This window comes from Lactuca serriola, chromosome 3, assembly GCF_051521515.1.
Source record: "Lactuca serriola cultivar US96UC23 chromosome 3, Lser_US96UC23_V15, whole genome shotgun sequence".
In the NCBI taxonomy this organism is placed as follows: domain Eukaryota; kingdom Viridiplantae; phylum Streptophyta; class Magnoliopsida; order Asterales; family Asteraceae; genus Lactuca; species Lactuca serriola.
The window spans coordinates 229,629,303-229,701,391 of record NC_136410.1 but is presented as its reverse complement, the minus strand read 5'-3'; the positions used below and the strand labels follow the sequence as shown (position 1 = coordinate 229,701,391).

General features: G+C 36.5%; 1 protein-coding gene, 1 long non-coding RNA gene and 1 other non-coding gene across 5 annotated transcripts; 1 reads left to right on the top strand and 2 right to left on the bottom strand.

Annotated features, from left to right (window-relative positions):
- Positions 1-27,020: 27,020 nt before the first annotated feature.
- LOC145093662 (putative receptor-like protein kinase At5g39000) lies at positions 27,021-35,225 on the bottom strand. 3 transcript variants are annotated; one of them, XR_013703019.1, is made up of 5 exons: positions 35,070-35,225; positions 33,911-34,101; positions 29,224-30,135; positions 28,988-29,081; positions 27,021-28,100 (listed from the first exon to the last, which is right to left on the bottom strand). XR_013703019.1 is itself a non-coding variant. In XM_079031870.1 (4 exons), the coding sequence occupies exons 2-4, from the start codon at positions 34,097-34,099 to the stop codon at positions 28,041-28,043; spliced, it is 1,161 nt and encodes a 386-aa protein (XP_078887996.1). In that variant the 5' UTR covers positions 34,100-34,101; positions 35,070-35,225; the 3' UTR covers positions 27,021-28,040. The 3 variants fall into 3 exon arrangements, 2 of the variants coding, with proteins under 2 accessions (XP_078887996.1, XP_078887997.1); XM_079031870.1 differs by lacking the exon at positions 28,988-29,081; XM_079031871.1 differs by lacking the exon at positions 27,021-28,100 and having other exon boundaries at positions 28,885-29,081.
- A 1,721-nt stretch (positions 35,226-36,946) lies between these two features.
- On the top strand, positions 36,947-39,161 carry LOC145093661 (uncharacterized). Its single transcript, XR_013703018.1, has 2 exons — positions 36,947-37,336; positions 39,008-39,161. It is a non-coding gene; the product is annotated as an uncharacterized LOC145093661 (long non-coding RNA).
- Positions 39,162-69,517: 30,356 nt separating this feature from the next.
- On the bottom strand, positions 69,518-69,624 carry LOC145096641 (small nucleolar RNA R71). Its single transcript, XR_013704014.1, has one exon. It is a non-coding gene; the product is annotated as a small nucleolar RNA R71 (small nucleolar RNA).
- Between the last annotated feature and the right edge of the window lie 2,465 nt (positions 69,625-72,089).

Here is a 72,089-nt window from a genome sequence, read left to right as displayed (position 1 = left end):
TATACTTATAAACTCTACATTTTATATTCATGGTTTAAATAGTGGCTTCGATAAGAAAATGTGCAAGAGGATATGCGTAAAGAGAAGTTATTTTGATTATCATGACAACTTTCTATCACAAGTTATTTAGTTTATCAGGACTATTAATGGTTGTACATACCTTACACATAACTCTTTCAGCGAAACAAAGAACACTTGAATCAAAAGAAAATAAGAAGTAACGAAAAAGGATAGATTTGAAGTCCAAAATAGACCTATAGTTTGAATCTTTGGTGAAAAAAACCAAGACCTATTGATTTGAGTTTGAGATCAAAATCAGGAGGTGCATCCCAACCAAGAACAAATTTGAATCGTACGCAACAATTTGATAAGATGAACACAAGTTCAAATGTTTTAAAACTTTAATTGATTCTTACAAATGATTACCGAATGGCTCTATATGGCCTTAAAATTAACAGATAAAAGAAACGAAAAGACACCTAATTAACCATGCCAATTAATGCCATATTTAGAACATTCAACATTTACTGAGAAAATAAAGAAAAATAGATTTAGTAATGATTTTCAGCTTCCGAAACATGAACCTTTCTGAGGCGACTCTTAGACTTCTGAGAACTCGCATTCCCATCCTATCTCCTCAGACTACCTATCACGATGAAACCCCTTGCAACCAAGCTTCTATACCCAACCAATATTCCTTTCATAACCAGGCTTCCACTCGCACCCACACTCCTGTTCTCAATCAAGCGATCCCTCACAACGATCCACAAATGAATGCGAACAACTTCACTAAAGGTTCTAGTTAGTGGTTTGGTCTAGGATTTAATTGTAATAACTTCTATTGAGTCTTTATCATGTTTTGGTAGGTTGATTGTGCGTTTACAACCGTAAACCTATTTACGGATGTAAACCCAGTTTCCACCCAAAGTCCACTATATATAGGGGTTGTTTAGGTCATTAGTGGTTGTTGATGTCACAGAGTTCATGGCTATAGAGAACAAGTTGTACCAGATGTTCTAAGTAATATAAGCGTGTGCAAGCTTGTTTCAATTCTGTTTCTACTCCGATTCTTATTCTATTTGGTTGTGTGATTATTTGATCATTGGTAAAGATCCGTTTTAGGACCTTACAATTGGTATCAGAGCAAAACCAGTGTCAAAGCATCTTGAAATCGAGTTTTTGGCCGTATTCCACACCGTTTGACATTGGAATTGGTATTTTACTGCTAAAGGGAATCGAATCTAATCCAAAAACGTGTTTTCGTGAACTTCTGGGTGTTTACTGCCAAGAGATTATGGCAACAAACTCTGTTTACGGCCGCAAACTCAAGAGCATTCTTGGACCGTAAACATTGTTCTTGAACTGTAAACCAAGCATATTTAATAACCGTAATCTAAGCCTTAAAGAAATTGTAATAAAAAACCGTAAACAAACAGACCGTAAACTAAGTTTACGGCCGTAAACCCTACTATGGCCGTAAACTCAAGTGTTGACCGGAAACTCAATTTTGATAAGTTATGTTTTAAATTTTTGCTTTAAAATTTTAATAATCAAAGGATTCTCAAAGCCAAACACATCATCATGAGTTGGATTCTGTCATGGGCACAACTACACGCATTCCAAGACTGTTGTCTGCAGATGGTTTTCCTAAATGGAAATACCGAATTGAAAAGTACATTAAAATGAAGGACTTCAAGATCTGGAGAAGCATCATCAAGAATCCTGTAAGAATTACCACCACCGTTGCAGGACAGATAGTTGATAAAGCAGTAGAAAACTATCCAGATGAAGACTTTGAGAAAGTGGAAGAACAGGAAAGGGATTTGACCACTCTAACCACGGATTTATCTCCTGATATAGCTCAAGGTTTCACAGAGTACACTTCAGCTAAGGCTTTGTGGGAAGCCCTGATTGACGTATATGAAGGAAATGAAGAGATGAAGGAAAGTCTCCAGGACATGCTGCACCAGAAATTCAACATGTTCAATTATATTCCTGGAGAAACCCTAGAGGCACAGTTACAACGATTCACAACTCTCACTAATGAGATGAATATAGCTGGGATATTGTTGACCAAGTCTGAAATAAACAAAAAGCTGCTAAATGCTCTTCCTAAGTCATGGGACATGAATGTAGTTGTTATTAAGAAGACCAAGCATATAAATAACCCCACTCTTGCTGAAACAATGGTGATCATCAAGGCTTGTGATATTGATGACAAACAGCGAGAGCTTAATCATGTGAATTTGTATTCAAATGCAAATCTTGGGATTTCCTCTAATAATGCTCTTTCATCTTTCACCCTTCCCTCTCCAAGTCTAACTTTTGCTGCTCAACAAGCTCAGTAACTTCAATTCCTACTACATCATCCATACATCTTTCTCTAAACGAATCGTCTGTTGCTCCACAAGTTGCTCCGTCCTCAAATGTGGTTTCTTCCTCAAATTCTAAGGAAAGTGATGAAAATCTTGTTCTCGCCGTAGGACTTGTTAACTGCTACAATGCTCTTGTAGCTAGAGATCTTCCACCACAATTGTCGTTTGCTAATCTGGATCAGATTCATCCAGAAGATGTGGAAGAAATGGATATTACATGGCAAATTGCCATGGCAATGTTCAGGGCGAAGCAGTTTGCTGAGAAGACAGGGAAGAATAACTAGGGGATGAACGTTGATAAAAAGGTGGGGTTCAAAAAGGGGAAGGTCCGGTGCTTTAATTGTCACGAGCAATGTCATTTTGCTTGTGAGTGCCCAAAGCCGGATAGAAGGTTGAACAACAAAAGGATGATGGTTGTGGTGGGAAACAACATGGGAGGCACTCAAGCCAATAGTGAAACGACTATGGTTGCTCGGTCTTTTAACTATGAGGACCAGATTCAGGCCTTGAACATTTCAAGACCTGAAAATGCTCACCTGACCCAAGTTAAGGATGAAGCTTCCTGGAGAGTGTTGCAGCTGAAGAAAAGATGATGGAGCTGCAGTTTACGCTAATGGTATCTTCTACTTCCGAACCGAAGAAAAATGAGGTAAATTTGCCTTCTTGTTCTCATGCTTGTATCGATTACGTTAAAATTCTACGTGACGAAATATATTCATTACGTAGAGAAGTAGAGGACCTTAGATATGAGGGCTATAAACTTAGAAAATGACAAAAAACCTTAAAGGCCCAATTAGAGACAAAGATAAAAGACTTTAGGAAACTTCAGGAGGACTACAGTAATAAATGCGAAAACTATGATTATATCAAGAGACAGAATGCTGGGTTACTCACTGAACTTGATTCATTAAAAGCCAAATTTGAATATGCAGATTTTGATTTTAAGAAATTTGATATGTCAGACGAAGTAGTTGTAAATATGATAGATCATTGTTTACAATTTAAAAATAATCATCAGAAAGGTCTAGGATATGATAAATTGCCACCTTCGTTTAATCACTCATATCAGTATTAACAATTGTCCACGGAGGAGATTGCTAATGAACCATTCATGGTTTATGGAAAACCATCTGGTTTTGTTGCGGGAGGATTTATTAATGTTGAAAGTACTAACATTTCTACTTCCCCTATAGATCAATCCTTAGATAAGTCAAAGCACGAAGTTGAAGGATCTGTTTCTGATAACAAAACTGAGTCTGAACCTGAAGTTTTAGATTCCAATAAAAAAAATTTTGTTTCAGATGTTAAAAAGGATAATGTTTTTTGTGATACTTCTACATCTGTTTCTGCTGAATTAAACATTTTTGAAGTGTTTGATGAGTTGTTTGATAATCCTACTGTCTGTGATGCTTTAAATGAAAACATACCTACTCCACATGTTACATCATCTGATGCACCCTCACTTATCTCACAACCTGCTTCTTGTTCATTTCTTGTGAGAAAAGTAAGGGTATCGGTAATGAAAACAAATATGAGAAAAACTGTACAAATTTAAATAATAACAAAAAAAAAATTGTTTTAATCGTGGTATTGGTGGTCATATAGCTAGGAATTGTCCAAATAGGATCTTTGTACATTATATGTCACCAAGAGGAGAGAACAAATCTACAGGAAGGTCTTTAATTAGAAATTCCTCAAGAGTTTTGTAACATCCGGATTTTCAGGGTTATTATTGTGTAGTTTAATCTATTGATTAAAGGAGAGAATTGACGAGTTAAGGATCCAACTCGCCGAGTCGAGTCGTGCTTCTCACGCGGATTTAATGATTGGACTTGACGAGTCAGAGGAGGGACTCGCCGAGTAGGTGCTTGGCAGAGAAACCCTAATTTCTCGGGATTGGGACCTATTTAAAGTTCCTTATGGCCTTTATTTGTGGCTATTACACCCTGAGAAACCCAAGAGAGCAAAGAGAAAGCATATGGTGCAAGAGGAGGGTTAATTCATCATCTTTTGGTGTGTATTAGCAAAGGGAAGGTTGGATTTCGAGCTAGGATGTCTTGTGGGACTCAAATCTTCTATCATTTCATTCAGAGCTATTGTGAGAGGTAAGGATTCATGTCCATCTTCGTTTGGGTGATAGATTTCATGAATCTAGGGTTTCTTCTCTTCTTTTGGTAAGAGATCTAGAGTATGTGATGCCCCCTTGTGTATATATCTTTAGATCTAGACCTTGAGAGGTCCAGAGAGTCCCTATTTCCCAGCTTTATGCATTCCTGTAAGAGTTTGTAGCTAAGTTTATCACTTTAAGGGTCATTTCTCCATTTATGGCTATATATGAGTTGCATGAACGTAAAGTTTGAACCTTTACATGTTTATTGAGCTTGGGAAGGTTGGATCTATGGATTAGAGGAATAGATCTGACCTCAGAAGGTTGTTTAAGTATGATCATGAAAGTAACTCGCCGAGTTCATATTTGGACTCGACGAGTCGAGTCGGGTTGCCCCGCGATTCGAATCCAATGGAAACCCGTCGAGTGGAAGGTTCACTCGACGAGTCGAGTGAGGCCTTGGAGGAGTCAGAAGACGCGCATGGACTCGCTGAGTCACCCCTGTGTACTCACCGAGTCTGGTCAGAGTGGACTGTTGACTTGAGTTGACTTTTGTTGAGTTTGTGGTTTGGTCAACATAGGTAATAGAGGCCATGGAGGGGTAAAATGTTCTTTTACCCACTATCTGATTAGAGAGGGAAAGAGTAATCGCCGGTTATTGTATGCTATCTATGCGATGTGTGGCACTGCATTATTTCTATGTGATTTATGATGTGTGTATATCAGAGTTAGGACCGGAAGTTCCACAGAGCTAGGACCAGAGGGTCCACAGAGTTAGGTTTAGAGTTATGTTCCAGTGTATTTGTATGCTATTTATTTTATGAGATTTATTGTGATATGTGATATGCATGATTCAGAGTTATCAGAGTTAGGACCTTTGGGTCCATAAAGTTAGGGTCAGAGGGTCCACAGAGTGTTGGGACTGGAGGGTCCCATTGAGACACATTGACATAGGGATAAAAGAGTTATAGCCTTGAGTGGCTAATATGTATTAGATTGGTATTTTGGGGAACTCACTAAGCTTCGTGGTTACAGTGTTTTGTGTTACATGTTTCAGGTTTTCTCAGGATCACGGGACAACACCGGTTCGATTATACACACCAGAGGAAGCATTTGTTTTAAGGATCCTGGTTTATTAATTGATTGAACAAAAGCGTCATGTATTGTAATTTAAACAAAAAGGATATTTTTATGAAAAGTGTTAAAGAGATAAATGATTTTAAATGAAAAAATTTGTTTTAAAAATTTCGGTGTTACAAGTTGGTATCAGAGCCTTGGTTTGAGGGATTTCGATGCACCTTCGGGTAAACCTAGACTCAAACTGAGAAAGTAAGAAAAGTTTTCAAAGAAATGATTTTCTAAAAGTGAATAAGAGTTTAAAGAGAAAGCGAGAAAGAGAAGTGTGTACAATCAGCCAGAGCCTGAACGGTGATTTCCCAAAATACCCTTACTTTTGTGTTATGAGATATTTATGATACATTTTATGAGATATTATGCATGCTAGAGATAGGCTAGGTATTTCATATCTTAGGAATAGAGTGGCCTGATTTGTGATGCCTTAGCCTAGGAGTTGCTATTAAATGTGATGTGCTTTTTAGTATGTGATGAGTGAGAATATTTAGTTAGAATCCTTTTAGGGGATTTGAGTAGAGGAGTAATCTAGGATGGATGCCTAGATGAGTATTGTGGTGCTTATCGAAAGAATAGTTAGAACCCGCGAGGGGTAGAGTTGCAGAGTTTGGTAGTACTTTTGAGAATGAGCAGAGTAAGCGGAGTTATCACCCAGAGTGAGTTCTATGTATTCTTCGATGCCCGAATGCTACTTGCTTCATGATTTATGGAACTCTCGATGATGGGGGTCAGCTACCAAGTGAATATGACGATATTTAGGAGGTAGATGGTTGGCATCATTAGGAGCTCTTTTGCGGCTGATGGCGGAGAAGTGGGAGGACCAAGGAAGGGCCTAGGGAGTAACCTTAGCCAGATGAGTACAATGGCAGAGTAGAGCATTTCGCTGAGGAGCGAGCATGCATGACGGAATTAGTGAACGAGAAGGTTGAGCAGCTACTTTGGAGCTCTGGGATGCTCCGTGTGGAAAGTATGGGTAGATGTGGCAGGTAGTATGGGCCCGTACTACCAAAAGCAGAGGACGCATAGTCGATACAGAGAGTATTATGAAGATTCAAAGTAGCATATTAAGGAGTGATGTTACGGTTCGTGTACCATGTATCGGAGCAGATTGAGGAGCAATGTTATGGTTTGTGTACCATGCATCATAGCAGATTGAGGAGTGATGTTATGGTTCAGGCACCATACATCGGAGCAGATTGAGGAGTTATGTTATGGTTCGTGTACCATGCATCATAGCAGATTGAGGATTAATGTTATGGTTCGAGTACCATGCATCGGAGCAAATTGAGGAGTGATGTTATGGTTCGAGTACCATATATTGTAGCAGATTGAGAAGAGATGTCATGGGCCAAGTACCATGGTTCTTAGCAAATGATGCTTGTGATTCTCTGGTTTTCCGGTCAGGATTGATTGGTGGAATTTGGACACGATAGGGTTTTAGGCCTGAGAGCCATGATTGAGTCTGAAGAGGCATCCCTTGAGAGGGAGGTCGGGAGCATTTCAGAGTATTTTGGTAAGATATCAAATGTAGTCGCAAGACTCAGGGATTAGTAGGGAAGTCATTTATGGGGAATTGCGGTCTGATTGAGCAATCATCCGATGGAGGAGGTGTCACCTTCTGTGACCTGTTAGGTGCTATTTTTGTTTCTATGGGAAGTAGGAGAGGTGTGAGATTTCAGTTTTGGGTTTAGGAGTAAACCCTACGGGTTGACATTTATGACGATTTTTCCACCAGAGTCAGCATGTCTGCCGCAAGGAAATGATCTACCATGAGCAGGTAGTCAGTGGGGACTGAGATGGTCAAGGACCACATCACACCCTAATTGAGTATAGTAGGGCGTGTTGTAGCGGTATCAGCGGGTAATCCAGTCGAGTATATCAGAGCGGTGGCTCTTCTGTCTATGATGGGTATTGAGTATGGTAGTGGAGTCCCTATTCTCGTGATGATTTACGTGTTGGAGCGGGGTTTGAGAAGTCGAGGATGAGGAGTGTGATGATTTATTGTTTCAGTGTTTGGATACACTGAAATTGCGCATTGGGTATAATGAAGATTTATTTATGGGGTTCAGAGGAAATGTATTGTTGTATCTGTATGGTGCTGGGAGTAGGAGATCAGTGGTTGAGGCTGGACATCGTGATGTTCTGTAATGGTGTCCCGTGGTACCCAGGTATAATGTCCCGATTTCGGAGTTCTTTAGTCTTGAGTTTGAGACGAATAGTGGTGTATCATGTATCTACGGTTTCAGTGGGAGCCCTTTGGGTATTGACATCAAGAGGGATTATTTAAGAAAGTGGATCTTCGCAGTGGTAGGTATTTTATTATAGCAGTTGCCGCCAGATTCTGTGATGCATATGTGGGAGAAGTTTGTGTAGCTATCTATGATAGTCTGCAGAGCATGAGTTAGTGGACATAGTGTGGCGTTGTGATGAGAATGAGAGTATGGGGTGAAGCTAGGGGGAGTCGTAGTATTCACTAGTCAGTTGGTGTTGTGGTGCTACGGGGAGCTGTAGTACTCACTAGTTAAAGACTGTCGTGATGTTGCGGGGAGCCATAGTACTCAGTAGACGGCAATATAGTGTGATGATGGAGTGTTCTCCAATCACTGTATGATGCAAAAGAGTTTTAGGCTTGAGTAGCCCTAGTATTGAGTTTTTGGAGCCTGGTGGTTGAACCAGGGGCGAGACTGGGGTCTCCGTCTCTGTCAGGGCTAATTTGATTTTTGGTTGGATTGTAGTTTTCACTTGAGAATTTTGTGACTTGTGTGTCACAGGGCCGAGATAGTTGATGTGAAGAGGAAGCTAGTGGGAGCTCTTCTGCGGAGAGCGTGGCGGATTTGTACGTAAGGGTGGTGGTATCGCGACACGGAGTACCGATCTCGATTGTCTCAGATCGAGATGTACGTTTCACTTCCAGATTCTGGAAAAAATTCCATGAGGAGTTGGGACACGTACTTACCCTTTGCTAAGTTTCCTATAACAACAACCATCATTCAAGCATTGGTATGCCACCCTTTGAGCTGTTGTATGGGAAGAGGTGTCGGACTCCCATTTGCTGTGGAGAGGTAGGGCAACGTGTGATGGGTAGTACATTGATGGTGCTTCAGAAGACCGAGCAGATTCAGCAGGTCAGACAGAGGTTGCTGAAGGCCCAAAGCCGTTAGAAGAGTTATGCAGATAGACGACGGTCAGAACTCGTGTGGTGTTAAAAGAGATATGGAATTTGGAGTTGAGGCTTATGAATGGGATGTTTGTGGACACTTCTGAGTCAGCATGATTATGCTTTTGTGTCTAAGGATAGAGTGTTGCAGATTCTTTGTTCCAAGGGTTTCTGATAGCAGTCTAGTAGATGTGCCCCGGTGGAGTGTGAACAAAAATTCATGAGGCGTGATTCATATGATTTAGCATGATCGGCTTGGAGGAGAGATAGTCGGTTGTTGGACGTGGTCTTATGGGAAATCAGAGAGCTAGTGAGGAAACTTGGTTGATATTCGAGGAGCAAAAATTATGGTGATCGCTCAAGTAGGCGGTCTGGCGGCGGATCAGGCCACTAGAGTTTCCGGTTATTGGGAAGGGGTGTTTTTTGAGCGGCGAAAGAGTTGGTTTAAACTTTGGTATTGGAGGTTCTATGTGGTTTCGGAAGTCCATAGAGAAACATATCAGTGTGGTATGAAGATCATTTCGGTAGTGCCTTTCGGGTTAATGATTAAATCTATGTGTGATTAAGGCATAATTTCGTGGGAGAAAGTTAATTCAAGTGGGTGAGAATTGTAATATCCGGATTTTCAGGGTTATTATTATGTAGTTTAATCTTTTCATTAAAGGAGAGACTCAACGAGTTCAGGATCCAACTCACCGAGTCGAGTCGGGCTTCTCACGCGGATTTAATGAGTGGACTCGACGAGTCAGAGGAGGGACTCGCCGAGTAGGTTCTGGGCAAAGAAACCCTAATTTCTCAGGTTTGGGACCTATTTAAAGGTCCTTATGGCCTTCATTTGCGGCTATTACACCCTGAGAAACCCTAGAGAGCAGAGAGAAAGCATATGGTGTAAGAGAAGGGTTAATTCATCATCTTTTGGTGTGTATTAGCAAAGGGAAGGTTGGATTTCGAGCTAGGATGTCTTGTGGGACTCAAATCTTCTATCATTTCATTCAGAGCTATTGTGAGAGGTAAGGATTCATGTCCATCTTCGTTTGGGTGATAGATTTCATGAATCTAGGGTTTCTTCTCTTCTTTTGGTAAGAGATCTAGAGTATGTGATGCCCCCTTGTGTATATATCTTTAGATCTAGACCTTGAGAGGTCTAGAGAGTCCCTATTTCCCAGCTTTATGCATTCCTGTAAGAGTTTGTAGCTAAGTTTATCACTTTAAGGGTCATTTCTCCATTTATGGCTATATATGAGTTGCATGAACGTAAAGTTTGAACCTTTACATGTTTATTGAGCTTGGGAAGGTTGGATCTATGGATTAGAGGAATAGATCTGACCTCAGAAGGTTGTTTAAGTATGATCATGAAAGTAACTCGCCGAGTTCATATTTGGACTCGACGAGTCGAGTCGGGTTGCCCCGCGATTCGAATCCAGTGGAAACCCGTCGAGTGGAAGGTTCACTCGACGAGTCGAGTGAGGCCTTGGAGGAGTCAGAAGACGCGCATGGACTCACTGAGTCACCCCTGTGTACTCGCCGAGTCTGATCAGAGTTGACCGTTGACTTGAGTTGACTTTTGTTGACTTTGGGATTTGGTCAATATAGGTAATAGAGGCCATGTAGGGGTAAAATGTTCTTTTACCCACTATCTGATCAGAGAGGGAAAGAGTAATCGCCGATTTAATTGGATTTGAGACTTTGAGTGTTAATTAGAGATATTTGCCTGATGTGTTAGGCAGTGTCGTGTTCGAGATTCAAAGTGTGAGTATATCTTCCTTCTGCTTGCCAGGTGATTCTTCTCACTATACTTTACTGAGAGTGGTAACAAAGGTATGTGGCAGAGTTATTGTATGTTATCTATGTGATGTGTGGCACTGCATTATTTCTATGTGATTTATGTTGTGTGTATATCAGAGTTAGGACCGGAAGTTCCACAGAGCTAGGACCATGTGACAACCCGATATTTCAACTACATGTAAACGACCTAAAAAGTCAAGTATTGTAACCATGTTAGTTGTACTAAAATTTACTTCGAAAATAAAAAGTCAAGTATTGTAACCATGTTAGTTGTACTAAAATTTACTTCGAAAATAAAATATCCAAAAATCACTAATTAAATTACCTTTTATGATAGATGTCATTAAACCATGATCGTACGTAAAAAGAACGCTCGAATCCGACTTCGTATAAGAAAGTTAGGAATTTTTCCAGCTCGGATTAACGACAGACAACTAAAAACTCGAATCAAAGATCGAGCGACTTTTGGCCGGAATGACCTAAACGAGCATCAAAGGTCTCATCAATGGTATTTCAGTGGTAAAAAGTCTGGCAAAAACCGACGTCAGATAAAGGAGTTATGAATTTCTAAAGAAATTTTCTTACCGCGACCTTTTAAAAATAAATAATAAAAATAATTTCGGAATTTGCCGATGGAATCTAAACGAAACTTGTAGAGTATGGTCTCACCTTCGCGGGGATATAAAGAACGTCGAAAATGGAGTTCGTATGTAGAAGATATGAATTTTTGAAGTTTATTAAATAAATTATATATAAATTTAAATCAAAAATCTGGTATTATCCGAAGGGGGAGTCAGTGTGCTCATCCGAGTTACGCGCCGCGTAACCCCGTACGCCCCGCGTACGTGAAGGCCTTGGTCTTGGTTCGTCCATGTCGCCCCTATGCGAGCTGTCCGACCCGTCCCATCCGAAGCGAGGCAGTCGAGGACTCGGTCACGCGTGACGCACGAGTACGCCCCACGTACGCTCGTACGCCCGGCGTACCGGGGCTTCTCAGACCCCTATAAATAGAGATGCGAGGGTTTCAGGAAAAACACCCCTCTCTCTCATTTCTCTCACGATATTTCTTCGATTTTCGTGCCCACACTACCCCGAAGCCCCGATCACTTTGCTCGAATCCCGAAGGTCGTTCGTGCCCCCGAGATTCCCAAGAATCCCGAGGAAATCCACTTTCGCAAGCCGAAATTCTGTACGGTTTTTCATCTCGCAACCTCCGATCTTACAAGTGAGTTCATATCCCTATAATTCACGTTTTTAAATGTTTTATGAGTACTTTTACATGCTTTTAAGGGGGGAATACAAGTAAAACACTCGGTTATTATCGGATGTTATATAAACTTTCACTTTACGTGTTTTATCAAAGGAATCATATGTGATTTTAAACTATCAAAGGAAATCTTTTATATGCAAAGTATAACACGACAACATTTTATCTTTTGAAATGAGAAACGATTTAGGTGTTTATATAAATCAGATACTTTGCTTATATTACATTTGGTGTGTCGGTTTTTGCACTACAAAACTACACTTTTCATAACAAGTGAACATTTTCACTAAGGGTTTATTTAACAAATGAAACACACTTTTAGGAAACTATAATAGGTATAGTTTTACGAGAATACTACGAACTTTACATACATGGAAATACTATTACGATAAGCTACTTTCATATACAATAACTAACGAACATTTTCACACGTAAATATGTTTTATACTAAGTTTTGTAAGACATTAACTTCACGTACATTCGAGTACACATTTCAAGTCCTGTATTATATACCAGAATCCCTTGGAGGGGGAGCATGGTTTTTGTGTATAGATCTATACGGGCTTGACAACCCGCGCCATGACTGTTAGCTACAGTCCACCTTTTTGGGGTGACAAACGTCAGAACATTCCAACGCCTGAAGAACGTTGTGTATAGGCATTCCTTGTCAATAGCATGGTTATACAACTCACATGGGGTATTAAAAACACAATGATTTACGAAGTTTTTCAGACAAATTGAAATCTTTATACTTACATACATTTACTAGAAACAAGCATTTTTCGTGAAAGAAGGTTACCATTATACTAGTAGAAAATATACGATTTTCTAGGAACATGCAAACGAAGAACAAAAACATTTCATTTCATACAAAAATTGTCATTAAATACTTATGAAACTCACCAGCTTAAATGCTGATCTACTCTTTCAAAACTACTTGTATGTCCCAAGGATTTAGTAATTACAGGTAACAAACGGATTTTGAAGAAGGGACACTACGGCGCCAGTTTAATTTCATATTTTGACATCATAATGTAATTGATTTTGAACATGTATACTTTTAAACAAATGTAAACTTTCAATTATATACATGATGGTTGTATTACTTTCTTTACTATGTATTCATTTGTTACGTTACCACATGAAGTCATCCGCCTCCGAACGTTTCCGCCGTTCCGGTTTGGGGGTGTGGCAGATTGGTATCAGAGCAATGTTTATATTGAACTAAGTATATCGAACCTCATAAGATATACAAACTATAAATGCTTAGGGACTCAAAGTCTCTGACAAAAGTTTTTGTACCTAAAATTTTTATTTCACATAAATAGATTATTTTAGGTTATAAAAATCCGAAATACATGCATACAACAATACATTTTTATGATAAGAACTATACAAAAAGTATTAAGACAAGTTGGACACTACGATTAGTTCTCGAGATATGTAATCAAATTTGGGACGAATATAGCCAGATCAACTATGTTTATCCGAAATTTGCATAACGTATGTCAAGGAATGATCGTAGTGAGCAACAAGTCAAAACTTAACAAAATAGACACTAGTATCTAACGTACAATTTAAATACTATAGGAGTATTTGGTGCATACACTAGAGTAATTAGTATTACATGTCTCAAGTTTTGTTCAAATCTTATAACCCTATTCTCGTATTGTGAAATGGCTGGATTTCACCCGAATAGAGACCCTTACTACCCACAACAAGGCAACGGAGGATGGATTGAAGAGGATCCGGAGGAGGACGAAGAGCCCATTGACTTGGATGGAGGGGACGACTCCGGGACAGACTCGGAACTGGAAATAATCAACCCTCCACCCATTAGGAGGAACTTTCTAGGACCGACTCCCGTTTGGGGAAGTCACCTCATCCACTGGAGCCAACAACAAGGGATACGCTCTCCCTACAGAATGTGTTGAGACTTCTACGACATCAGGGACGGAGGTTCAGCCGACCGAGCACTTCCAGCAATGGTAGGTAAACTGGCCAACCAGTCCTACCAATCAGGGGTTCAAGCAAACCGAATCCGAGAGGTCAACGTGGAAGTACAAGTCCACGCGGCCGATATCCGCCGCCTGGATATGTTGCAGAACGACATCCACCTCCGCGCCGAAGCATTCCAAGCACAAGCGAATGCAGCCTTCGCAGAGTTGAAGGAACAACAAGCCGCCTTCGATAGGCGTCTTATGGAGTCGAAGCAATCAGATGCAGAATCGAGCTCCAAGCGCAACACACGTCGCAAGTAGTACTTGCGAAAACCTCAAATTTTGTTATAAGATAGGACTTCGGCTAAAAGTTTTTACTTCCTTTAAATTCATGTAATCGGAGACCCGTTTAAGGGTCAAATTTTCGTGATCGTTGTATCATCTATGATATTAATATAATTCAGACGCTATTACTACTACGTTGAGTATCGCATTCATTCTTTAAAATACTATGGAAAAACAATACGCTTGTTCACATATTCGGATTTACAAATAACCTTCACTCTTCTATTTGTAAAACTCATACTATCATCTGTTGTTGAACTATAGCAATTTAGTTCATGAGGCACATTCATTATTCATTTATTCTTATCCATATCATCATCTTTTAAACGTATAGTTAAAGATGCCGCCACGCAGGAATACCAGACGTGACCCTAACAACGAAACACCGATACCACCACCACCTCCACCTCCTCAATTTGATGCTGTCATGTTCCAGGCAGTAGTCACTGCAACTGTGGCAGCTGCCATGTCACAGATCAATACTCCTGTTACTACGGGTTCAGGAATTGGCATGCATCCTTCCAACCATGGCGATAGTCATGAACAACCCCGTGAGTGCACCTACAAAGACTTCACGAATGCTAAGCCTCGGATGTTTAATGGAACGGGTGGTGTGATGGTTTTAAGGAAATGGATTCAAAGAACGGAATCAGTGTTTGAAATCTGCTCCTGCCCCGAGCACAGCAAGGTCAAGTTTGCAACTTACACATTTACTGATAGGGCTTTAACTTGGTGGAATGGTCACGTTAAGGTACTTACCCTGGTACTGGAAAACTCGATAAGCTGGGAGAGCTTGAAAATCATGTTGATGAGGGAGTACTTTCCACGAGGAGAGATTCAAAAGCTCGAGCACGAACTCTGGACTCTAGGAATGACTGGTACCGACATAGCAACTTATACCAATAGGTTCTGCGAGCTGGCAATCCTTTGCCCGGATATGATTGCTCCTGAGAGCAAGAAGATAGAGCGATACATTTGGGGACTGTCGCCCAAAATTCAGTCAAGCGTGTTAGCTTCCAAACCTGACACCTTTGAAAGTGCCAAAGAGCTGGCACAATCGCTCATTGATTACGGAAATCATCAACACTCAGCAATTTCTGCACCAGAACCACACAAGGGAAACAACAATAACAACAACAACAGGAAGAGAGGGTGGAATAAGGGGAAGGGTGGATCTTCCCAAGAATCCTCAAAGAAACAACAACTGGTTTCCGTGAACGCTGCGACGGTACCTACTACCGTTCCTAAAAGTCTCTACCCAACAAAGCCTTATGTAGGCAACCTCCCAAAGTGCACCAAGTGCAACTACCACCACCACGGACCATGTCGGGAAATGCAGTGCTCCAACGACAACAGAAAGGGGCACACTGCCCGTTTCTGCAAGGCCCCTGCAAAACCGATCACTCAAGTTCCCGGTGCTGGTGTAGGCCAAGCCTGCTACGGTTGTGGCGAGGTGGGCCAGCCGACCGGATCTGGAAACCTTATGTGTGTAGGATTCTAAGCGTAGGATTACCATATTAGAACTAGCATGTAAACGTTTCGGAGTGATAAGGATGATTTGAATATCTATCGTGAATGAGGATCTAATTTCACCTTATTCGGTGTATAGATCAAAAATGGTGAGAACGAGGAGTGGAGTTGGAAATGCTGATGAAAACAGGAATCAACCACCAGTGATTGAGCAAATACCTATCGTTGCAGCAGCACCGGAGCCAATAACAATGCTTGGTGTACAAATGATAATTCAAACAATGTTGGATCGTCAAATGGAGGAGACTAGGCAGTTGCTTCAACAGAATCATGAAGAACTGTCAATTCAAGTGGAAGAGCCCGAATTAAATGAAGGGCAATCGGAAGGAGGAAACTTCAATGGATCTGTTGGTCAAACCAACCCACCGATAGTTAAGCAAAACAACTAGGATGGAAGGAATGATGGAATAGGATGCAAGTATATGGATTTTCTTACTTGCAAACCATTGACCTTCACTGGAAAGGAGGACCCGATCAGGGTCATGGATTAGATATTGGAAATGGAGCTAGCCTTCATGACGTGTGCTTGCAGAGGCAAGTTGCAGACCACTTTCGTTGTACGTCAATTCAGGGCTGGAGTTGTTCGTTGGTGGAAAACTCTGGGGAAGACCATAAGCCCTAATGAGCCACTGCAACTGACATGGGCAGAGTTCTTGGTGTAGTTCAAGCCCAAGTTCTATTCGACCTAAAATCTGTTGGAGTTGGAGAACAAGTTTCTGACATTGACAAAGGGCAGCATGTCAGTTGATGAATACACAAATGCTTTCACAGACAAGATGAAGTTTGCTTTGCGCATCGTTCCAGATGAGCTGAAAAGGTTGACCGATACGCAAAAGGACTCCCATGGGAGTACGCAGTGCCAGTACATCAAGCACCTACTCTGGAGGCAGCTATCTAGGCTGCCAAGTCTGTTGAGGACATGATCAAGGGAAGAACCGCTAACAAGGTTGAAGTTGGCGAGAAGAGAAAGTTTAAAGGAACTTCAGCTTCCAATAAGAAAAGCAAATTTTCGAAGTCTGATTCGAAAAAGTTTGGAGGAAAAGGAGGCAAAGTGAAATGGTATGAGAAGTGCAAGAAAAAGCACTTTGGGAAATGTAGTGAGGAAGTAACCTACTACAAGTGTGGAAAAATTGGGCATTTTGCCAATGAGTGTCCGTCCAACAAAAGGATGTCTTTTCGTTGTAATGAAGAGGGGCACAGTTTGAAAGACTGTCCGAAGAAGAAGGAGGCAGCTAAGCCTAACAATCCACCAATGCCGAAAGCAATAGCCTTCCAGATGACACTTGAGGCTGCGAAAGCTGAAGCTGATGTCGCTTTAGGTACCTTTCTCGTAAACGAATTACCTGCTCAAATTTTGTTTGATTCTGGAGCCAACTACTCCTTTATTTCGCATGAGTTTGGTAGAAAACTAGGTTTTCCTGTTGTTAGACTAGATAATGCTTTATTAGTCAAAGTTGCTAGTGGCAAGTTTATACATATTAGCCATCGTATGAAAAACTTATTAATCAACCTTAATGGGAATAAGTTTCACGAGGAATTGTTGCCTATCGAACTTAATGGTTTCGACGTCGTGTTGGGAATGGATTGGCTTAGCACCAATGACGCCGAGATATTATGCAAGAAGAAGATAGTTAAAGTAAATCCGCCTGGGAAAGAGTCGTTTATGGTGTATGGGGACAAATACAGAGTAAATTCTGGTATCATTTCTCTAATGAAATCCAGAAAGAGTTTGACCAAGGGATGTACGTCATATTTAGCATTCGTGATTGATGCTAAGAAGGAAAAGAAGGTGATACAGAATATTCAAGTGGTGTGTGATTATCCGGAAGTATTTCCTGAAGATCTTCCTGGATTACCACCTGATAGACAAGTGGAGTTCATAATAGACTTGTTACCAGGAACAACACCAATAGAAAAAGCATCATACCGATTAGTACCAACGGAGATGAAGGAGTTGATTATGCAACTTCAGGAGTTATTGGACAAAGGTTTCATTAGACCTAGTTCATCGCCCTGGGGAGCTCTGGTGTTATTCGTAAAGAAAAAAGACGGGAGCATGAGAATGTGCATTGATTACAGAGAGCTAAAGAAAGCAACGATAAAGAATAGATACCCGTTGCCAAGGATCGACGACCTGTTTGATCAATTGCAAGGTTCGAGCTATTTCTCGAAGTTCGATCTAAGGTCAAGATATCATCAGTTAAAAGTGAGAGAGCAGGATATCGAGAAGACTGCATTCAGAACACGATATGGACACTACGAGTTTTTGGTTATGACATTTGGACTAACCAATGCTCCAGTAGTGTTCATAGATTTAATGAATCGGGTTTGTAATCCATTCCTTGATAAATCTGTGATAGTGTTCATAGATGACATTTTGGTTTACTCGAAAAGCCAAGAGGAGCATGGAAGACACTTGCGAGAAGTGTTAGAAGTTTTAAAGAAGGAGAAGTTGTATGCAAAGTTCTCCAAATGTGTTTTTTGGATTCGAGAAGTCCAATTCTTGGGGTCACGTGGCCAACCAAGAAGGGATAATGGTTAATCCAGCAAAGATTGAAGCTGTGATGAAGTGGGAACAACCGAAAATTCTCACAGAGATCGGAAGCTTTTTAGGATTAGCTGGGTATTACCGAAGGTTTATCCAAGGCTTTTCTTCGATTGCTACTCCATTAACAGCTTTGACCCACAAAGGAGCTACTTATGCTTGGAGCGAGAAACATAAGGAAGCATTCGAGAAGCTAAAGAAGAAGCTATGTGAGGCACTGATTCTTTCTCAACCCGATGGAGTCGAAGACTTCGCTGTTTATAGTGATGCGTCTAGTGTTGGGTTGGGTTGTGTTTTGACCCAAAGAGAAAAAGTGATAGCATATGCATCTCAAAAACTGAAGGAGCATGAAAAGAACTACCCTACTCACGATTTGGAGTTGGAAGCGGTAGTTTTTTATTTAAAAATATGGAGGCATTACCTCTATGGCACGGAGTGAAAACTTTTCAGTGATTATAAGAGTCTCCAATATCTCTTTAATCAGAAAGAATTGAATATGAGGCAACGACGCTGGCTGGAATTACTCAAGGACTACGACTGCGAGATACTTTACCACCCTGGTAAAGCTAATGTTGTTGCTGATGCTCTCAGTCAGAAAGTCAATGTTGAGCGAAAATGGCCAAGAGCATTGAGAATAGATCTTGTCTCGATAATTGTGGAAAGTATAAAGAAAGCTCAAGAAGAAGCTTTAGAGAAGAATGACCGAAAGGGGGAACGTTTGGGTAAAACGTTAGTGTTCGCTATAAACAGTCACAGACTGAAGGTGTTCCAAGATGTATAGGGATTACAGAGCTTCTGATGGAAGAAGCTCACAAAACCATCTCGATTCATCCTGGCAGTACTAAAATGTATAGGGACCTAAAACCCTACTACTTGTGGCCAACGATGAAGCTTGATGTTGCAAAGTATGTGGCTGAGTGTGTGTCGTGTGCGAGAGTCAAGACACAACATTAGAAACCATATGGGATTTTAGAACCTTTACATGTGCCTATGGGTAAATAGGAAGACATTGCCATGGATTTTGTCACTAAACTACCCAGAACAAAGAACGGTCATGACATGATTTGGGTGGTCGTTGATCGCTTCACTAAGAGTGTGCACTTCATAGCAGCCAATGAGAAATGGTATATGGATAAGCTTTTGAATTCTTACGTGTAGGAAATTGTGAGGCTTCACGATGTTCCGTTAGCGATCGTGTCGGATCGTGACAGCCGTTTCACCTCAAGGTTTTGGAAAAGTCTACAAGAGGAAATGGGTACCAAGTTGTGTTTAAGTACAACTTACCATCCACAGACTGATGGTCAGAGTGAAAGAACGATACAAACACTTGAAGATATGTTGGGAGCATGTACCCTAGAATTCCTAGGTAATTGGGATGAACATTTACCTTTGGTAGAATTTTCCTACAATAGTAGTTTCCACTCGAGCATAAAGATGGCACCTTATCAAGCTTTGTACGGACAGAAGTGTTGTACGTCGTCTTGTTGGCTTGAGACTGGGGAAAAGCAGTTTATGGGGCCCGAGATGGTCCATCAAACCGCTGAAAATTTGAAAATAATTAGAGAAAGAATGTTAGCAGCTCAGGACCGTCAAAAGAGCTATGCTGACAAGAAGCGAAGACCGATGAGTTTTGAAGTTGGGGATTCGGTTTTACTTAAAGTCTCACCGTGGAAGGGACTTATAAGATTTGGTAAAAGGGGAAAGTTGATTACAAGGTTTATTGGACTGTTTAATGTTCTTCAGAGGGTTGGGAATAAAGCTTACAAGCTCGAATTACCTGAAGAACTGAATGAAATTCATAACACGTTCCATGTGTGTTATCTGAGGAAGTTCACGGGAGAAGTTCCCAACATGATTCTATTTTCTGAATTGAGAATTGATGAAAACAAAAGGTTAATTGAAGAACCAGAGGAAATAGTTGACCGAAAGACTAAGAAGTTTCGACGCAAGATGGTCGAATTAGTGCTTGTCCGTTGGAAACATTCAAATGGGCCAAATCTCACATGGGAAATGAAGAGTGACATGTTGAGTCTCTATCCGCATTTGTTGTTGATGTGTGATTCCGAGGACGGAATCATCCTAAGGGGGAGAGAATTGTAACGCCCTCGTTTCCAGGCTAGGCATTAATGTTGATATAATAGTCTAGGTTAACCTTTGTAACCCTTTTTGAAATAACAGAAGTGTATTATTTGAGTATTATGTGTTTTGTGCTTAGTTGTGTGACTTAAATAAATTAAGGATAAAAATAAGCTTCAAAATGAAACTTTATATAATCCTGATATCTATGAAGAATGTGGTAGTGGTCGTGACGATGTCTCCGAATATATAAAGAATGCCGAAATCCGAGTTATAACGAAGAAGTTATGACCTGTTGAAGTTTCGCGACAGAACCAACAACTCTGAATGACGTAAAAAGTGAAATTTACGTTAGAGCGATATTCGGCCTTATTGATCTAAACGAAGTCATACAGTTCTTTAAACCGAGAGTGTGCATAAAAAGAACACCCAAATCTTACTTCGTATGAGCAAGTTATGATTTTCCGAAGTTTCGACTTAGCAGTATGCAGCCCAAATCCTCGATTTGAGATCGAGTATTTTTAGTCGAAACAATCTAAATGAGAATCAAAGATCTCATTGATATTAGTGAAACGATAAAAATATAGGCGAAAACGGACGTCGGATGAAGAAGTTATGATTTTCTAATGGAGTTTTCCTGTCCCGGCCTACTAAAAATAATATAATAAAAATAAATTCAAAATTAGCCAACAGAGTCTAAACGAGAGTTGTAGAGCATAATCTCACCTACGCGTAGATATAACGAACGTCAAAAACGGAGCTCGTATGCGAAAGTTATGAATTTCTGAAGTTTGGGGCGTGAACCCCAAGGCTGTGTCAGAGCTCACGAGGTGAGTCAGTTCACGAGGTGAATATTAGAAACTAACGAGGTGAACAGATGATGGACGTCTTCCAGGGAAAGTGGCCATGACGAATGAAATGACGTATCGAGCTCACAAGGTGAATATTAGAAACTTACGAGGTGAATATTAAAAACTCACGACGTGAACCCTGAAATCTCAACCTATAAATAGAAATCAGGGATCAGCCGATTTAGGTTGCCCATCTCATACTCTCCCGCTCTCGATACTCTCTCTAAGCCCCATTTTAACCCCCCCGAAGCCCCGATGTTCATCCCGAGACCCGAAGCAACTCCCGAATCCCCGAAATCCCGAGAAGTGAGATTCCTGAGCCGAATCTCTGCCCGCGAGAAGCCCGGTGTTTGTGAAGATCTTCAAAATCTACTGAACAATACTACTTCTACAAGTCGTAGTGTTGTCCGATCATCTTTTGATCAAGTGAGTGTGTAGTTACTTTTGTCTAATACATAAATACGAAGTATTTACTATGAAATACGTGTTATGTGTTTATATATTGGTGTTGATTTGAAGGGGGTACATACTCTATTTCAAATGCACGATTTTATACAAGTATCGATTTAACGTACTAAGTATATGTGTTATGTGAGTGTATCGATGTTATCTTCTAATCTCATAGATATGATTTATTCTCTATGAAATACGTGTTATGTTTATGTGCCTCATCTTTTATCTGGAATGTGTTTTGAATGAACATACTATATATAGGTTTTAAACTATGTTTAAAAATGTATATTTTATCTACTAAAATGTTGGGTAGAACATGGGTAGATAGTTTCCGTGTGATAAAAAAGATGAGAGGCCTCGATGTTTTTGATTTAGTTATCTAGCGGAGTTTAGATGACAACTACAAACTTTTCTAGACAGTCTTGTGGAACGCTAGCAGGTTCGCCACCTGTAGGTGTTAATGAACTTGGGTGTTCATTCGTTGTACTCCATCCTCCTCATGGTTGCCTTATTTGACTTATATTGCTGAGGAAGCCCTGAAGCATGTGTTGTCACCCTGATGAAATATTCTTAGACTAGGTCCGTTATGTTAGTTGTCTTAAGGACGTAAGGTGAGAATAACGGGAATGGGTAATTGGGTTATTGATGGTTGATAAAAATTAATTTAATTATTTATTGTGGGTTGAAAACCCTATATGCTCACCAGCCTCCAAAGCCTGACCCACTCAGTTTTCTTTGTATTACAGGTAGTGGCACCAGAGCATAAGTTGGATGACATGTCAAGTTATTTTTGGATTATAGACCTATTGTTATATTTAACTGTTGTAAGGTCTATATTGAAATGTTTATGCTTTTGGTCTGTTTATTGGAACATGACATCCCGAATCTTGTAATATAATGAAAAATACATTTTTTTAATAAATGCTTTGGTAAATCTTATTTTTATCATATTTCGTTTTGGGAACAAATTCCGTAACTCTTTTAATCAAAGGATTACTCTGAAATTATTTTAAAAGCATAAATTAAACTGGTCTTTTCTGGCCGTGATTTTGGGGTTGTCACATATATGTTTATGTTATATGCATTTTTGATATGTTTATATGTATACCGGATTTCGGTTCAATGTCGGACTTGTTCGATGTCGGGTGGGGCCCGATGTAGCGGGAAAGGCCAAATGTTATGTTATTATGTGAGTATGTGTATGGTATGTGATAGTTTGGGTCGACTCACTAAGCTTCATGCTTACAGCTTTCAGTTTTGGTTCTAGGTACTTCTGGTAGCAAGGAGAAGAGCTCGGGATGATTGTAGTGCACACACCATTTGTCTAGCCTGACATGCTTATACTCTGATATATATTTGACAGATGTGATGATATTTTGAGATACACGACTAATGATTTTTGATGACTATGGTTTTCAAAATGATTTTACATGAAATTTTTGGACTATATTTTTGGGATGTTTCATCTCTCCTTTCTTTGCTCATTCTTTTAACTAGAACCACCACTAAGGTTGGCTTGGACCACCAGCTATTGAGAGCCACCAAGGCCACCGCCCCCTCCTGTTTCGATGATCATCAGTGATCATACCTCCCAAACACCCCATGATCATTACCACTTCCCCCCCCCCCCCTCCTCTTCTCTTCATCATTCTCCTCGAGACAAAAAAGAAACCGAGGAAGCAAGGCTATTGGAGCAACCTACAGCCACTGATAAACCACCACTCGGCCACCACCACCTTTTCCCACCTACTGTTGCAATCTTTAGTGGTATTATCCTAGTTTTATACTCTAGTTTTTTTTCGTGGGTTATTTCAATTCCAAAACTTGGTTAAACGTTTGTTGCTATTGGTGTTATGTCACACCCCAGGCCAAGGCGGCAGAACATACTAGGCTGTGTGACTAAGTCCATGGATCATAGGTAAATTGAATATATAGCACAAGTACAACAATAAATAAAAAAACATTGGTATTCCATCTTGATGTTTGAATACAAGGTTCTTACAGAGAATAATAGTACATATATTGTCTTAACAGATAGGCAAATAATATAATAGCTACTAAACTAGGTCGCCTATAATCCATTTTGTCCTCAATGTTTGTTTAGTGATTTTCCTGAGAATAAATGTAGTTTTGAGGGTCAGCACAAGGTTGGTAAGAGCTATAGGTTTTTTTGCTAACAACAGTAATACTTTTAAAAAGTCTAAAAAGTATTTTTCCTATAAGTATAACCATACTTAAAATAGTGTTTGTAAAGAGTCTTTGAATAAGCTTTGAAAACCACACTGTATCTTTGCATAATTAAATCCTTACCTAAAATAGTTTTGAAGGAAACCAAGCCCATAGTTTGTAGTAAGAGAGGGAGAGAGAGAGGGAGATTCTAGTTAATGTTTATAGTGGGTCTTATAACCAAGCTATATGACTGAATGTACCCCCTAAAACGCTTCATTGGACGTTGTAGTAACAATAGTAGACACTTATCACCTGCTTCAATTGATCGGTTGCGGTTGTAGCTAGCAACCATGGGTGTGGATGTCAACCCCGTATAGATCTACATATATTTATCTCGCTCCAAAGATTAATGGTTATAGTAGTGTGGGTATGTGAAGTGTTTAGACTTAGCTAATGAATATAATCTCGCTAAAAAGCCATTAACTAAGGTATGTGAGTAGCTCCCAACCCTAACTTATGTGTAAATAAGTCACTAGGCATAATGAAATTCCCATTATACAAGCGAAGTAATTGGTAAATATGCAAAGTATAAGGTACTCGCTTTTATAAGGTAGTGCATTTCGAATATGTGACCAATAAGTTTTAAGTTATAATGGTTATAACTTATTTGTATTTAAACATTTTCGTAGACATACATGCATAGTATAAGTTGAAATACAACAAATTTGGTGAATCATTATGACACATTTTTATGACATGCAAACTTACGTAAGAATCACATGTTTTTGTATCATGTAGAATTTGTAGTGTGGACTAGTTATTTCATGATAAAATATATATATATATATATATATATATATATATATATATATATATATATATATATATATGAAAATTTTATACTTGTTTATCTGTAACAAGATGTTACATTATCAAATAACATTTTTATAAACTATACTTGTTGCATTTTCACATAAAATGATAACTTGTTTGCGTAAACAAAGTATATAGGTACATGTATTCCCCCTGAAATAATTAGAATTAATAAAAAGGGATTGTAAGCACTCACCTTGAAGCGTGAGTTCGATTTGTTCGGAGTTGGTTCATTCTTGTGAAGCATAACGTGAGAAACTGCAACTTTACAACTCTTGAACTTTGAAAAACTTATGGTACAGTTTAATAATAATTTAAACTAAAGGGACTATTTTTGCAATGGGTAAATGAAGTAGGACCTGGTTTGTAAAGATTTCAATCTAGGGGGCTAATTTTGATTTAAATAAAACAAGTGATGGGTTGGTTAGTGATATTAACACACCATGTGGTTTGTTTTAGCCAATATTAAAAACGATAGGAAGGATTATCATCCTCATCAGATCGCTGAAGAACTAAATGAACAAAAGGTAGAAATCAGGAAGATGAACGGGATCAAAAAGTAAAAGCGACAAGGCCTGCTCCGGCGGTCTCTTGGCCGCCACTTTTCCCATCCGGCAGAAACACGCAAAAAGGGAAGTAGTGTGGATCGAGATCGAACAATCAGTCAATAAGTATGGTTTGGGGGTGTTCGACTGAGAAACTAATGGAGAAAATCGAAGGCATCTCAGTGTCAATCGGTGGAGGCAAGGCAGGTCGTGAGGAGGGCAGTCGTCACTTTCCGGCGAGCTCCTCTTTTTACATTTGTTATGTTGCCAACAGTAGTAATCTATAAGGTGTTAGCTCTGATTAGCAAGAAAAAAAAAAAAGATAGTGGGTAACAGATGGCGATTCGCGAAGTAAAAGGGGAGGCTGATATGGCGATCATCGTCGTTTGTGGTGGTGAGGGAGGATGCTTCGGCATCTCCCTTGTTCTTTCTTCTTTCTGATTTGGTGGTACACACACAAAAGGAAAGCAAAAACATCAAGGGGTTTTTTGGTTGCTGTGCTCGACGAGAAAAAGGTGGAAAGGTAAGGAGAGGGTTGTCAAGGCTGGCGACATCCACCAATTCTCCTTCTTTGGCCGGCGATCAATAATTGAGAAGGAGAGGTGAAGTGTTCCAGTAAAACAAATGATAATGGTGTACCTCTCGTAGCTTTCAATACAAGCAAATCATCAAAAACATCTTTGACTTTTAAAATATATTTTAGGAATAAATTTGTAATATATGTTTTGTGATATAAATCCCGTTTTCTCAATTCTCGTGCCACCACATCGTCTTATGAAATTTTTCTGGAAGTGCCTTCTTTTTTCCCAGTTGGTGGTGATTCCAGAAATGCTGACAGGATTCAAATATGATACACAGAACTCCGTGAAATAGCTTTCAAAGATTCGCGTTTAATTAACTTGACACGTCCGATTTTACAACTTTTATAAATACTTTTTCTAAAAATATTTTGATTGTGAAATTAAATATTAGACCATATCCTGAGTTCAAAAATGCTCTCAAAATTTCCATCTGAGATGTGCAAGTGCCACAACGGATAGAAACGGTTTTTGTAGTTTTAAGAAAATCAATATTATATTGGTGTGGATTTTTAAAATGGTCGTATCTTTTTCATACGAACTCCGTTTTGGATGTTCTTTCTAATTTTCTGCGATAGGGGAACATCTACTACGAAACTAGAGTGTTTGTTTCGCTCACAACTGGTTGATACAAAATTTCAGTTTTTCGAACGCACTAACTAGGGTCGCAGTTTGAGCTATTTGATTCATTTGTCGGTTTACCCATCTAGAAGTAAGATATCATCTGCTATCTTATAATAATTGAAATAAACTCATTTATTTTACATAAGACGCACTAAAACTCAATGAGTCAAATTAAAAAAAGATTTACTGTAAATTAACCGTTCACAGTCTTTAACCTAAACTCTAGGATGCCACATGTTATCTCGATGTTCTTCTCAAAAACGATCACATTCTCACATCAAAACCGGAATCACATATCAAGGTGAGCGGGCCCCTCTTTTAAGCATTTTAATATTTGAAGGAAAATACATATGAAAATTTTAAATTGATTATGAAAAACACATGCAAAAATCATATCTATTTATAATTATTATTTTGGCAAATAACATATTTTTTACACATAAAGTAGTCCCTAATCAAGATAATATATCATTTTACCTTCAACAACGTTATGATTTTATGTTGTAAAAACCATGTCGTAAGTTGTATGTCATAAAAGTTTACCACCTTTTTAGTATTCAACTTTTATATATATATATATATATATATATATATATATATATATATATATATATATATATATATATATATATATATATATATGTTATAACTTGGAAGTTAAGCATGTCCTTGTAATGTTTACAACATATTTAAGCGAGTACTATACACTATTACATATATACTTATCGAACATACTCGGCTTCTATAGTAAAACTTTATTTGTGTACATTAGTTAATAACTTTTACACTGAGATGTTAATCATTACCTAAGTATAAACATTTAGTATACCCACTCAACTGTATCCGTTAATCATTGGAGCGAGATACATATGTATAGATCTATATGGGTTAACACCCCCACCTGCGGTTGTTAGCTACAACGTTGATGGATCAATTGAAGTGAGTGATAAGTATCTTAAGTCTTTATCCATGATGTCCAATGAAGCGTCGTAGGGGGTTATATCTAGTCACATAGCTCGGTGATAGGACTCACTATAAATATTAATTGGGTCTCTCTCTCTCTCTCTCTCTCTCTCTCTACAAACCATGCACTTGGTTTTTCTCACTTCAAAACAGTTACAAGTATGGTTTTACTTGTGGGAAAACACCTTTTGTTTTTCAAAGATTCTTTAAAGGCTATTTACAAACTCATTTTTAAGTATTGTTTTCCTTACAATGAAAATACTTTTCGATCATTTTAAAAGTATCACTACTACTCTAGTGGAAAACATGTAACTCTCACCAACCTTGTGTTGACCCTCAAAACAAGCTTTCTAGATTTTTGTTATATATGCTTAACTATTTAAGGCAATTTATGTACTATATTATTATCTATAAGTACCTTGTATTCAAACCTAAATATGGAATACAACTATTGTTTGTTTATTATTGTACTTGTGCTATACATTCAGTTTACTTGTGATCCATGAACTAAGTCGCGCAGTCCGACTTGTTCCACCGCCTCAATCGGGGGTTGTGACAAACACCCATGTAGATAGTTTTGAGTGTGTCATAATCGTCTTTTGTTGTCTTCTTCTTCGCTAAAGACAACAAAATATAACCAGGTATTGCTTGGAATGTGATAGCCATCACAACCCTATCGTTCTTGAAACCAACCGGATTCTGAGGGTGTTTTCGTTTAATTGTTTCCTACACTTCTAAAGCCTGCATCGAGCCTTCATTTTTATTGCTAAGATAACGTAATTGCTCCTGGTTAACAAAGAAAACAAGCCATTTTTCTTTTGTCCATCAATATCAATAAAAACAGGTGAATATGGTTTGATCTGATACCAAATGCAATCAAACAATCTAGAAATTACCTTGATCCAAGGTACACAATAAGAACTAAAACAAAAGAACACATGATAATGGAAGAAGAACAAGGAACAAATAAATTTCTAGGAAAATTGCTTTGTTTCTAAGCTTTATTGAGGAAATCATAATAAAAAATACTAAAACATTAAAAACATAACCCCACTTACACTAGACATAACTGAATTCTAAAACTTTAAATTAGGAAAGATTTCCTAAAATTTCCCAAAATACCTCTGGATTATTTTTGTCCTAGATTTTGAATTACTCCAACAGGTTCCACCTAGCCGACCACCTATGACAATTTTTACAACATTGGAAAGTAGTTGAAAAGAAACAAGATTACATTTGCAAACTAAATTTGGCACATAACGGAGAGCATATGTATGACTTTTCATTAGTTTATATCTAGATATAAATCACCTTGTTCAAGTGAAAATTTTGTGATATCCTTTTATCCATTAACTGTGTGGAATATCATATAAGAACTAATTTTATCCAATGTGTTATGTTTTTTCAATTGTAATTATTATGATACGATGAATGTTCCATTCCATATAAAGTCTAATACTCAACTTCTAGTGACCAATATCACACCTTTTTCCTAAAACAAGTTAATTGGGTGAACTACCTTATGTGGTAGCATCATGTGCTGCTATTGAGGATTATGAGTTAATGAAGGTTTATAGGTAAGGACATATTATATATAGAATGAAATATATAGTTGTTAATCTTGACAATGTTTTTTTCACTTTGTAGAAGGCCAAACTATAGAATTGTGTTACCTCGCTATTTCCCTAGATAACCATAAAATTAAGTTTTACTTATTCATCAATTCCTCCCTAGCTTTGATGTTTTGGTTGGTTATCCATCATTTATCTGCAAAATTCAAGGATAAAAGGAGCCCATCTTAGTTTACACAAATATAAACATCTAGCATCTAATCAAATTGAACAGTAGATATAACATCATGTCCTTACAATTTAAATCAAAGAAACATAAAAATAATATTCAAACTTACTTGAATTTTCAAGGCTTCCTTAAGTTGGATTACAATCTCAGCACTTGTAGGTCGTTCTTCTCGAGTTTTATGCAAGCATTGGTATGCAATAGCTGAGAACTTGCTTAATGATCTTGTATTGCTTTCTATCTTTATGCTGTGATTAATAATCTTATCCAACTCTCCATTTTTGTACCGAATTTTAGCTAAATGATGTAGGAACCGACGCTCATCATGGTAGTTAAAAACACATGCCAACCTTCCACACATAACTTCAAACAAAACCACACCAAACGAATAAATGTCCGACTCTTTTGTTAAAAACCCTGTTCTTTCATATTGTGGGTCAATATAACCATATGTGCCGGCAGGGTTAGTGATCACAAAGGTATTTTGTTGATTTGCTAAACCTATTCTAGCTAACCCAAAATCGGAAAGTTTTGCATTCCAATTTGCATCCAACAAAATATTCGCGCTTTTCACATCACGATGGATTATTCTATGTTTTTCGGCCACTTGGTTATGAAGATAGTCTAATGCAGAAGCAACACCAACACATATTTTAAGAATTATGTGCCATGGCAGTGTATATGCCATGGTACTATCACTTAAATATTTGTCAAGGCTTCCATGGATTGCATATTCATAAACAAGGATCATTTCATTGTTATCATCACAAAACCCTATAAGTGTTATAATATTTTTGTGTTGATACTCTGAAAGCATTGTAACCTCTGTACGGAACTCCTTGTTACCCTGAAATCCGGTCACATCTAGCCTCTTTACAGCAACCAATCGATTTACATGACTTGTCCATGTGAGGATCCCAATATAGACCTTTCCATAACCACCCTTCCTAATGAAGTTTCTTTCACTAAAGTCTTGGGTACAATCTTTTATTACATGGAAGGGTATTTTGAGGTCAGTTAGTTGCTGCAATGGAACATAATAATATAAAATAATTAATATTCAACACAATACATACATATATATATATATATATATATATATATATATATATATATATATATATCGTAATAACCTTATAAAGCATTTTTGGTCAAATGCTGAATTTTAAGTCGTACAAACATACAATACATTTGTACAATCAATTTATGCATTAAAAAAAGAGTAGAGTACATATGGTCAACAGTTGAAAATGTCAAATATCTTATCCCATATTCTTAGGCTACTTTGACTCAGTTCATTCCTTATCTTCGTATTTTCCCAAATCTCGCAATTTCTGTTCACAAATCTTGGATATATATCGCTGATGTTTCCAATTTTAGGGTTTAATTCATCTTTCAACATTCAACCACCATTGTCACACCCGTCGCTTGGCGCGGGTAAACGGCTAGTATATATATATATATATATATATATATTACGATAAATACCGAGGAATTTTATTAACTATTCACTTCAACATTATACACTCTTGTATGTTGGGTACATGTAATGTCACATTTTTTCGTTACTAATTCAGGAAGCAGATTTATAAATTAATAAGAATAATCACATAATTAGGGATAAACGTTCAACCCTAAACACACGATTTGAGTGGGAGATTTAGCAAAATGAGAAGAAGAACAAGGGAGGAAAAGGGAGAATGGGAGGAGGTAACTCCAACGTTGTCATATGAGTTTGAGGTAACCATGTTGTGTTACTTTCATTCCTATAAATTCTTCTCTTTGTTTTCTTTTCCCTGGTATGTGTTGTTAAAACAAAGATAAGACTACCATTGACCACCACAACACCACCATTAGATAAAAAAAAAAAAAAGTGGTGGTTCTGTATAAGGCCTTAATTTCTAGTTATGGTGTCATAAAGGGCTCAATGGGTTAAGATGGAAGTTTGACCTTGAAGTATGTAAATATTTAAATGGATAGTAAAGACTTATTTTCATATTTCTATAAATTCATGCATTAAGACCTTGGAGTAAAGAAGATTAATACAATTTGGAAACCTTATATGTAACCAATTATGATGCCTACAGTGCAAAAACTGAAGCTTAACCAGTAAGTCCCTAATGAGACACCAAAAGTGACATAAAAATTATTATGACCAATCTTTCCAAATCTTCCATTCAACTTCAAAAATTCGTACAAGGCAATCAGATTACCTAAAAATCATGAGAATTAGTTTCTTGAAAACTTAGTGTGCCTTCGTTTTGCAAAATTTGAATTGTTTTTCATCATTCCAAATCCTTGAAGCGTAAAATGGTTAATCTTCTCAGATTGGTCTGTGTGGTCACATATTTCATGCATTGTCTTCTAAAAATTATAATAAATTCATTGAAAGTCAAAATGTCAAAATTATAAATCCTAGTTAGATATGGATGTATAGTTTCTTCCATATCAAGGGCTTAATGTCATTCTTTGTGTACAGAGTGGTGTGGTAAACGATTAAAATTATACATTAACTTGTGACATACATAATTAATTTTACAAAACTCCAATTCATGAAAAGTTAGAGGCTATGGTTAGGGTATATTGTCTAGTATACCATGAATTTTTCGTAATAATTAACTTATATGTTACTATATTAAAGGCTACCACCTTTACAAGTAGGTCCAGAAAGTAACATCTCAAACTTGATAACTTGTAAAATTAATATAAAATCAACAAATCATTAGAATAAGATCTTTATATTCCCGAAAAGGTAAGAGAGAGAACTATACAAATATAATTTAATCTGAACATAATTATGAGTTTAAAGTTAAGAAATCAGATCCCAATAAACCAATGAACCAATCTTTTTTTTCAACTTTTAAAGCTTACTTGTTTTCAATAAAAAAAAACTAATAATACATAAATTGATAACTTTTAATCCTTTTTTCCAATGATATCAAATTTGTTGAAAAAAAAATACTTTTTTTCGGCAAATTCAGAATGTGAATCTGTGTAGCTTCACAATATGAATCTGAATTCACACGGTGAATCCGAAAAATATATTTGAATTCACAATGTGAAGTTATGAATTTGGATAATTTTAGGTTTTTTTACAATAGAAAATAAATTTTATAACTTGAAAAAATGTTTAGTTTCTTGGAAAACTATTTTTAATGGTTCTCTATTTAACTATTTTATATATATATATATATATATATATATATATATATATATATATATATATATATATATATATATATATATATATATATATATATATATATATATATATATATATATATATATGAGAAAGTTCAAATGAGAATTATTATGAAATCGAAAACAGAAGAACAAATCTAAGCCACATATTTCTATTTGTCGCAAAAACCTCCAACATACAGGCACGACAGATAAATACAACATTGATATGTGAATATAAAGATAAGTATATTCTACCATATTGCAAATCTATCGTTTAAGCTTTTCAGTGTATCAGGACGACGAAACAGATACTATTCATATATGAATAATTGCTTGAGAATATGCATGTACTTATTCATATATTAATATACTTTATATATTTATATATGAATATATTTATTCACATATCAATATTACATTCATCCGTTGTGTCAGTACGTTGGAGGATTTTGCGGTAAAAAGAAAGATATTTGCCTGATTTGTTCTCGCATTCTGAATTATATAATTATTCCCATTTGAATATATATATATATATATATATATATATATATATATATATATATGGTAAAGTGAATATACCTAACAACCTTATATAAGCTTAGGTACCTAACTTCATCAAACTACATTATTTTGCATTAAATTTTCATTGAAATCATCCAAGGTTCTTAAACTTCATACTTAAACTTGATTTACTTCAAAAAAATATTGGAAATTTATCATTATATTTCTCCGACATCTTTTCATTTGTAGTGGTAGGATATGAAGCCCATTAAGTGGTATTTGATAGAAAGACGTGATGTAAAAGAAAGATATTGGTGAAAGTTCAAAGATTTTGGAAGTAATCAAGTTATGGGGTTGAAGTTAAAAAACCTTAGGTAATTACAATGTAATTATGATACAAACCGATGTAGTATTATGGAGTTAGAAAATATATATATATATATATATATATATATATATATATATAGGCTTAGAAAATATGTGGCTGTCATTTACCTAACGTTAGATAAAGAACCATACAAAACTACATAGTTTTAACAAAATGCGATAAAATCTCTCTACCATCTTTCTTGCATCCACTATTAGAGCTTATGCTAAGCTTTGTATATATTTTTATGGAATTTTATAAATTTAATTTTGCACCACAAACCATGTATAAGAATATTTTAGCAACTACTTCTAGGTCTTCAAATTGAAATTTAATACAGAAAACTACATTGAAAGATTGAAATTGTTCATTAATAAATCCACTAAATCGAAACACAGGATTGTCATAAGGATATGAATCTTATCTTTCTTATTTTCTATTTTTTTTATTCTTTTTTTTAATATATACATAAGCTATAGCTAATTTAGATATACATTGATTATTCTGTTGAAAAAAAAGTGTAGTGTAGGTAGCTAGTATTTATGTATGACATAATTTTGTATTTTCAGATGCGAACTTGGTTTATTTTTGTATTTAGATTTAACATGGAAAGCATTAAGTCCACACACATTAATAAACTAAAGAAATCATAGAATTAATGATTAATTGTTCGTCGGGGGTATGCTTCGATGAGGATCCTAAAATGTCCCAAAGAGTGAAAGAGATGCTGTAAAATAAGACGATTGACCTGTTTCGTCCGGGGCATAGCAGCAGCATCATTGTTGAGCTTGGGGAGGTTAGTAGCGAAACGAACCCTTCGTTTTGGCTGCTTTATGACAATATCCCTGGTATTATTTCCCCATCTGTGTAATGCCGCTCCAGAATCATGCTTCTGATGCACTTCCTCCAAATTCTCGTGAAAATTATAATTCAACATCCCTACAAAACACTAAATAATCAATAATGATTCTTGGACCAATAGTATATATATATATATATATATATATATATATATATATATATATATATATATATCAAGGTTATAAAAATCGTTCGTCGTTAGATAGTCGGTGGATTTGGGTTAAGGGATTAATCAGCTAAGCGGAGATTAATCGAGGGATTAATCAGGGAATATTAATTGCTAATTTGATAGATATTAAAAAGTTAAATATGATTAATATCATATAAAAGTTCATAAATACCACTAATATCATAACAAAATAGGTTAATATGATAAATACAACATTAATAATTAATACCTCAAATAGTTTATATTGAGATAGAACTTCTTCAAAGTATTAAAATATCTTCGGGTTCTACTGTTTCAATCATTTTATATGCATGGATTAATCGCTAGGCGCTCTGTAATCGGTCGAGTGGCGCCATGTGATTAATCGGGACCTAATCAGGATTTTTACAACACTGATATATATACATATAAAAGCTGAGGTATTTAAACTTACCATAGTACGTCATTTTATATCATATGTACATTATAATCGTCCAATATTCTTATAATTCAATTTCTAACTTGTTTTATTTTCAAGATTTTTATAAATTTCACAATTGTCTTCATCTTACATAATTTTGATTTTCATTTATAATATATATAGCCTACTACATGTTCGGTAAAAAAATGTGATGTAAGATGAAGATAATAGTGAAATTTAAAATATCTTGAAAGTAATCAAGTTTGGGTTGAAGTTAAAGAACGTTATAATAAATATATATCAAACAAAACGATGTATTACGATGGATTTGAATACGTAAACTTATATATACTCGGGATATATATATATATATATATATATATATATATATATATATATATATATATATATATATATATATATATATATCCCGAGTCAACAACAAAAAAGTTAAAGGGGAAATTAACGAGAAAGTACCAAATTGAAGAAATTATTAATACGATGAACGCCACTTAGTCTCAAAAAAAGATTAATTCACTGAACTAAATAGTAGTGGAGAACAAGGAATAGAGAGAGATATTAGGCAGAAGAAACAGCTTTCCGTTAATATCCATTACTCAGAATACAAAGTTGATATAGAAATCACAAAGTTGATATAGAATCTCTAACAATGGGGGAGGCACCTGATTCTTGCTAATTAATTCGTTTTTAACCTGGTGGCTATCCCTCTCACAAGTCACATGCAACGGCTCAACAATTTATTCGTTTAATATTAATCCATTACTAAGTGATGAGTATCAGGTTCGTTATCTATATAATTTAATAAAAAAAAAGTGAACCGGCATATATACTTGTCTACTACTTTTATGCAATGACATTTTAATACGAAATGGTTTCATAGATCGATGAATATAGGTTATTACAAGAAAAGTCCTTATTAGTGACGACCTAACATTAGGTCACTGAAAGCATCTTTTAGTAACTACTAATTGGTCATTGAATTTTGATAATCCTACAAATTTTATGACGAATTATATGTGGTGGTCACTAACTCGATCACTAAAATGCAAAAAAAATTGAAACTATTTTTGTTTCATATCATAAGAACTATTTAGTGATTAAAAATAATTGTCACTATGTTAACTATGTAGTGACTAAGAATAATGATCAATATATAAGAAGCTTCATGACAAAAAAAGTAGTAATTCTATTAGAGGTTTAGTGACAAAAAATAATGATCACTTATTTAGAACTACACGCCTACTCTTTAAATGGGAAAAAACAATTAGTGACCACTCAATAGTGGTCACTGATGAATTACAAGAAAAAAACAATTAGTGATTATAAAGTAATAGTCAATATATATATATATATATATATATATATATATATATATATATATATATATATATATATATATATATATATATATAGGGTTAGGTTCATTTGAGACCACTTATATTTTGTGAGACCGTGAGACGCATTTGTTTATTTTATTTTATTTTATTTTATTTTTTTTTAGTTAATTCAAGTTCCGAAAATAATATTTAAAAAAAGAATTTTTTGATTTTTCCATTTATTTTGCATTTTAAAATTATTTTTAGAATATATACAGTGTAATATTCTATTTAGAATATTTCACGTATTTTTCAAAAAAAATAGATTTTTTTTATTTATTTATTTTTTTTTTAGTTAATTCAAGTTCCGAAAATAATATTTAAAAAAAGAATTTTTAGATTTTTCCATTTATTTTGCATTTTAAAATTATTTTTTAGAATATGTCAGTGAAATATTCTATTTAGAATATTTCACGTATTTTTAAAAAAAAAAACGGAATTTTTTTTTTTATATATTTTTATATTTTTTTTAGTTAATTCAAGTTTCGAAAATAACATTTAAAAAAAGAATTTTTGGATTTTTCCATTTATTTTGCATTTTAAAATTATTTTTAGATTTGGTCTCATGGTCTCACAAAATTAGAATGATCTCAAATGAACCTGAACCTATATATATATATATATATATATATATATATATATATATATATATATATATATATATATATTTTTTTTTTTCAGTTAATGAAAACTAAAATATTTTTAATTAATATTTTTTATTTTTGAAAATAACTACAGTTTTGTTTTCTTTTTATTCATAATTTTGTAAAGACTCGTTACATTATTGATGGATCCTTATCAAACATGTTTACTATAATAGTATTTGGAAAAAGTTGAAAAAATAAAAAAAGAAACACGTTAGAAAAAGTTCTAGTTGTATTTATATTTTGACGAGACTTGACTAATTTTGACTATAGTTGATTAAGTTTTCCCAAGTTAATTATACAGATAATTTTTTGTAAACACGATTAATTGGTTTCGTAAGGAGGATAAACAAGGCCGATAGAGAGTACTATGCCCTAAATCGATTTAACACATCTTTTTTGCCCTAAATCGATACACCAACAATCTCCAGTTTGACAGCATCGCCCCGACCCATCGTCCCCGGACCATCATCGTCAGTCCATCGTCGCTCCACACCCTCCGGTCCCATTGACGCACCTCTGTTCTCCACTCGAAGTCAAAGTCGAAGTGAAACAGGTACTCCATACTCGCATGATCTGTATTAAGTGACTATCAACTTCGTTTTCTAGGTCGGCGTTCCATCGTCGTCGTTCCATTGTCCTCCACACCCTCCCATTGACGCACATCTGTTCTCCATTTGAAGTCAAACTCGAAGTCGAACTGGTACTTCATAATCGCATCATCTGATAAGCCAATTGATTGAGTGACTATCAACATCGTTTTCTAGGTTTAACTGAGTTTGACAATCACATTGAATCAAGTTGAATCACCTTCTCATTTATACACCTGTATTCCATAGTATGATCATCTAGTCTATTAAGATAAGTAACTCTTGAACCTGTAACATAATTTTCCTTTGGATTAGAGAAGAAAGAATGCCATTCATTCAGATTGTATTTTTTCGTATGAGAGAATACTAATTATCGTATTTATTTGGTATCATAGTATTTAAATATTTATGAAATGATATAGAAATACAAAATAAATAAATAATAATATTTTAGATATTGATATGATTAATTATCCATTAGATAAGTAACTACAATTATTAGTATATAGAAATGTATAAATACATATTCACCTTTCTTGTAATAACACTAGCGTCCTATACCCAGAATCTCCTTAATTTATATTTTTCTCACATATGTCGTATATACTTAAGCAAAAACATGTGTTTACATGTTGATAACCATGAGTTTATAATGCTTCCCAGACCTTGTAATCATTGCCCTCAGCAGCCAAACACCATTGGTGGGGCCCAATTGTTGTGGTTCAAAGTGGTCTGGTCCAATCTTCATTGCTATTTTTTCATCAATAATTGCTGCATAAACGTCTCCTTCTGCCTTGCTAATTTCAACCTACATCACAAATACTACAAAATTTCATTCCATTCCACCAGGCATAACAAAACAAAAATAAACAGTTTTTTTTCTTCATTCCAATAGAATCAACCATTCCATTCCAGTCATCCCAAACAACACCTACGTCTAATCTAACAAGAAACAAATATTATGATACTAACCATGCTACCACAATGAATTTTGTTGCGATTCCTGATACAGATAAGTGTAGATATTTGGGAGTTGTAGTGAGAGAAAATATGATCATAGAAAACTGATGGTGTTCCAGGATGAGTCAAGATGTATGCATACCCTTGCATCTCGTTTGCACCTGGAAATCTCTAATGACCCTTTTACACAAAATATTTTTTATTTATTATTTTTTTAACAAAACATCATTAATTATTATTAAAAAAAGTTAGGAAGGGTATTTTGTGAACAAAGTGTTCTAGGTTATATCAAGAAGGGTGTGAAAAAGCAAAAAACTAATTAAATTTGTGCTTTTTTATGTATAAATTAACAATAAAACTAGTTGTACCATCTTTTGGTAAGCTATTTTAAAAAAAAAATTATACATCTGTAAAACCGTTAGTCAATGTACACAACTGGATTAAGCAAGCACCTGCATGTTTTTCTGTTTGCCTACACTTGGGCTTATTTCGTGATATCAATTCAAAAATTAAGATCAACTTTCAAGTAATTGCAATTCATGGATCTTATCTTATAAGTTCAACCTTTATGTTGTTTTTCAAGTTCAAAATAAAAGTTCACCTTTTCAAGTACAAAATAAAAGTTCAGCGTTTGTGCTGTTTTCAAGATTAGAATAACCACAATGTACTTCCCTTTTCTTATTCATGCAATTTATCTACAATATAAGTAAGTATTTATTTGATCTTTAGTTTGATTTCATTTCTTTATCTTCTTTCTTCATACCTTGATGATGTATGATTAAACACATTAATTCACTAATTTATTTATGTATTTGTTCTTGTAGCACCTTCAGAGTTGGATCAGTCGAAAGAAGATTGTCTCTAGTGAAAAGCTAACCTTTTATTTGTGTGATAAAAAGATAATACTAATTATGTATTTATTTGAACTTTAGATTGATTTCATTTTTTTCATCTCAGTGATGACTACATATTTCTATCTATTATCTTATCGTTAAAACTAATCAGTATTCCTATAGCTCTTGGGAGGTACATTAAGGCATTGGGTAAGCTATCCCTAAATTAACTATGAAAACTATCCCTAACCTTACTCTAGAAATTATAGTTTTTATCACTTCAAAAAAAGTCTTCTTGCATTTTTCATTCCTATTTACTGTTTCTCAATGTTTTTTGGCCATGAATTGTCCATATAAGTAACCATTTTGTTAATTTTATGAAAAAGGATTGACCTCATATTTATATTTTAATAAAAAATTATCCTACCAGCCCTATCTGATTTCTGAAGAAAAAAACTACAAACATCAAACAATCTCAATCTTATTCTTACCTGTAAATGTTCAAGAACAATAACCTGAAGATCCTTTCCAGCCCCACATTTCATTATCCGCTTAAGACCCTGCTAATAATAACCTTTCATCAATGAAAGCTTTATCCCAAATTTTGATTTTGTAGAGGCCTTAGAAATTGGTGAACAACTGGACTGGTGCGGGACCCTCCTAAAGGGCTAAGAAACTCCTCTTATGGCGTTAAGTCCAGTCCTGTGTTTGATAAGCAAGAAAAAGTTAACAATCATCTGAATGGAATTGTCAATTGTGATTGATTTTAGGGTTGTTAGTAGTTACCATGGTCATAAATGAGACTAGAGATGGAATCAAATTTGTCATGAAATTTGTGCATGGCATTAGACCATTTCTTAGACATGACAGACAATGAGGCTCTAATGACGTCTGTTAAATCCTCAATGTTTGAAGCTTATTTAGCAACCCAATGAAGCTCATTTCTCCTACAACAATTAAGAATCGGTTTCATATAAATACTTTCTTGTTTATACATCACTAAGATGCTTCTTAGTATATGTGTTTTTTGTAGTATATTGATAAGTGAATCAGTAAATTTGAAAGCAACCTTTTAAAAAATATTGAGGCATCGAGTGTTAAGCAATGGAAACCATGCAAATCATGCCTTGGAAATTGAAGCTCCCGAGAACATAAGACTGTCAAATGACAAAGATCTTTAGACAATGTCACCTGTCAACAAGACCAATTTTGTAGTATTGTCAAATGACAAAGCAACTCTTTCATGATTTTAATGAAATTAAATTAAATTAAATGTAATTCTTTATAAATAAATATAAAGCAAAGTGGAGGTCCTAAATCCATTGATCTAAAGGAGGTTGGGCCTCGATTTGAGTTAAAATTGTATCTGACAACAATTTTAACGAACGGAAATGAATGGTAACTTTTAAGGGAAAAATGGTAATTTTATTCATACATTCTTATTCTCCTATGCAGTTAGGTCGAAAATGACTCCTAAAACATTAACTAGTAGAGCATTTGTATCTGTTCGCGTTTGAACAGGACAAGCTGTGCCGTCTACTAGCAACCTACTAGCAACATACTCAGTCAAAATAGGTAACAAATTTACCCAACTTCTCTCATATAACTTTCCATATAAGATAGAAAATTAAATTAAATGTAACTCTTAAGGGTAAAATGGTAATTTTATTCATACATTCCATGTAAAGTATTGGTATGGATAAATGCAGACCTCCTACTTATTGGATTACCATTATGTTATGAGAAGCCTAATTATTTTCCACAAAATGATGATTTTAGTAAAAAAATTCTTTATTTAACCATGTTTTAATCTTCTATTAAATTTAGTTTTAGTAAAACATTAAAACACTGGTGAAGTTTAGTTTCTTTAACATGCAAGAAATAGCAATATACTTTTTTACTTTGTTTATTATAGCATCATACTCTCATTTCTTCTTATAAAAGTTTGCTTTGTATTTGGTTAAGATTGGTATTATTGGGTACATATTTTTAAAGAATTAAACTACGATGCCTTAACAAGAAACAACTGAAAGTACAATGTTGTAATAGAAAAAAGAAAGAAAGTAAGATGTTATAGACTTATAGGCTATAGCACACAAGTATATTCAACCATAAGATTTACAATTGTTCATTGTTTTACATGATTGCACTGTCTTATTAAGCACCGTGTTTTTTATTTTTCAAAATGTATAGAAATGGTCCCTATGTTTTACTTTGTAGAATTAAAGGAATGGTCCCTGTGTAATAGTGTGGACAAATGAGAGAAATGGTCCCTGTGTAACGACCCGTCTCTGGTATGTTGCTTTATATTATTTATTTTAGAAGTTTGTAGAGGGACTCGACGAGTCTATGGCCCGACTCGTCGAGTAGAGTCGTGATCTTGGGCAGCGTATAGATCGGCGACTCGGCGAGTCCATATTCGGGACTCGGCGAGTCGGCCTGCCAGGTAGAAACCCTAAATCCCCGGGTTTGCACCCTATTTAAACCACCTTATGAGCCCCCAAACTCGTCTCCTTCACCCTCAAAGCATTATTTGGCAAACCCTAACCATTTCATTGAGTATTTGAGCTTTTCTTGTTTAAATCTTGAAGTTTTGAAGAGAAGAAGGAGGCTAGATCCAAAGGAAAAGAAGGAGATCCATGTTTTTGCACCTATTTCAGAGTATCTTGGGGTAATATTCGGTTTCTTCCAGTTTTGATGATTGATTCTCCTTTATGAGCATATTTAGCCAATTCTTTAGCTTGTTCTTAGTAGATAAATCATATTGGATGGATTAGCTTTCGGATCTAGCCATGTTTCAGTCCCAAAAACGTAGATCTATCAACTTTATGAAGCCATTTTGCATGATAGCCCTAGATCTACTCCTCCAAGTGCCTTTTTAGCCTTTATATCCTTTTTTATGCATTTGTACACGTAAAGTTGGGAACTTTACGTGGTAAACCAGCCTTAGGAACTCAGATCTATGTATTGTATGAAGTGGTTTTGAACAGAATCGAGTTTTTATTAATTTCATGCATGTAACTCGGCGAGTCGTTCTTCGGACTCGGCGAGTCAAGTTGCGAGTCCCCGATCCTTCCCCTTTTAGTGATTCCAAGTGGAGACCAGTGAGTAGTGGAATGGACTCAGTGAGTCGGAGGTTAGACTCAGTAATGGAAGGACTCGACGAGTTGTTCATACAACTCGGTGAGTCTAAGGCAATCTTCATAATTTCAAGAACAACTCGTCGAGTTGTTCATACATCTCGTCGAGTTGTTCATACAACTCGGCAAGTCGGATGCAGATAGTCTGAGTTTTTGAATCAAATGAGAACTCGTCGAGTTAAAGCCATACTCGACGAGTAGCAGCATGCAAGGTTAAGAAATGAGAGTAGGGACTCGGCGAGTTGGCGGCCCAACTCAGCGAGTCAGGTCAACTGTGAGTTGACTTTGACCAGAAGAGTTGACCTTGACCAGGAGAGTTAACTTAGCCAAGGGTAAAAGAGTCATTTTACCCCAATGCAGTTATTAGTATTTTGATTGAGTGTATTTGTGGAATTGTAGCCGGGGAGATACCGAAGCAGCAACAGATAGCTTCCAGACCCATACACTCATCAGCCAGATCACGAGGTGAGTTTCCTTCCAATAGGAACGGGTCTAAGGCCACAATGCCGGCCCGTATAGCTAGTAGTAGTTTCCGGACTTCGGTCCGATGCATATTTTATTATGTTTGAAGCCTTCGTGGCTCAGACAGGATTATGTGTTATATGTTCCGGGTTACAGCCCGATCCAGTATGCTATTTATGTGTTCATGCTAGTTGATATGTTGGTGCTATGCTATGATCAGTAGTTCCGGACTTCGATCCGATGCAGTTAGTTCCGGACTTCGGTCCGATGCAGTCAATTCCGGACTTCGGTCCGATACAGGAGGCAAGGCCTCAGTAGTTCCGGACTTCGGTCCGATGCAGAGGGCAAGGCCCTGGCTAGTTCCGGACTTCGGTCCGATGCAGTTTCTGGACTTTGGTCCGATGCAGTGGGCAAGGCCTAGTATGTGTTTATATGTATTGTATGGTATGTGGTAGTTTGGGGGAGCTCACTAAGCTTCGTGCTTACAGTTTCAGTTTTGGTTTCAGGTACTTCCGCAAGTAAAGGGAAGAGCTCGGGTTGATGGCATCGCATACACCACAGTTTCAGCAGTCCTGGGAGATGTTTTAGTTTTTCATAAATGTGATTGATACAGTTCTACATAACTATTAGTTACTGTTTTGAAACATTGACGTATGGGTTTTATTTTGTGATGTTATTTTAGTACTTTTAGTAATTTTAAACAAAAATTTTTGGGTCGTATTTTGGGATGTTTCACCCTGCTTTTTGGTTTACAAATATGATAGAAACAACCCTTGTGCTTTTTTATTTTTCAAAATTCATAGAATTGGTCCCTGTATATTAATTATAAAATGGTCCCTATGTTTTACTTTGTAGAATTAAATGAATGGTCCCTTTGTAATAGTGTGGACAAATGACATAAATGGTCCCTGTTTTTTGGTTTGCAAATATGATAGAAACAACCCTTGTGCTTTTTCATTTTTCAAAATTCACATAATTGGTCCCTATGTATTAATTATAAAATTGGTCCATGTAACGTCCATAAAATTCAAAAAAATTTAAAAAAAATTTCACACCTCTAAAAGGCATTAATTGTTACAAAATGTTTTTAAAATAGTTTCATATCAGAGAATCCCAGAAATCAAATCATAAAATGTGAGGATGTGCACGATCAAGCCTTCGTCTTCCCGCGATCATTTGAATTACCTAAAACAAAATCCAAAACTATAAGCCCGAAGCTTAGTGAGTTCCCCCAAAACACCAACGCTATACCAACCAGAACAATATCATAACAAATAGCATGCATATAGAGTCTTCAGTATGACTGGACCACCCCAACCGGGCCTTCAGTCTGTCTGGCCCACTCTCAGAACCTTCAGCATGTCTGGTCTGCCCTACCGGGCCTTCAACATGTCTAGACCATTCTTCGGGCCTTCGGCCTGACTGGTACCCCTTATTGGGCCTTCACTCTATCCAGGTCGCCCTAGGTCTGTTGGCCTAGAGCACAAAGAAGGACCTCCACAACCCACCCGCAAACGCATAATCAATACATACACATCAAACGCTAGCTAGAAAGTATAGACAGTCATATGGATCTAATAGATCAATAATCATAACATCATCCTATATACCAGGATACATATCTAAAAGATCGCTATGCATAGCATCATCCTATATACCAGAATACAGATCTAACAGATCAATAAACATATCATCATGTGATAACCAAGATAACAATCCAAAAGGGTCGGTATTGGTGCCTTCGACCCGGTTAGTATAGTGAGGAAAACTCACCTCACAAGTAGTATTGAACTGATAAAATTGAATTTGAACTCACAACTCCGAACTCAACTGCCTGTAACCACCATATGACTAATTCTATTAAAATCCCAAATTACCAAAATACCCTCAGAAGTCCAACTTGGTCCACTATGGTCAAAGTCAAAGTCAACAGTCAAGGTCAACAGTCCATGTTGACCCAACTCGTCGAGTGCATATACTGACTCGTCGAGTTCCTTCATATTTCAGAAGATCATAAAAAGCTCGAGACAACTCGCCGAGTTACCAGAGCAACTAGTCGAGTTCTTTAGTGTTTAGAAAACTGGGAAAACTCAACCAAATCGTCAAGTCATCTCATCAACTCACCGAGTTCACTCAGTACCTAGAAAATGGGAAACCCTATCCAACTCGTCGAGTTTTCTTGTCTTAACATATTTAACCCTTTCCAATCGAAACCACGGCCTCAAAATACATATCTAGCCCCTTAGGACTGAGATACCACTTAAAATTGCTAACCTTACGTGCATGCAAGGCATTAAAAGGATTAAAATACTCATATGAAGCTTATTATGGGTTTTAGAGCATGAAAGAAGGCCAAGACTTAATAAACTTAGAAACTCTAAGTCCAAGGAGGCCCTAAGATGCTCAGATCTGAAGTCCTAGCTTCAAAGCATGCTCAATACCAAGAATGACTCAAGAATAAGCTAGAAATGACCATAAACTATCTAATGGAGAGATCTAACAAAGGAGTGATCAAGATGGCGACTTTTTACCTCCAACTGGTTGCAAAAATAGTGAAGCTCCAGGATCTAAGGCCTTCTATGAAATCCAACCTCTTCAAGCTTCTAGTTTTCTCCAAAAGAACACAAGATTTACTCTCCAAGGCTCATACACACTCAAGAAAGTAATAAAGCACAACTAGGATTTCTCTTTGGACAATAAGGTGGTAAGGGAGGCCGGTGAGGGGACTTAAGGTCCTTTAAATAGAGTGCAACCCCGAAAAATTATGGTTTTCATGCACAACCTAAACTCATCGAGTTAGGATCCTCCAACTCGTCGAGTAGGTTCCATAATCCATGCGGCCTTATTAGTTTCTACACGACGAGTTAGGGCCTCCAACTCGTCGAGTAGGTCCTATGTGATGTACAAAAATTCTTAAAATTTCGTACCTGGGAGTCAAGATTTTACAATTTTTTGTGTTTTGAGCACTATAACACTTCCGAATTGCACATGCAATCCTAAATTCTTTAGATTTAAATTTTCTCTAATTATACATGCATTTTTCTTTTTCCAAAGCATTTACCCTAGCTAGCATACAACTGAAGCTATATATAATTAAAAGATAGTTAAGATGCATACCTCTTGAGTAGGGTAGAGTTCTTGACTTTTGGAAACTTGAGCATCTCAAGTGTGATGCCTCTAATGGTTCACAAAACCAATATGCAAAGGTGGTTCTAAGAGAATAAGTTACTTGTCTCTCTTGAAGGTGCAACCCATTTTGGTGCATGGAGGGGGCTATTTATAGTTGTGGCGAGTGCTAGGGTTACACTTTGCAAACCCTAATGATCCATGACTTTCCACATTCCTATGATCCATGGGTTTAACCTCGATGGACTATCCATGGGTTATACTATTGGTTTAGCCCACTTACATTATCATGGATCACTTAGCCATAACTATAAGTATCATTGAGTTAAATAATCAATCCCTCCATATTTAATTAGTCTTTTTTGACCACAAAATTAATTCCAAATTAATTCTTGGACAATACTAATTAAATAACCATGTTAATATATTATACTTAAAATATTAATAAATCGTAAATAACCTTATTCTCATAAAACCATTCTATCAAATTGCACTGGTGAAGGCAACTCAAAATAACCATGCTAGTATCGGGTCAAGTACATTCCAATTATAGTTATGGGCTTAGACACCAAATCCAACAGTCTCCCACTTGGATAAGTCTAAGAACTATAGCTGCATATGTGACTTCAGGATCCAACTTAGCAATTGTAAGCTTCCAAAAGCCGCTGTCAACTCTGACCCAGTCAGTGAAGCATCCTTTAGATAAGGGATCATATACTCCTATGTTCTCAAGATATTAGCTGGTCAAATATATGGAACAATATCATACTTATTGTCCAGTAGTTTGTTTTCCGATTTTTGATTTGTCTGATATAGAACATAACTGAACACATCAGTTTAGTTCTGACTGGGCCCGACACATAAGTCAAAACAAAATCATTGAGGGGCCCAATATATTGCTTTTAAGCCTCTTAGGATAAAAGGAACAGGTAAACTTCGACATTATATGTTTTTACTAATTATTCATTAAATCATGCACAACGACATGTTTTATAACATCAAGTTATTGATGCGCTTTCGTGCCATCAATGCATGACTAACTGATAGTCAACAACTCATATAACTTGGTTTGAAGAAATATATATGATATTATCGTCTCACGATCACTCGTGATATATTCCATGAAGTGATTCAAGTGAGCGCGGGTTGATCCAATATTCAAATCTTTGTTCAGAAGTACTCATGAATGGTGTAGCAATCATGTTGCAATGCCTAACTCCTTAGACAACCCTACAAGCCAACTCATGACAGTCTTCTTTCCTACCTACTTCCAAAAAGTATGAACGACTGTAGATAGTTTGAATAAATCTTATTTATTCTGGAAGTCAAAACATGCAAAGTGAAACAATAGTAAATAATTAACACAAGATAGTAACTTTACTTATAAATAAAACTCCTTTTATTCATCATCAAATGTCAATTACAATTTAGCTATTACAAGTTTCGGTTTATCTAATCACTAAAACTAATATCGTCCTTTAGACCAATGCCCCTTGCATGTTGCAAGTGCTTAACCCTAGCCAATCCCTTTGTAAGGGGATTTGCTGGGGTTGTCCTCTAACAATATCTTCTTCACCACGAGGTTACCTTCTTCTACTTGATGTCTTATGAAGTGGTACTTTCTTTCGATATGTTTGGATCTTCCATGATCTCTGGTTCTTTGGTTAAGGCAACCGCCCCTTCATTATTGCAAAAAATTTCCACAAGCTCTTTTATGGATGGAATAACTCCAAAATCTCCGGTGAAGGTTTTCAACCGTATCGCCTTGTTCGCTACTTCGCTTGCTGATATGTACTCTGATTCACATGTTGAATCAGCTACAGTCTCCTGCTTGGAACTTTTCCATGTCAGTGCTCCTCCATTCAGGGTAAACACTAAGAGTAGAAATTATCTCTATCAGTCTGAAAGCTCGCATCGCTATACCCTATTACTCTCAAGTCATCACTCCTACCGAGGGTAACGACCCAGTCCTTAGTCCTCCGCTGGTACTTAAGAATATTATTAACTGCAGTCCAATGGGTTTTACCAGCGTTCCCTTGATATCTAATGACCATGTTCAAAGAAAAGGCCACATCAGGGCAAGTACATGCCATAACATACATGATTGAACCAACTACGGAAGCATATGGTATATGACCCATTTCTGCTATCTCAACCTCTGTACTCGGACTCTGAGTCTTACTTAGTTTGGTATTCCATTGGATAAGTGAGTCACCTTTCTTGGAGTTCTCCATACTAAAACGTTTCAGCACCTTGTCCAGGTAGGTACTTTGACTAAGTCCTACCAGTCTTTTATTTCTGTTTCTCAATATCCTTATTGCTACGATATAGGCAGCTTCTCTGAGGTCCTTCAGAGCGAAATACTTCCCAAGCCAGGACTTGACCTCCTACAAGGTTGGCATCCGAATACAATACCAAAAAGCTAACTATACTACCACTAGCTTTGACATATACACATGACTCATCTTCGCTTCTCGAAAATTTGAACTCTTTAACTTTCTCATCAAAACAAAGATTCCATCCGCAAGATGCTTGTTTCAATCCATATATGGATTTCTCAAGCTTACACACTCTATTTGGGTACTTTGCATTGACAAAACCCTCTGGCTGACTCATGTAAACATCTTCAGCTAACTTTCCATTAAGGAAAGCAGTTTTGACATCCATTTTCCATATTTCATAGTCATGAAATGCAAATATGGCTAGCATAACCATTATAGATTTAATCTTTGCTATTGGTGAGAAGGTCTCATCATAGTCAACTCCCAGAGTTTGAGTACAACCCTTCACAACCAGTAGCGCCTTATATGTGTATACATTCCCAACCATGTTGGTCTTCTTCTTGAGGATCGATTTGCACCCGACTATCTTATGGCCCGATACATTACCAACCAAGTTCCAAACTTGATTGTCGTACATGGACCGAATCTCGTTGTCCATATCCTCTTTCCATTTAGCAGACTTCGGGCCTGCCATGGCTTCCTTGTAGTTGTTAGGTTCATCCAAATTTATCAGTGTGCTATCACTGATAAATGTATCACCTTCAGCTGTTATATGAAAACCATATAACACAGGTGAAACACACTCTACTGGAATGCCTCAAAGCTACGGACTTGTCAATTGGTTCAACTGAACTTTCCTCCTCTAGTTGAGTTCTAGTGTTTGAGGTTCCTTCACCGCTTAACTCTTGAAGCTCTTGAAGGTCAATTTGCCTCCTACTGTCCCTTTGGCATATGAGTTATGTCTCTCGAAAGACTCCTTTCCTCGCAACGAAGACAAAATTGCCACTCGGTCTATAGAAGAGATATCCAAAGGACATCTATGGGTAGCCGATGAAAATAGATCGCTCACTCCGAGGTTCGAGCTTGTCATGAGTTTCTTTTCTAATAAAAGCTTCGCAACCCAAAACTTTGATGTGGTCTAGTGTGGGAACCTTCCCAGTCCATATCTTGTGAGGTGTTTTGGAAAATGTTTTGGTAGTTACTAGATTAAGCATATTGGCGACAATCTCTAAGGCATACCCCGAGAATGAGATTGGTAACAAAGCTCGACTCATCATGGAACGAACCATGTCTAGCAAGTTCCTATTACGCCTCTCAGCCACACCATTAAGCTGTGGTGTCTTAGGTGGTGTTAATTGTGAAACAATTTCACATTCCTTAAGATAGTCAAGGAAGTCAATACTCTCCTCCATGATCGGATCGCAACATCTTTATCTTCTTTCCCAGTTGATTCTCCACTTCTTGCTTAAACTCTTTCAACCTTTCAAAGGTTTCTGACTTATGCTTGATTAAATAGATATAGCCATACCTACTATAATCATCAGTAAAAGTCACATAAAAGTAGTTAGCATCCCTTGTAGCGGTTCTGAATGGTCCACACACATCAGTGTGTATGAGGTCCAACAAACCTTCACCGCTTTCACAAGTACCCATGAATGGTGACTTGGTCATCTTTCCAAGTAAACAAGATTCACAAGTGTCATCTGATTTTAGGTCGAATGACTCAAAAAGTCCATCCTTTTGGAGTTGGTTTATGCGCTTCTTGTTGGCATGTCCAAGACGACAATGCCAGAAGCATGCCTTGCCCAAAACATTTGACGAATCAATATTCAACACGTTATTTCCTAAGTTATCTATAACATTCACAGATTCACATACACCATTGCAAGGTAATGCTTCAAAATAAAATACACCATTATAATAAGCATAATTGCACTAACTTCATTATTAAACGAAAAGGTAAAACCTTGTTTGTGCAAACTATGAATGGAAATAATATTTCTCGCCATATCGGCTGAATAACAACAAATATTCAAATCTAAATTTAAATCATTTCTAAGTAATAAAGAATAAACTCCAATCTTGGTCACATGCGGCATTTTCCTATTTCCCATGATTAAGTTTATCTTCCCGTGCTCCACATCTCTACTTCTTTTTAGTCCCTGCAAATCAGAACAAATGTGAAATCCATAACCTGTATTAAGGACCCAAGAATTAGCATGTGATGAGTTATTAGATTGAATAGTGTAAATACCTGCAAAGGAGGGTTTGATCTTCCCATCCTTTATGTCCTGCAAGTACCTGGGGCAGCTCTGTTTCCAGTGCCCTTTTTCATGACAATGGAAGCAGTCAACATCCTTCAGATTGAAAGAGGGATTAACATAACTAGCTTTGGTCCCACTAGAAGAGGATCCATCAAGAGACTTTCCTTTGCGGCTCTTGGAAGGGTCCTTCCTCTTCTTTCCCTTTCCATGTCCTATTCCCAGAACAGGGGCAGAAGTAGTAGTAGGAGTAGACACAACCGACTTACTTTTAAGGTTGCTTTCTGCAGTCCTTAAAAGGTATTGAAGCTTTCTAAGTCTGACATCCTCCTTATTCATATGATAAGTCATACAAAACTGATCATAAAAGGAGGGTAAAGAGTGTAGAATTATATCTATGGCCAACTATTTATCAAAATGGACATTCAATTTCAGCAAGCGGTCCACATATCTCTATATCTTCTGCTAGTGGGTCGTGATGGGTTCACCATCCTTTATTTTGGTTATGATCATGGAGGCAATGATCTCATACCTCTCCTGTCGTGCACTATCTTTCCATCAAGTCATGATACATTTCATAGGGATAATAGTCCTCATAGGACTTCTGTAGCTCAGCAGTCATGGTTGCAATCATAAGACACGACACCTTTGTCGCATCCCTCTCATGAGTAGTGTGTTCTGCGATTTGTTCAGGAGTAGCAGTAGTGACATCAATATCCTTTAGCTCTTTATCAAGGACATGTTCTTTGTCCTCATAACGAATAGCCATTCTAATGTTTTGAATCCAATCATTGAAATTCAAGACATCAAAAATGACCCTCCCACATAGGTTCATAAGGGAAAAAAAGCCTAAAGGAATTGGTGTTGAAGCATTGTTTAAGGTAGACATTTGAAAGGAAGAAGAACAAACTTTAGATTAGATGATAATCCTTAATATTCCACCTAATATGAAATATTAAGGGTCGGACCCAACACAATATTCTACAATTGCAAAGAAGGATGGCGTAATCCAATTGCACAATATTTGAAGGTAGGTAAATGACGATTTACGAATTTCCACCATGATAACAAAAAAAATTACTAGGTTTTAATTGTTTTGAAATTCCTAGATCTTTGTGATTCATTGAACTTTACAAAGGCATGCTTAAATCTTGATTGTGCCCTTTAAGTTTGTGACTGGGATGCCGAGGATCACAAACAATGTGTGAATAACCATGTAAATTAACATGGTACACCCAATGTTACAAATCACATAATCAATGTTTCGGTTAACCACACACACTCCATTGATCTATGATTAACATCAAGCTACCCTTTGCCACACATTGTCAGTTCCAGATTAGTGTGTCGGTTAACCACACACGCTCCACTAACGACTTAACAAGTTGCAAAGTGTAATTTCATGGATTAGCACTATTTTTACATTTTTCCTAAAGTAACTAAGATTGGGAATTAAATAAAAGTTTAGTTGCTTTATATTTATCATTATACTTTTAATGAGGGAGAATTAATGTCCTATTTTACACGTTCGACTAACGACCCTCCACCAGTCAAGGAAGCGGTGGGTGAGAGTGGACACCCATTAAACCACCATTTTATAGGCAGTAACCTTATATCCCCCTTATAGACCGGCTTCGTGAATGAGGCCTACTAACGGTTAGACTGACTTGCTCTTATACATATATATATATATATATATATATATATATATATATATATATATATATATATATATATATATATATATATATATTACTTTTTAAACTCTATGGTTTGGAATTAAAGTTTCATTTAGTTAGACTTTGCAAATTCCAAAACTTGAGGGCACGTTTTGAAACTTGTCAAAACTCTTCACATTAATAACCTCGGGGTTTAATTTGATTTTAATGATGAGACCTTTCATTTTCCATAACTTGAGGACAAGTTATGTAGGTCATTGAACATCAATTAGATCATTTTCTAACAATCAAATTATCACATAATTGATGATCTAAATAAACTCATAAAACAAGACAATTCCAAATCAACAATTTTAAAAACAATTTGGTTTATCATATAAAACAACAACTATTTTAAAACTTTCACAATTATCTTTCAATTGGATGAACATGATCACTACCATATCTTAAAAAACATATTTTTATGATTCAAAACAGTTTGGGGTAATGATCATATCCAATTTTGGCGAAAAACACGAATTTTTGCACTCTAGTCAGCGAACCTGGCGATTCCATTAATTGGAGTCGTCGAGTAGCTTCATTTCTTCATGGACTCGTGGAGTTCCCCAGTGGACTCGGAGAATTCATCAGTTAGAATGCAGAAAACACGATTTTTTCAACTTTGAAAACAAGTAAGCGTCAAATATAATAGAAAACAATCTTAGACTCTGATACCACTGTTGTGTTTTGAGTACTATAACACTTCCTAAGTGCACATTCAACCCTAAATGCTTTGGATCTAAGTTTCCTCTAATTATACATGCATTTTTCTTTTTCCAAAGCATTCACCCTAGCTAGCATACAATTGAAGCTATATATATAATTAAAACATAGTTAGGGTGCATACCTCTTGAGTAGGGTAGAGTTCTTAACCTTTAGAAACTTAAGCACCTCAAGTGTGATGCCTCTAATGGTTCACAAACACCAATATGCAAAGGAGGTTCTAAGAGAATATGTTACTTGTCTCTCTTGAAGATGCAACCCATTTTGGTGCACCGAGGGGGCTATTTATAGTTGTGGCAAGTGCTAGGGTTACACTTTGCAAATCCTAATGATCCATGACTTTCCACATTCCTATGATCCACAGGTTTAACCTCCATGGACTATCCATGGGTTATACTTTTGGTTTAGCCCAGTTACATAATCATGGATTACTTAGCCCAAACTATAAGTGTCATTGATTTACATAATCAATCCCTCCATATTTTAATTAGTCTCTTTTGACCACAAAATTAATTCCAAATTAATTCTTGGACAATACTAATTAAGTAACCATATTAATATATTATACTTATAATATATTAATAAATCGAAAATAACCTTATTCTCATAAAACCATCCTTTCAAATTGCACTGGTGAAGGAAACCCAAAAGGACCATGCTACTATCGGGTCAACTACATACTAGTTATAGTTATGGGCTTAGACACCAAATCCAACACAATTCTCCCCCACTTGAACTAGACTTCATCCTCGAAGTCCGCTGCGGTGAACAACTTCGGATAATGTTCCCGCATTTCGGCCTCCAGCTCCTAAGTCCACTCGGATCCCCTCCGATGCTCCCATTGTACCTTTACTTAAGGTATCTCCTTGTTACCCAGGATCTTCACCTTCCTCTCCAGAATGGTCACTAGCCTCATCACGTAATTCAGGAGCTCATCGACCTGAATATTATCCAATGACACTACTACATCTTTATCCAATATGCATTTTTGCAATTGTGAGACATGAAAAGTGTTGTGAATCTGACTGAACTCCTCCAGAAGATCCATCATATGCGCCACGCTGCCAACCCTGGCAATAATCCGAAAGGGTCCAATGTATCGGGGACTCAATTCCCCCCTCTACCTGAAGCGAATCACACCCTTCCAATGTGAGACCTTCAGTAGTACCATGTCACCAACCTAAAACTCCAACTCAGATCGACGTTGGTCGGCGTAACTCTTTTGCCGAATCTTAGCAGTCTGCAACCGCTGCCTGATCTGCTGAATCATCTTGGTAGTCTGCAGAACGACCTTGGTCTGACCTATCACCCTATGACCAACCTCACCCCAACAGATTAGGGCACGATATCTCCTTCTATACAACAACTCAAAAGGCGGAGCACCAACGCTGGAATGAAAGCTGTTGCTGTAGGAGAACTCTGTTGGGTTTTGGTATAATACAACATCCTATGGTGCACATACAACCCTAAATACCTTGGATCTATGTTTTCACTAATTATACATGCAAATGGTTTCGAAGGCATTAAACCTATAACTAGCATGCATTTAACATAAACCATATAATATACTAGTTAGGGAAACATACCTTTTATGTGGCTTGACGTCTTGATGTATTTGGCCTTAAGAGCTTAGCACCAATAGTATGAAATGCCTCAAATGGAATCACAACACACCTAGGACAAAGGTGGCTCTTTGAGAGAGAATTCCATGCACCAAAACACCTCCATATTTCTCTAAGAAAAGAAGTGGTGATTTTGGCTATGGAGTAACCTATTTATATGTAGGATTCCAAGGGTCATGGGTATAACCCATAATCCATACCCATGGGTTTTATGATCCATGGTTCATGTGGCCCAAATCTTTATGTATCCATACATAAACTTGGTCCAACATGGATCATAAGCCCAACACATATAAATATAACTAATTTTCATAATTAGTCCCCATAGATTTAATTAGTCTCTTTTGATCACTAAATTAATTCCAAATTAATTCTTGATTGATACTAATTAAAACATATGATTTCATATTAATATATTATAACTTATAATATATTAATAAACCATAAATAACCTTCTCTCAAAAGTCCATCCTAACAAATTGTCCTGATGATATGCAACCCAAATGGACCATGCTACTCTCGGGTCAAGTACATACCAATAATAGTTATGGGCTTAGACATCTAATCCAACAGTCTCCCACTTGTATAAGTCTAAAACTATTATTGCAAGTACGACTTCATAACCCGACTAGCAATCATAGCTCTTAAAGCCGCTGTCGAACTCTGAACAAATCAATGATGTGTCCATTAGATAAGGGATCATATATTCCTCCATTCTAAATATCATATGGACTGAGACATGGATTATAATCATTCTCTCTGTCCATTTGTTGTTTCCCGATTTCCGATTTATGACGAATGACTAATTGAACAAATCAAATCAGTCCTGGCCCGGCCGAGCACTTCCATTTGTCATCATCAAATCATCGAGGGGCCCACATATATTGTTTTTATCCCAAAGGTAAAAGGAATGGATAAACTTCGACTCATATGGCTTGTTCTACTACTTGTTGAATCATACACAAAGGCACGTTTTATAGCACCGAGTTACCAAATACGTTTTCGTGCAATCAATGTACAACCAACTCATAGTAACAACTCATATCTCTAGGTTTGAAGAATATAAGATATTATCGTCTCATGATCACTCGTGATAAAATCCATGAAGTGATTCCAATGAGCGCGGGTTGAATCCAATACTCAGAACTTATGAGCACTCATGAGTGTTGTAGCCCTTTGTCCAACATCTTAGACCTCTACAAGCCAACCCATGACAGTCTTGATTCATATCTGCTTCCAACATATGACCGACTGTGGATAGTTTGAATAACTTAGTCATTCCGGAAGAATAACCTAGTTTATTCTGGAAGTCATAACATGCAAAATGAAACACAAGAATAATTGAATCCAATATGGTATCAAAACCTATGAACATAAATAAAACACCTTTTATTTATCACCATATGATTACACATTATTCATTGTATACTGTTTCAGCTATCAACTATATTCTTGAATTTAAAACAATAGTTGTCCCATGCTCCAAGCACGTACACTATGTTTTCTAAACACTAGTCATGTCATACACCAAGTATGCATACTATGTTTGTCTATGATCTTTACTTTGTGAACTAGATCAATTGAACATAACTTCAATGATTCTCTTTTCACACTCCCAAATCCTTACTACAAATACAAGAATTCCAAATTCATGTCATTTACTGAAATTTGTTAGATTCTAAACTTATATGCATTGATCCTCTGGTAATGATTATGCACAAAGTCAGACAGACTTGACAACAACCATTACAGAGAATTTCAAAAGAGATCAGCTCCTTAGAAACATCCTTCTTGCATTAAGTTTCCTAATCTTAAACAAATTGAAAATTCTAACTTTGAAACATTTCCAGATTCCATTTTGACTATCACTTTTGAACAAGAGTTGCCTCCTTACAGATTATGTCAATATAGTCCTTCCAGAATTATCACTATACTTCCAACTGTTCTTGAGTAACCAATCTTTGGTAAACCTTAGATTGTCCTCGATAATTGTTTAATCCTTTTAGTCATATCCAGTTCTAAACCTTTTCCCTTCTTAATGCCCCAGGCATTTGGAAAATTTTAGAAAGGATGAATATAGCACATGTAATCGATCCTATATCCGAAGCATATGGGACACGATTCATGATGTCTCACATAAAGACTAAACAAGTCTTTTGCTATAACATTTCCATTTCTATTTGCCAAGTTCAGATTATGAAAAGGGATGCTGTAATCATAATCGAATTTAAGAACGCAAATAATGGACCCATATACAGAATTTCCTTATGTTGACCCATTCCAACATGAAATTCATATATATTTCCTTGACTAAATGATTAAAACCTCACGATCTAAGCTTATAGATTTGAGATGAAGTATAATTTCCTCTCCCTTAATTATAGCAAAACAACTTTTCCCAATTGAAACCTTTTGTTTTCTATAATTAACATTGCTAACTTGCAATACTTATCATAATTATCATGCTCCCACTAACATGATGATTATTAGCATAACACTTATGCTCCCACTAGCTTTGACATGTACCTAGAAATCAACTGAACTTCTAGAATTCAATACTTTATTGACTTTCTTACCAAAGTTCATATTTCTAATACTAGATTGCCTTGATAAGACTTTATCAATATCATACACCTCTCTTAGATAGCTCACATGTGTGTCTAAACAATTATGAAGAGGGATGCCGTAATCATAATGTTTAGACCTTTTGTCATTCCTACAATTGCTATCTACTCAAAATCTACTTAGTGAAAGAGTTTCCTTACCATCATTTTCATGAAGCGAAGAGCAACCTTATGACAGTTAGATTTAATGGTGTATGTGTTCTTATCCATGTGAATTGTCAAAACCATAGTCACAAGACAAGGATAATGACAAATCCAAACTCATATGGACTAAACTCAATCTTAACTTCTTGCCACCTGGCAGCTCAAGGGCCTGTCATTGCTTCCAAGTTGTTTTGCAACACATTGAGAACTCTAAGAACTCATATGCAAAGCCAACTTTAACTGGAATGGGCACAGAATATGTCAACACGATAGGTTATAAACCTCAAGTCGTGTGCTAGTGAGGAACTTCCGTCTCTATTCTTGATTAATTCTTGAGACTTTCAAGACCTTTAAGACTCCCACTGTCCTCTTGACCTATAAGACTCCCTTGTCAAACATCCAAGAGATAGTGTGGATTCTAACCAAGACAAAAACTTCACACAATTGGCCTAAGTTGGTCTTTGTTTTATCCAAAACATCACAACTTATCAATTTCAAATGTACAAGAGTAGAAAACATTTACTCTTACATTTGACAAGTGTTTTAAACCTTCTTTGAGACATGTCACTCAAGTTACAATCTTGGAGTATGACTCTAAGAATTATTTTTGGAACAAAGTATGAATCATCTTCTTGGTTTAACCACTTCAACAATTCATAGTTCCTCTTCTTAGCTATAAGAAAGCACTTAGAGGATGAATTGTGATAAGGTCTCTAAATCATTAAGATGATCATAAAAACTGATACGAAAGTACTCTCCCATCTTTTCAGATTTGAGAAACTTCTATCCTTCTTCCTAATTTGATTCTTCTTATTCACTCTGCCTTACATTGGAACCTTTTTCCAATGTCTCAGAATGACACTTAAGCTTGTAAGTATAACCATATTTACTGAACTTTAGTAAATTATGACGAATAGTCTTATTGATCTTTTGTGGTGGACTTGACCAATGCATAAGAATCTGTACTCGACCCCTTAGTCCTTTACTTGACTCACACATCCATGTGAACAAGTAATTAGTCTTAATTTTCCAATACTTGAAAGTTCTCATTCATCATGCTATAAAACTTGCATGATTCCAAATTCTGGTCCAATTGAGACTTGGGTGATGAGAATCTTTCCTTATTTGGTAAATTTAGATATTACCACAAATGATGGAATCAATTTCATATTTCCACTCTTGCTATTAATGGAATCATATAAGCAACAATTTTTCCTCAAATGCCATTGTAAGGATATTTTAAAATAAATAAAATCAAAAAATTTCTTTTATTTTAAAACTATGCGGAAAAACTTATCCTTACAATCCATATGAAAACTTGTTGTTATCTATTCCTAAGCAATATCTCATAACTCCTAAGAAGTAGCTCAAGAATCCGATCATCAAACTACGCGATAGAAATCCATCTATGCGATCAGATTCAGCATATTCTTTCTTTAAGTTTCTTCACTTTTCTTTGATTCTTAAAACATTACCATGTGACCCAGTCACATCATGTATCAGGAATCTCATAATAGAAACTTAACAGAGTTAGATAGTGGACTTTACCTGAAGTAGAGTCAAACTTGTTGACTTTAACTTCCTAAGGTAAATTTGGCAACTTCGCAACCAATGCCCCTTCCTTTGGAAATATAAACATATGGACCCTTTGATAATGGTACACGGGACTATCACAGACTTAGCTTTTCTCTTTACCATTTGGTCAACCGAGTTGACTATGGCCGATCCCTTTCCATTGGGAAGAGAATGCTTTTTTGGATTTCCTGTGTCCTTATTGTCAATGTCCATCAAGTTTTAAGGAAGTTGATCTTAACAAATAGATAAGATCATTAAGGGTCATGTCATAGTCTGTTTCATAGGTGTCCCAAAGGAACTCACTATGTGACTTAGAAAGTGATTGAACCACCAACTTTCTCAAGACTTTGACACCTAACTCTCCCGGCTTGTCAATATGTGACTACATCTCCAAGATGTGACCACACCTAGACCTTGCCTTGCCAATAGGGCTTGAGTGATCTTAAACTTTTCAAGAACTTGTGGGTTAGGGAGAATAATTGGAGGAGGTGAAAGAAGTATGATTTCCAAGGGACATCATCTTCATTAGGAAAGCTTGTTTCAAGAGATTTGGGAAGATCATAAATGTCTAAACTAGACATCTTTTGGGAGATATTCAAGATAGTTGATTTAAAGTCCTTAATATGACACCCAATATGAAATATTAAGGCTAGGACCCAATAAACTATTTTATAACTTAGAAGAGGGATGCCGTAATCCAAGCTATAAAATATTTGAAGGTAGGTAAATGACGATTCACCAATTTCCACCATGAAAAACGAAATAATAATTAGGTTTTAATTGGTTTTGAAACTCCTAGATCTTTGAGATTCATTGAACTGTTCAATGGCATGTTTCAATCTCGAGTGCGCCCTTCAGGTTTTGTGATTGGGATGCCGAGGATCACAAAACAAGGTGTGAAGTAACCATGCAAATTACTTGGCACCCTTAAGTGTTTACCCCTCAATCGATGTGCTGGTTAACCACACACGCTCCATCGATACTATGATAAACATTAAGTTACCCTTTGCCTACCTTGTTAAATACGAGTTAGTGTGCCGGTTAACCACACACGCTCCACTAACCGACTTAAACAAAGTGCAAAGTGTAATTTCATGGATTAGCACCTTATTCACATTTTCCTAAGTAACTAAGATTGGGTATTTATAAAAGGTTTAGTTACTTAGTATTTATCATTACTACTTTTAATGAAGGGAGAATTATAGTCTTTGTCCTACCCGTTCGGCTAACGACCCTCCACCAGTCAAGGAAGCGGTGGGTGAGAGTGGACACCCATTAAACTACCATTTTATAGGCTGTAACCTTATACCCCCCTTATAGACCGGCTTCGTGAATGAGGCCTACTAACGGTAAGACTGACTTTACTCTTATACATATATATAAATATTATTAACTTATAATATTTTAAAGTATAAGGGTTGAATTTTAACTTTTAAAATTCTAAGGTCTAGTTTGGAATTAAAGTATACATGGGGGGTAACTTTACAAATTCCAAAACTTGAGGACAAGTTTTGAAACCTTTCAAAACTCTTGGATTTTTCATAACTTATGAGTTTAATTAAGGTTTAATGAAAAAAAAATCAAGTTCCATAACATGAGGACAAGTTATGGAAGACATTAAATCATTTAATGATGACATTAATAATAGAGACTCTTCTATTTTCATAACCTATGAGACTTAATGACACTTTAAAAAGAAAAACTCTTCACTTTCCATAACTTGAGGACAAGTTATGGAGTTCATAAAAACCATTAAGATCAAATATTCCAATTAACACAATAATCAAATATTTTTTCTATGATCTAGATTAAACTCATAAGTAAAGATAATTCACATCAACAATTTTCAAGAAATTAGATAATCATATAAACTAATACAAATCTTGAAACTTTGACAATTATCCTTTGAAGACTCTTGGACTTCATAAACTAAAGAGTTAATAAATGAGACATTTCACATCCATAACTTATGGAAGTTTCAAAACTCTTAAGATCATAACTTTAAAAAAAAACTTTTGAGTTCCAAAATTTTATGACAAAATTTGTAACTCCTTAAAACCACTTAGATCAAACTTTTAAAACAAATAAATTAATCATATCATTCTATCTTTTAATAAATTGATCTAATTCAACTCTTGTAGTAAAGTGACTCAAATTTTACAAATTATTAGTTTTTCATAAAATCAAGTAATTATCATAAAATTTGACAAACTTCATGTTTTTTTTTTTTTTCCATCAACTTGAAAAAAAAATACATTTGCATCAAATATAGTAGAAAACAACCCATGGCTCTGATACCACTGTTGGGTTTTGGTATAATACAACATCCTATGGTGCACATACAACCCTAAATACCTTGGATCTATGTTTTCATTAATTATACATGCTAATGGTTTCCATGGCATTAAACCTATAACTCGCATGCATTTAACATAAACCATATAATATACTAGTTAGGGAAACATAACTTTTATGTGGCTTGAAGTCTTGATGTATTTGGCCTTAAGAGCTTAGCACCAATAGTATGAAATGCCTCAAATGGAATCACAGCACACCTAGGACAAAGGTAGCTCTTGAGAGAGAATTCCATGCACCAAAACACCTCCATATTTCTCTAAGAAAAGAAGTGGTGATTTTGGCTATGGAGTAACCTATTTATATGTAGGATTCCAAGGGTCATGGGTATAACCCATAATCCATACCCATGGGTTTTATGATCCATGGTTCATGTGGCCCAACTCTTTATGTATCCATACATAAACTTGGTCCAACATGGATCATAAGCCTAACACATATAAATATAACTAATTTTCATAATTAGTCCCCATAGATTTAATTAGTCTCTTTTGATCACTAAATTAATTCCAAATTAATTCTTGATTGATACTAATTAAAATATATGATTTCATATTAATATATTATAACTTATAATATATTAATAAACCATAAATAACCTTCTCTCAAAAGTCCATCCTAACAAATTGTCCTGATGATATGCAACCCAAATGGACCATGCTACTCTCGGGTCAAGTACATACCAATAATAGTTATGGGCTTAGACATCTAATCCAACAAGCTCTACAAGAAGTAGGTTTGAGTCCCAGCTCCCACCAAAGTCAATAATGTAGGCCCGCAACATATTCTTGAGGGTCTGTATGGTCCGCTCACTCTGGTCATCTATTTGTGGATGATAAGTTGTACTGAAATGCAACCGCATGCCCAGTTCCTCATGGAACTTCTGCTAGAAACGGGAGGTGAACCGAACATCACGGTGTGAAACGATAGAGACCAGAACCCCATGACAGGCAACGATCTTGCGAGTATACACATCGGCCATCTTCTCGGCCAATGAGCTCTCCTAAATGGGCAGAAAATTGGCACTCTTGGTTAATCGATCCATAATGACCCAAATGGCGTCGAAACCCTTTGCCGTTCTCGGCAATTTGGTGATGAAATTCATCGTGATATGTTCCCATTTCCACATGGGAACCTCTAGAGGCTGCAGCTTATCATGCAGTCTCTGATGCTCGACCTTGACTATCCCGTAGGTCAAGCAACTCTTGATGTACCAGGTGATCTCACTCTTCATACACGACCACCAGTAACTCAGTCTTAGATCTCGATACATCTTGGTGGCCCCTGAGTGAATAGAGAAGCGAGACTTATGAGCCTCCTCTAGTACAATTTGTTTGACCCCACCAGACATCAAAACCCATACCCGACCACAAAAGGTTAATAATCCTCGACCATCCTACACGAATATGGTGATCTCGCCCCTAATCCTCTCCAACTTCCAGTTCTCCTGTCGTACACCCTCCGCATCATCTTTGCTGATTAAGCTTACAAGTGGAGAATGCACTGATATCCTCATACATGTCGATGGGACACAAGATCTAGCTGATTTGCAGCTCAGGGCGTCCACCACCACATTCACTTTACCCGGATGGTAAAGGATCTCGCAGTCATAATCCTTGACTACGTCCAGCCACCTACGCTGCCTCATGTTTAGGTTCGGCTGATCCATGATATATCTCAAACTCTTGTGGTCCGTGTGTGATAACCCAAAATTTTCAATTGTACGAGCTCTAAATTCAAACACTTCACTTAAAAAGTCAAATTCATTTATGCTAATTTTTAGCGCGGTTTAAAGTCCGTTTGGGTGTTTTAATATTAATTCTTTAAAAGAATAAACAAAAGGAATCATACTTTAGGATTATTTTGTGCATCATTTGAGTCATAAAACTCCAAGAGTTTGATGTTTTCAGCCCAAAATAGTGTTAGGGTCGAAAACCCTAAAGGGTATATAAATGACACTTAGTCATTTTTGTCATTTTTCCCATTTCCAAGTCAAAGAACAATCCTGTTTCAAGTATCATCCAAAGATTTTTCAAGATCTTCAAGATTGTAAGTGTTTCTTTCCTTGTTTAGTCGATCTCTTCCTTTATCTAGTTATCTTACATGATTTCATCCATGAAATCATTTCGTTTGCTTAGATCTTCAAGTGTTCTCCAAGAACACCAAGAATACACACTAGTGTTTTGGGCCGAAAACACCTTCTTTGCTTCCATATTGTAAGTATATATCTCCTATACTTGTTATCTAGTAAGGATACTTAATTTAAGGCCTTGAAAACATCCATTTATCCAAGAACAAAGGTGTTTTCGGTCTAGTACATCTCCTTAGACCGAAAACCCTTATGAAAGGTGCAAAATGACTTTAAGCCTTTCTTAATGCTTAGTATTGAGCCTAGAACACTTGTTTGCTTGTTGAAAGCCCTTGGAAATCACATTATGCATCAAAGATGAAGAGTTTTCGGCAAACCATATGGACCAAAAACCATATGCACCGAAAACCACTAGAAACATACCACTTGGACCGAAAACTCCCTTAAGTGGCTATACAACCATTAGATGCAACCCTTGGTACTTCTAGCACTTGAATCAAAGTATTTTTCCATGTCCTAGGGTGTGTTTACTTGCTTAATTAGTGTTATAATCACTAATTAGTCACATATATATGTCTTGATATGTTAATAAGATCATTGTGTATGTTCAAGTCTTCACTTGACACCTATCACCTTGTCCAACACTTCCATCCAATCCACTCACTACATGTGAGTTCATACCGCTTAAATAACCCTTTTAAATGTTTTAAATGTTTATAAATGCTTTTATGGGGGGGGGGGGGATACAAGTTGAATCATGCTAGTTAGTACATGAATCACATGTGATTAATAACTAGCATACAAATGGATTTATTACACTTTTAGCTGTTTACTCAGGATACTTCTTCCAAATGAATTACTAAAATGTTTTCACATGTTAAAGCTCTTTATCAAACTGTCTTACATATTGTATGTTTCCTTTTACACTCTGTTACAATTCTGTTTCAAATAAAGGTTTTACTTATACTTAAAATTGTTCTTATCAAACAATCTGCTTTCAAATCATTTTACAAACTAACAACAAGTCATCATTTCTTAGTTATTAAACTTTTCAAAGGTTTACAAAACTTCTTTTATACTTTTATATTGTCAAATGTATGCCCATATATGTATAGTTATATAAGTAATGTTTAAAGGACTTAGAACTGCTAGCCCGCTTTAATTACTTTTCCTTGTTTAGATGGGGCCTTAGGGTATCAGTTAGTTGTCCGAATCTCGTCTAAATATTAGTTATATATCATGTATACATATATAGACATAAAAGTTCCATTAGTTATTTCAGTACCTTCGGGTAGCAAAGGCATACTTCGGTTATACACATACATTACTAGTAACTATAATAGGTATGGTTAGGACATACTACTTACTATTACAAGTACAAGGAATCACACAAGATTCAGTTCATTCATGAGTCTATACTAATACAATACTTACTATAAGAAGAGGTACAATTACAGAAATACAATTACAAGAATACTAATACATTACATACAATATGAGGAGATACAATACACGATAAGAGAACATACATAATAAGGTGTTATAGCATGGAACACGTACAAGATCTAACTATACGAATGAATCACTAATGCATTGTTCTAAACAAAAGGTGATAGTTATATTGGGTATACATGATCATATAGTCATAATGTGGATATTCACGACTTGCAATCATTGTAGGGGTCGCGGTTGGTTCCCAAAATCTTTTGACAGGGAGAGTGTTTAGTATGAGATCTAGCCATCACATTATACCTTAATACTCATTTAAGGCAATTAGTACAATAGTAGTCACTTTATACAAATACTACAGTACTTACACTTTACAGATGACAAATACAAAAGGATAAAATTTCAATTATTTTATATTATTTACCTTATTACCTTTACTCTCTGTCACGTTCACATAATCGATGAGGTGGATTAGATTTGAATAATAATAGTTGTACAAAGAAAAACCTTCACTTATGTAGAGGTTCATACTTTCAAAACAGTCGGATCTTGGTAGAAGGCTACTTTCAAAACAATCGGGTCTTGGTAGAAGGCTACTTTCAAAACAATTGGGTCTTGGTAGAAGGCTACTTTCAAAACAGTCGGGTCTTGGTAGAAGGCTACTTTCAAAATAGCCGAGTCTTGGTAGAAGACTACTTTTTCTACTAGTAGGAAATACGAGATTTTCTAGGGTTTTCAAACGTTTATAGTTACTTACTAACATTTTCATACTTATACAAACGTTCATTCAAATAATTACAAGTCTTTTCTTTACAGTTTTACAAACCAATGACATTAAAATACTTATGAATTCTCTAGCTTTATTGCTGATACTCGCTTTCAAAATAACTTGTATTCTCAGGTCACAAATAGACAGGTGTGACGGCCAGGTTTTGTGAAGACGGAGCGGTCAAGACTCGTCTTTTATTTTGAATATTCATTATGTTGTTTTACAGTTTGGGAGAACATGCTTGTATTTAATATTATACTAATAATGCAATGGACGATATTTTTGCTTGTTTACTACTTTGCATTGTTGTGATACTTTACATGAAGTTCTCCGCCCCAGAACGTTTCTGTCGTTGTCGGTTTTGGGGTGTGATAGATTGGTATCAGAGCATTGTTTATAGTGAATTGAGTATATCAACCCATAAAAGATATACAGACTATAAATACAATGGGATTAAAAAGACTCTGACATAGAGTTTATACTTTTAAATAAGAAAATATTTAACTAAGTATACATACCTGCATTCATACTGAAATCCGTGTCACAATGACAAGAACAAAAGTATTATGATTGACTGAATATCACAAGTAAGCTTGGGGATGTATGGTCAGTCTTGGGAGTGGCATAGCCTGATCAACTATGCTGGTCTGAGGAGTGATTAGCATATGCCCAAGAATGGTTGTGATATGGCAACAAGTCTAAAAACTTACCAACACTACCACAATGAGAACTCTAGAACAGACCATAAGTCTAAAATACTATATGAGTATTTTGTGTTACTATAATTTCTTACTTAAGAACTAAAAAGATCTTCATTACTAGGTTAATAGTTGCTAAGTGGATACGTTAAGGTTAAATGTAACGGGGATGATATAGACTTAGAATCTATAAAATTTTGTTTTACCCCTGTTCCTTGTGAATTTGGAGTTAAGGTCACTTTTTCGAAGGCCTATCCTGTTTTGCTTACATATAACTGGTACGCACTTTAGAAATAAGAATGTAACTAATGAAGATTGTCTTATAACTATCTAGTTAGTACGTCTAATAATTAGTTCTTTACCTCAATTCTCGCGTAGAAAACATGGCTGGACTCCATCCCCACGACAACGCGTACCTCCTGAACGAAGGCAACGCTGGATGGTTTGGAGAAGAACCAGAGGATGATCATCCAATCCCTTTGAATGATCACCATGCTGAAGACCTTTCGGATGATGCTAACTCCGAGCCCGAAGTTGGGAACCTACCCCCGGTAGCTCCTATTCCAAATCCTAACCCTCGTCCGACTTTTCATGGTCCGATGCCCCATTGGCTAGAATTTTTGGAGACATGGAGCGAAGAGCAAGATCATCCTATGCCGTTTAATGGAGACTGAAGCTTCTACACATAAGCTAAGGAAGCTCAGCAGACAGAATTCTTCCAATTCTGGTCCGTAGAGTTGCCCGAAACGAGATTCAGGGCAGGACAGCTCTCCATCGTATCACATAGATTGATGCGAATGCAAGAATGCATACCAGCCACACCAATCGCCTTGAACACACTCATAAGAGATATGAGAGAGACAATGAGACCCTGCTGCAAGCACTAGCTGAAACACGACCAAAGTCATAGAGCTTCGAGTATGCCAGAGGGTGTACGAAAGACACCTGCTTGATATGGAACGTCAACTACCTGAACTAAGGGTTCACCATAGGGGTGACTGTCACGAGTAGGAGATACTTTACTATCCTTCTTTATTTCACAGAACTGTGTTCATGTGTATGTTCTGTGTAGCACTTTCCTATGAAACTATCTTGTACTGTAGGTACTTTTAGTTAGGCCATTATGCGGCCAAAACCTTTGTACTCCGGATATGACGTGATATTGCCATATTTTACCTATTTTCAAACACTATTTGAGTACATTTTTATTAATAATTCGATAATATGTTTAGAATAATGATACTTATGACTTTAAATTGTTATTTTTAGTCAATTAGAAGTATTTTCAAAGAGAGGGACCAAAAGCGACAATCTACAGAACATGGGAGATTTGGAACACAAGAGATGAAGAAATCCACGAAAATTACTAAAACCACGTCGTGGCATGGATATCCACGACGTGGCATGAGTAGCCTTGAAGATAAAGATCGCGTAGAGAAGGATACCTTACCCGATACGGATAACTTGGGGGCCACATCGTGGCATGTATTTCCACAATGTGGCACGGGATTTTTAAGGTTATTTAAGCACCCTTGACCATTACGAATAGGGAGACTTTTGGCTAGAGAAAGGAGTTCCAGAAGGCGATTTTGAGCAGAAGAAAAGCTCTGGGAAAAGGCTTTCAACACCAAAAGAGTGAAGGTCCATAGTTTAGTTTCTTTGTTAACTAGGAACATGTTTCATATTACTTTGATTTGTATTAGTATGTTAGTTTCTATTATGAGCAACTGAATCTAGCTACTCTTGTTTAGCTAGATGAAGCTTCCAACTTATGAATAGCTTAATTTTTATGGATTTATTTAATTGGTGAATAGCTTGCGTTTGATTTGTATTCACCTAGCATGCTTGTGTTTGTTTCTCTAATTGCTTAATTACATGTTCTGTGTAGCTTAGTGACCATTAACTGCATGAACTTGTTTACCTAATGATTTAGTGAACATTAAATTGTTAGAGCTAGGATTGACCAATCGTAGTTAGTAATTAGAGTAAATAAACTTACCTGTGTTAGAGAACGTGGATTGTGACTATAATTGCGTTTGCATAATAAATCTTACATCGCATATTCATATTCATAATTGGTTCTATGTTTAATTTTGTGTGACCATACATAGTTTGACATGAATTCGTTAATTATTGGTAAAGTTATAACTAAATTACTAATACAATTAAAACCAACTAGATAATCCATAATTATTAGCTAGCGGTAAGGACGAAGTGGATTCGAACTAGACAAGAGTGTGTTTTACTTATTGATTGAATTTGAGTTAAGTTTGTCTGATCTTGTAAAATTAGATAAAACCCTTTCTAAAATTGTTAATAATTAGGTTAATTTGGTAGCAAGTAGATTAATTAGTAACACTATTCCCTGTGATCGACACCCGACTTACCCAAGCTATACTGTAATCTGACTAGGTACACTGCCTATAAGTGCATAGTTAGTTTAAGTTTGTTAGGTTATACATATTAAAATTAGTGGGTACTTTTGTGCTCATCAAGTTTTTGGCGCCGTTGTCGGGGAACGGCTTAGTTTATTAGCTTATTTATTTGCATTAAGTTAATCGATCCTCTTTGTGGGGTAAAACCCGCAAAAAGATAATTTTTCAGCAAGGTAATATATATATATATATATATATATATATATATATATATATATATATATATATATATATATATATTCACAGAGTCCACGACGTGGCCAGATACGCGCCACGACGTGTTTTCTGAGAAATTTAGTTTTTAGTTTTTTAGTTTATTTTTCTATTTCAGTTTTACATTTTTTTATTGTGTTTAGTTTGCAGGAGTTCATGACCAGAGGATCTACCACACCTTTGGTGCCACCAATTGAAGATTCAGAAGCTACACTTCACAAGAAGACTGATAAGAAGACGCCATTGCAAGAACTAAAGTCAACATTTTCAAGGAAGTCAGGAAAGAAGACTGGAGAGTCAAGTACATCCTCAAGGAACAAGAGCAATTTTGAGCAATTGGATCAAATACCCGTCGAAACCGAATCTGAATACGATACCGAGCCCGAATTTGAAGAACATACGAGCGAACTTGAGAACGACCCAAGTAACGAGATGTCAACAATTGAAGAGATGTCCATAGGAGCTTACAAGAAGCAGATCTGAGAAGATGTGGGTACCGGTTTAGTCTAACCCGCAATACCCGCCACTGCCACATTCGAGCTGAAGGGGCACATCTTGACTGCACTGAAGGATATCCCATTTTTTGGGAAAGATCATGAGGATGCTTTTAAGCATCTAGATGAAGTCAATGACAGTGCGGATTACTTCAATGTCCCAAATGTCAACAGAAACACCGTATTGCTTAGGATGCTTTCCATTACTTTCAAGGGAGCTGCTAAAGAGTGGCTAAAATCACTTCCACCGGGTACAATCACCAATTGGGCTCAAATGCATGAGCAATTCCTGGACCAGTTTTGCCCGCCATCCAAGATGGCTAAACTCAAGAAGGCCATAGCCAACTTTGAGCAACAGCCGGGGGAGTCATTATACGAAGCATGGGAGCGGTACAAGGGTTTGCTTAGAAATTGCCTTCAGCATGATCTAAATGTGCAACAAGAGATGTCGATTTTCTATGATGGGGTCAACGTTATGACGAGACAAATCCTTGACTCTCGAGGACCTTTGACAAAGAAAAATCCAAGGGAGGTCAAGGAGCTGATTGAAGAATTCGTGAAGCACTCTCGCGAATACCACAACCCTAGGCAAGATGGAATCAAAGGCGGTGGAGGGGCCTAAACTGAAGAAATAGTAGCTGTGATGGCTATGCTGAATAATTTGGATCGAAGGATAACACAAACGGACCAGTCAATTCATGCCATAAGAGTGGGTTGCGAGAGGTGTAGTTGTCCACACTTGACCAAGGACTGCAATTTAGATGAGTTTAGGAACAGAAAGGATCAAGTGTGCTACTTGAGTGGGGATAAGTTTGAAGAAGACTGGAGGAAACCAAGGAAGGAGTGGCTTCCATATGAAGTGTACAAGAAGCAAAAAGAAGAGAAGTATAGACAGACAGGTCGAGGCTTTTATCAGAAGGAGCAGCCACCAGCTGAGAAGAAACCCGATCTAGAGACCATGTTGATGAAGTTTATGGAAGCTTCGGAAAAGAGACGATGCTACTGATGTTGCTATTATTGAATAGCAAACTTTAATAAAGAATCAGCAAGCCTCCATCAATAACCTTGAAGTACAATTTCGTCCACTAGCCACTCTGGTTCATGAGAAGCTATCGCCGAAAAATCCTGAAACGAAGGCCCAATCTCATGTAATGGCCATAGATACTGAAGAAGAGGCCAGCTCTGAGTTCCTGGAGGCATTAGAAGAAGAACCATAGCAGCCCGGTCCAAAAACAAGGAAGCCAAAGTTCGAAAGTGAAAGGGTTGCTGAAACAGCTGCGCCACGACGAGGCACTGCTCTAGCCACGACATAAGGTCTGAATAAAAAGTTTCTGAACCTGTTCCTGTTTATCAGCCGCCTTTGTCGTTTCCATCCCGAGCTGCCCTTAGTCCACTGGAAAGAGAGCATCTAGAGTTTGTTAAACACATGAACGGAATCCCGATTAATACTCCCTTTTATAAAGTCCTTATCCAGAATTCCCGAGTATCAAAGATTACTGCAAGCCTTGATAGACACCCAATTAAAGAAGAATCCTAATGTGATTCTAAGTGAGCAAAGCTCAAAAGCTGTGTTGGGAAAGATACCTGAGAAGATGGGGGATCCTGGATGCCTCACTCTTCCGTGTGAGTTTGGTAACAAAATGAAGGTTAATGCTTTAGCCGATTCTGGGGCTAGCATTAATTTGATGCCTTTTGCATTTTATCAAAAGTTGGGAATTCAGAAGATGAAGACTACAAGAATGACGATTCACATGGCGAACCGTTCAGTGACACAACCCCGGGGCATCGTGGAGGATATTTTGGTGAAAATTGGAAAATTTGTTTTTCCAATAGATTGTGTAGTGTTGGATATGAAGGAAGACCCCGATGTTCCAATTATCCTTGGTCGTCCGTTGCTTAACACTGTTGGAGCTCTTGTTGATATTCGTGAGTCTAAGCTCACTTTGAGGGTTGGAGATTAAAAAGAAGTTTTTGGGATATACGATGGCTTCCAAAGGAATCATGTTAAAGAAGAGGTGTTCACAATCAATGAAGATAATGAACTAGAAGAACTAGAAAAGCTTATGGAAGAAGAGATCAAGACAGTTCATCAAGTCAAAAGAACAAAACCAAGAGCATCTATTCCCTATTTAGTTGAAGTCATTGCTTACAAGAGTCCACCTTCTTAGGTGAGCAAAGAAGATGATGAAATAACAAGTGATGAAGAAGAGGTTACTTCAAAGGTGACAAGGAAAATGGTGAAGGAAGAGACAAGTGGTATGAAGCTGAAGAGTGAAGAAAAATTAAAGACTCAAGGGATTAAACGCAAGTTCAATGTAGATGAAGTCAAGACATGTGACAACCTGAAATTTTCCATTCTAATCAAACCATTTCAATCCAATAGAAGTAGAGCAGTTACAATGAAAATTCAGACTTAGAATGTAAGTTTGGCAGTTTCAGAGTTTTACACCAAAAAGGGGTATTAGGAGAGTGGTTACACTAGGATTTTTTGCAACACTGTAAATTCCATTACCCTAGATCATTAGAATCCATTTCGAGAATAGAAATATTTTCTACCAAAATATTTCAGGACTATAAATAGTTTTCTGAACCAAATTTATTCATTATTCACATTTCCAACTAGAGAAAAGCCATTTTCTCTCTGACGGAACTTCGGGTTTTGTTATCCCAAATTGTGAGTAACTCTTTCTAGTAGTGTTAGAAAGCTTTAAATGTGTTCATAACATATATTACATAGCTAAATCATCCGATTTAGGAGTTTACTTCCCAAGGTGTTCTTGAGCGGTAAACTCCCGAAACCGAGCCTAGATTGTCCCCCGTGCTTAGTAACTACCTTGGACATGTATAGGAGTGTCTTAGGTACAAGAAATCAGCCAAGAAACACCTAAAAGTTA

Excerpts from the sequence above, each read along its gene's own strand:
- LOC145093662 (XM_079031870.1), bottom strand. The coding sequence starts at position 34,099 with ATGTTGAATTATAATTTTCACGAGAATTTGGAGGAAGTGCATCAGAAG. Across the intron at positions 30,136-33,910 it reads CTATGCCCCGGACGAAACAG|CAACTAACTGACCTCAAAAT; the intron begins GTCAATCGTCTT and ends GTTCCATTGCAG. Across the intron at positions 28,101-29,223 it reads AGGAAGCCTTGAAAATTCAA|GAGCAATTACGTTATCTTAG; the intron begins GTAAGTTTGAAT and ends TTTGTTAACCAG.